Here is a 72,089-nt window from a genome sequence, read left to right on the forward strand (position 1 = left end):
TAAGATATACTTTTGGTTATTAATGAAATATTTATTTGCGAAATTTGAACAAAATCGCCTGTCGTTCGAGAAAATTGTCGGGGAAAAAACCTTGACCCCAAAAATAAACTATCCGTTGTAATTGTTTTTCATAGAAATGACTTATACTAAAATATAGGGTTATTAATGAAATACTTATTTATGAATTATCAATAAAATTGTCCGAGTAATTTTTGAGAAAATCCTGAGGGAAAAATAACTCCCCGAAGAAACTATCTCTTGAGGATTCTTTCAGGGTAAGCGAGTTATTCCATATTACTATGTTTTTAATGAAATATTTATTTCTGAGTACGAACAAAATTGCTTGACTCATTTTTGAGAAAACCGTGGAGGAAAAACACCCCCAAGAGTAAACTACCCCTCGCATATTTTTTCAGGACAAACGAGTTTTGCCATATTGTTCGGTTATTAACGAAATATTTATTTTTGAAATATGAATAAACTCTTTTGAGTCGTTTTTGAGAAAATCGCCGAGACAACACTCCACCAAGAATAAACTACCCCTCGCATTTTTTTTTAGGACAAACGAGTTATGCCATATTGATAAGTTATTAATGAAATCTTTATTTATGAAATATGAACGAAAACATTTGAGTCCATTTTGAGAAAATCACTGATAAAAAACTCACCCCCTTAGTATAAACTACCCCTTGTAGATTTTTCTCAGATAAATGCCTTATACCACAAAATAGGGTTGCTAATTAAATATTGATTTATAAAAAAAGAAAGAAAACAAGATCGTTAGAGCCAGTTATGAGAAAATATCTTTTTTTTATTTTCATCGTACAGAAAACTACACTTGTTTTGGGAGTAGGAGGGAGATAAAAAAAACTATAGGAAATACTATGAAAATCTTAAACTAAAATTTGGTGCAGATAAGTTGAATATACCGTAAATTTTTCAACTAATTTACGGTATGTTCAAGTATGGCTTCTAGGCGAGGTATGGCTTCAGGTATGGCTTCTAGGCGAGTGCACAGAAAAGTGTAGCGAACGGACGGACGAACTAATGGACATGTATCGAAAAAAAACTTTTTCGGTGTTAGGGGCTATAATACGTGTAAATTCGTTGAAATCTCAAATTTGATTTTTTTTTCGAACCCCATACTTTCTTCTCTCATTTGTCACTTCAAAGTAAAAGGAACTCAGAACTACAGATAAAAGACACCTACTTTTACACATAGACATTTATTGATTTAAAACTGTTTTAGTTTGTGTCATTTCACTTCCAATTGAAAGGTTTTACAATGATTAACGGCATACCAATGACGAGACGGAAGTTTTCAGGAAGTAAATGCATTCAGAAGTCTAGACTGCATTACAGCCTGTTTTTATTTCTGCAATTGTTAACAGCTGTAATTTCGTCCAAACGCTATATGAAATAATTTTTGGTTGACGTCATTGTATTACTATTTTAGTATTGTTCTCTTCAGACTTGGTTGAAGTTTTGTCTTAACGGTTATACATTTTTTCTTTCTTATTTCATCGTTACACATAAGAACAAAATGTTATGGTGAGTGGATAGATTCGAACCTACGAACATTGAGTTTATATTCTTCCAACACTTTACCAATGGACCAAGCTTTGTCTTCACGTTAACGCTCGGTTACAGGGTTTACTACGATTTAAATAAAATGGCTGGCTGTTAGAATTCCCTGCTCACATATTTCGATAAATAATTTTCATTGCTTCGTGGATACGTAGAGCAATGTTTAGATACACATTTTAGGAGAGTGAATTTTGGTGTATATAATAATTTCATGCCAGGTAAAAGCTAGATAAGTTTTGATAAAATGTTTCATATGTAGTTCTCAATAATAAGCTTGCTGTTCGGAGTGAAGTTCCAAGGTTCAGCATTGCCTAGCAGTTTTTGCTATTAATATCCCTTCTAACAATATTGGCAGTGGACAAAAGTTAGCCCGTGTTGAAGCTTTTTGCTCCTAATTTAGTTATTTTACTTATTTAAGGAATATATTGAAAATTGTCAGCAGGCACGTATGCAGTAATTTATTTCGGGAGAAGTCCGACTTCAATATTAGGATAAATTATAATAAAATTTAAAAGATAATCCTTAAATTTAGGCTAAATTTACAGAGAAGTTGGGATTTCAGAGGGGAGTCCGGACCACCTGGACCCACCCCTAAATGCGTCCTTGTTTGTCAGTAACGTTTCCTCATTTTGAAACCCTCAAAAACTTCGGATATATAAAGGAAAACGAGTTATTTTCGATAAAATATCACTTCAGAAGACGCGACAGTTTTATTGCACATGGTGGTATCCCAAGTTCACAAGGGCAAGAATTCATTAATTTTGATTCTCTGTCATTGTGCTCTATCGAAAGGTTAGGTTTGTAACATATTACTCCTACGAACAAGCATGACTGGCAGATAGGAATACTGAACACAACTGCAGAGAAATTCATGCTGCGTTAGCTTACGTTTATAGCTACGCTTTGGTGATTTGCCCTCAAGGTCAATCGAGTGGTAATTCAGTTCCGTCTCTGTTCTTAAGCCATGTTCGTATTACTTCGAACAGTTTTGATAATGAAAAGCATGCCTCTTAATATAACAGACTTCTTTCGCGTAAGAAATCGAAACTCAGTTGGTCAGAGCAACTAGTCCGTAAGAATTAGGTTGTTAGTTAGTTAGGAGCCCAGTACGAGTAAGGGTTTTTATTACTATTGTTTTTATCTTTTTTATGTGAGGAAAAATCAAATTGTGACATCACGATATCAAATGTATTTGATTAGGTAGCTTTGTCTTAGCTAAACTTTAAACATCAGTAACCGTCGAAATTATTTCACCAAATGATCACTTACTGAACATTTCAAACACGTCAAACCAGTGGCATAACATGAAGGTTAACCTCTCCTCCGCAGTCCTTAGTTATGCGTCCGTACTTTCAAGGGCGGACTAAGGGCCGGGCGACTGCCCGGGGCGCCAGAGAAAGAGGGGCACCAAAACGAGCCTCAAAAAGTAAATTTTATAATGTGCTTTCTACTGACGTTTTTGGTTTATATTCTTGTAAAGTAGTGGCAATTATATGATCTTTTTCCATTTCACTATGGAAGAAGAGAGTTTCATAGTACTAAGGGGGCTGTATCGAAAAATTGAGAGATGGCATGTAGAATAAAGACTGCCGGGAATTAAGTATTGTTTGTTTGTTTGCTTGAGTTTAGTGTTCCACGGTTATGCCTTAATGGGCAAGGGAGATGTGGATACTAATTATAGTGGAATCCGAACCACTTTTATCGTTCAACAGTAATCCACCGGGAATTGGACCCGGTACCACAGAAGGCAGGCGTGCTAGCCACTAGACCAGGGGGGGGGTGGAGTTGGTATTGTTTATAGTGGGCCATATTCTTTGTGAACTTTTCCTAGGTAATGGATTTCTTTTTGAAAATGGGTTTTAAAGCAGGGGAGTCATTTAGGGAGGGCAGGGAGGGGCATTTGCCCCCCGTGAGTTTGAGATGTATATAGATTTTATCATTAGAATAGTAGTAAATCAGTGAAAAACGCGAAATTTTACTTATATCAAGAGGTCTTGCCCCCCCCCCCCCCAAAGCAAAATCTGAAATGACGCTCCTGGTTTAAACTATTAAAAACACTATGATAAAATGTAAAATATAGGCTACTACTAGGGGAAGGGCGCCAAAAAGTCACTTTGCCCGTGTGAAAATTTGGCCTGCTCCGCCCCTGCGTACTTTCTGTATATTTTTTGGCCTTGCAGCTTGTGCGGTCCCCACGCCACATTGTTGCGGGGGCGCTACTTACGCCTACCCTTCGAACGTAATTCAATAACTGTTTAAGAAATTCTACCATCAGCGTGAAAACGGGAATATATTTTTCTAATAGTCCCATAGAACTTTCACTCAGAATGCCAGATGCAATTTTTCAGAGTGGGCTCTGGCTAAGTAGAAGGAAGATCTGTTTCCTAAGTAAGTTCCTTTCAGAAAGTTTGCTATTTCTTTAACAGTGATGTAAATAAATATACTTATCGTTATTAGCTCGACACCAAACCATCATGGACAAATCCCTCTAGAACAATGATCGGCAAAAGTTATTCTGCATAATTTTATAAGCGACTCAAGGGTGAAACACTTGTTAACGAAAGCAATGTTGTGTATATACTGCCTTGTTTCTGACAAAATATAAAGTCTTTTGTAATCTTTAGACACTTTTCCTATTCTTTTTGTCACCCTTGGTTGTGTAAGGAAGCCTCCAACAAATAAAGAAGAGGTAATATTACAGATAAGGGGCGCTATAAATATATTAGGTATTTCTTTTGTTACCTAACCATAACGGCCTAGGGTCGTCTTCAGTAGAATAAAAAATGCTACGTGATATTACATTCACGAAGGAGGAAAGGATGCTCTAAATATATTTCTTATTCATTTTGTCTGCCCTGCTTCTCAGAAATTATATACCTTCTGTTGGAGGGTGCTGAAAAGAGAGGAGGGGAAATAGAACGTCGTGCCCAATCATACATTTTAAATTTTGTGACGTGGTTGCTCAAATTATTACTAAAGAAAGCACTATAAACTAAGATGTGTAAAGTTACAACATTATGTAAGGGTGGCATATTCATTAATAATAATAATAATAATAATAATAATAATAATAATAATAATAATAATAATAATAATAATAATAAATATGAATGTCTTTGGAGAGCCGAAATTATGTGAGACGAACAATGATATGTAGAGGTTTAAGATGGGTGGTCATAGAGGAGGAAAAACCAGGATTTTTCTCTCTCTGACTCTCTAACGTTAAGATTATGTGCTGAAGGTAAGAAGCATCATCATTCTACAATAGGTTGCTTTTACGTAGAATATCTATTACTTGAGCTCCCCTCCTTCGGGCAACTTTGCTTATGTAGTAAATTCAAAACAATTTCAATTTAAGACAAATATTTATAGAGAAAATTAAACATTTAATAGGGAAATCTGTTATCAAAATATACAAACACGTAGATAGAAGACTATGTAGTGAGAAACATTGTGAAACTATAAAATTCTCCAAACTAGAATTAACATTTACTGGAAAACATTCGTTATGCATCAGTGAGCACAGGGGAAATAATTACGAATCTGTTTGCAAACAAAAATTAGAGACACTAATGCAAATGCGACGATATTTTCTTTTTTTTTTTTTTTTTTTTGTATCGTCATGAGTTTTACACATATGTTACAATTTGATTCTTTCCCAAATAAAAAATAAATAAAATAACCTTAGTGATAAAAATGACAACAGTACTTCCACGGGATTCAAACCGTCTACCTTCGGTATACAAACTCGCTGCTTTACCTAACTGAGCTATTTGCTCTCTTACGTAAGCTGAACCTGTTCTACAATAAAGACGATTTTTCATTACGATTGGGCTAACAATTCGTCTTTTTCCATAGGTAATTTCCACTATTTGCACTATCTATACGTTAATACTTAGCATAGATTCATATATTTGGAGTTCGGTGATAATGCATATAATAAGACATACTAGAAATATTTCGTTAAAATTTTCGTTTGTAGATGTAATCCACGCTTCTCTCAATGACATAGATGTCGCTGCTTCGTGTTGAACTGCAGAATTCCCTCGCGTTCTTGAAAATTTCCCACTTTAGCAGAGTTGGTAATTTTCGAGATTTCTGTCGATTTAATGTTTTTTGCTTCTAATTTCTTTATTTTAAGCTAATATCTAACACAAATATTAAAAACGGGTTTGTTATTAACCTGTCCTGCTGGGGAAACCTTCCGAAATTTCGAACATATAAAGAAAACGGAGATATTTTCAAAAAACTTCAAAATAAAGAGACGCGTCATTTATTTTGCTCATGGTAGTACATAATACCAATCTCAATAGCGAAGATACATGAATGTTCGTTGTGTTAGCATAGTGGGTCTGCCCACGAAATGAGAAATTTATCGATTCGTCTTGATTCTCGTGCCGTTTCCGAAAAATATGCATTTTCAATTCGCACCGAGGTAAGAAAGAGTCATTTTCATTTTCCACTGAAAACCCCCCAGAACTGTACAGAAAATTGACATCAACTAATCAACGTAGCTTTTCGTACTAATATAAAGAGGAAAGGATATCTTAATCACCAAGCTGTCACCGCTTTTGAAAATTATCCCATGTTGAATTTAACATTGGAGTGGCCAGAAGCACTTTTTCGATATTAAAAGAATGGTAAGAGATAGAAACGCAATTCTTAGAAAGTTTCCAAGAGACAATATCAAGGCCAGGGAGTAATCTACACCCCCCCAACACCCCCCTAACACCCCTCCAAATTTCTTTACACACACCCCTGGATGGAAAAGGAATACTCCCCCAAATCCAATTGTATCAATCAGTATCATATAGGTTATTTATTACATCAAGTTAAAAACGGTTTAGCGTTTGGGAAAGAAGGCAATATTCTTATTTATTTATTTCACTTCAAAATACGAAGCGACCTCGTTCTCATGTACGGCTTCGAGTACCACATGACCTTTCGGACAGTGTTTCGATCGAAACAATTGACAAAACAGACCTGCTCATACCTACCATCCTGCGCTCCGCGGTAGTTTCCGAGAAAAGCAATTGATGGACAGATGCAGATGACCGAAATTGGCAGCATCTTGAGTGGTCATTCACCTACCTCCTCCTCAATAAGGAAAAATATGACAATATAGTAATAAGCCTATGCCAGATTCAGTTGGTAAGTGCTACTCTGCAACAGGCTCGCAACCAGAGGGGGCTAGGGAGGGCCTGGCCCTCCCTTAATTTTTCATGTCCCCTTCAGACCTCAATACAAAATGCACAATTTAGATATTTGTAAGAGAATTTTTAATGACTTAGCCCCTCCTAACATATTCATGCCCCCCCCCAAAGCTCTGTGGCTGGTTTCGAGCCTGTTCTGCAAGTGGTGTATCAACGGACGGACGTTAGAAGGCTGTAATCAAAACGTTTTTAGAAATGAAGAGATCGATCGAAATAAGAATTATATATATATTTTAGACTGAGTCTAGCGTTATGCAGGAACGCATTTGGCGCTAGCTTAATTTTTTGTAAAGTATATTTTTATTCACGTAAATTCATTGAGTGGCACAGGACTCATAGCGAGTCACTTTTTTTTAAACTAAAATTTACTTTTTTTCAAAGTTGGTCACTAAAAGTTACTTTTTTGAGAGGTAGAGTGACTTTTTCGTGTGACTTATGATTTGCATTATCAGTTTTCTAAGAAAAATATAAAAATGAATGAAAAAAGCAGAAATTTGTTACTCATTACTTTTCTGAAAGCTTCTGTAGACGGAGAACCCCTCTGTGTCTATTCTTTCTTCTATCATAATAATCTTTTAGTTTTCTCTCGTAATAGTTAACGCTCCGTTCAACGTTGTGTGTGTGTCTGTGTGGTTCATCATCTTCGTCTTGTGTTATGATTCCTGTATGTCCTTACGAGTAGGTGATGAATTTGAATATTTCACGTTTTTGAGAACTCCTAATGCGAAGTTAAATATAATGTCTGGGATGAAGAAATTCGGAAATAGGCCAGAACTGGTTCCACTCAGAAGCTTTTTACATCTGCTACTTCTGCTTACCGTAACTACAAAGCTTACTTTGAAAACCTAAGAAAGGAGGAAGCTCAAAAAGAAGTAAAGATGAAACAAAACAACCAAGAGAGAGAGAGGTGATGGAGAAACCGACAAGGGAAAAAAGGGGCATGATGAGATTTTGGTCACTTTTACCTGTGCTTTTGGCCATTTTTGGTCACTTTTCAACTATTTACAAGAGACAAGACCAGTATGAGCCCTGGATTATTAAAATTAGGGCATATTAAAGGAGACAAAACAGAAAGGTACGAAATATTTGTAAATTGAAAAACTGTATTTCTGGAAAACAACTAAATCAATGAATAATTTTCTTATGAAAGATATTCAGAGCCAATAACGTAGATTAAGAGACCAAATAATATTACAACAATTAACGTTAACAACAGGGTTAGAATATTAAAATAATGAAATTGGAACTATGTAAAGTATAAATTACTAAACGAATGTGATTTCAACATGGGACGAGTGAATTTTTTCCCAATTAATATTTTTAAAAAATCACCCATTAAAACTTACTGGGGGTGAATAAATTGAAATAATAGCAGAATTTTGCAAAATAATTATAATAATTCGCATGTAATCAATTCACGTGTAATTACTGGGTAAAATAGTGTAGGTTAATTCCTAATACAGTGAAACCTCTCTTAACGGGCATCTCCTAATAGTGGACATCTTCATAAGAGAACAAACTTTCCTATTCTTCCATTCCATAAATATGTGTGGTGTGGTGTTATGAGAGAGAATCCTCCCTTTTAGGGACACCTCTCATTTACGGACAAATAATCGTGTTCCACCGATGTCCGTTTTTAGAGGATTCACTGTATTACTTAGTTTCATAATAATAATACATGCTCAAATATGTGAACTTACTTTATTGAACCTACCACTGCGAAGAGCTGATATTATTATTATTATTAGTAGTAGTAGTAGTACTAGTAGTAGTAGTAGTAGTAGTAGTAGTATTGCAATAGTTGCGTAACAAAATATACTGTTTTCTTGTTTGAGTTTGTTTTAAAATTATATCACTATTCTGATAGCACCCCCCCTTTATTTTGAACACACCCCCAAGTAAAAATTTCTGGCGTACTTACTGATCAAGGCACATCTAATGGTACTAGAGTGGGATTCCAGAGAGTTCCGGAACATTGCTTAAATCGGGATCGAATTTGCTGAACTTGTTTGAAAGTATACGTATCTTTCCACACGAACAAGAGTTTTGGGAATGTTCCAAAAAATGGATCAAAAGATTGCGATTTTGGCCAATAATTAGTTTTTGGATCAGGGCCCACGAAATGTTTGAACCGTGGGGTTTCTTGAACCAATCCGAGTTTTCGTATTTTTTACGGAGTGGGTTTGGTAACACTATATGTAGTTCTCCAGATATGATGCCTATAATTAGAGATGCTACCGAGTCCAAGAGATTAGTCTCGGATTTGGTATTATCACTAAATATTTGTTAATTTAATTGCTTACTTTCCCACCTCACAATTGTTTTTACTTTTCAATGCTTTTTTTTTTCAATCATACGTTTCAAGGAAATGCTGCATCAAATTGTCTTATTTGTTAATGTTGGAACTAGTTTTGCAGCAAATTCCATCCTAATTTAATCAATATTCCGGCACCTTCCGGAAACCTGCTCTAGTACTATTAGATGTGCCTTGATATTGTCTCTTGCACACTTCCTAAGAACTGCAATTTCTATCTCTTCCCGTTCTTTTAAAATTAATAAAAGTACTCCTAGCCATATACTCTAATGTTAAATTTAGCACGTAATAATTTTCGAAACCGGTGACTAAGCTTGATAATTAAGATATCCTTCTCTTTAATACGAAAACTACCTTAATTAGTTGATGTCAATTTTCCGTACAGCTGTAGGGGGGTCAGTGAAAAATAGAAATGACTCTTTCACGACTCTCGTAAGCAACGCTAGTTCACCCAAGTCTTAGATCTCAAACTCTGTTTCAGTGTTACGTGATTCATAGTAGTTCAACCAAGTCTTAGATTTCAAACTCTGTTTCAGTGTTATATGATTCATGGTAGTTCACCCAGGTCTTAGATCTCAAACTCTGTTTCAATGTTACATGATTCAAAGTAGTTCACCCAAGTCTTAGATTTCAAACTCTGTATCAGTGTTACATGATTCATAGTAGTTCATTCAAGTCTTAGCTCTCAAACTCTGTTTCAGTGTTACATGATTCAAACTAGTTCACCCAAGTCTTAGATCTCAAACTCCGTTTCAGTGTTACATGATTCAAAGTAGTTCACCCAAGTCTTAGATCCCAAACCCTGTTTCAATATTACAGGATTCATAGTAGTTCACTTAAATCTTAGATCTCAAACTCTGTTTCAGTGTTCCGTGATTCATAATGGTTCACCCAAGTCTTAGATCTCAAACTCTGTTTCAGTGTTACATGATTCAAACTAGTTCACCCAAGTCTTAGATCCCAAACCCTGTTTCAATATTACAGGATTCATAGTAGTTCACTTAAGTCTTAGATCTCAAACTCTGTTTCAGTGTTACATGATTCATAGTAGTTCACCCAAATCTTAGATCTCAAACTCCGTTTCAGTGTTACATAATTCAAAGTAGTTCACCCAAGTCTTAGATCCCAAACCCTGTTTCAATATTACAGGATTCATAGTAGTTCACTTAAGTCTTAGATCTCAAACTCTGTTTCAGTGTTACATGATTCATAGTAGTTCACCCAAATCTTAGATCTCAAACTCCGTTTCAGTGTTACATGATTCATAGTGGTTCACCCAAGTCTTAGATCTCAAACTCTGTTTCAGTGTTACATGATTCAAAGTAGTTCACCCAAGTCTTAGATCCCAAACCCTGTTTCAGTATTACAGGATTCATAGTAGCTCACTTAAGTATTAGATATCAAACTCTGTTTCAGTGTTACATGATTCATAGTAGTTCACCCAATTCTTAGATCTCAAACTCCGTTTCAGTGTTACATGATTCATTGGAGTTCACCCAAATCTTAGATCTCAAACCCTGTTTCAATATTACAGGATTCATAGTAGTTCACTTAAGTCTTGGATTTCAAACTCTGTTTCAGTGTTACATGATTCATAGTAGTTCACCCAAATCTTAGATCTCAAACCCTGTTTCAGTATTACAGGATTCATAGTAGCTCACTTAAGTCTTAGATCTCAAACTCTGTTTCAGTGTTACATGATTCAAAGTAGTTCACCCAAGTCTTAGATCCCAAACACTGTTTCAGTATTACAGGATTCATAGTAGCTCACTTAAGTCTTAGATTTCAAACTCTGTTTCAGTGTTATATGATTCATAGTAGTTCACCCAAGTCTTACATTTCAAACTCTGTATCAGTGTTACATGATTCAAAGTAGTTCACCCAAGTCTTAGATCCCAAACCCTGTTTCAGTATTACAGGATTCATAGTAGCTCACTTAAGTCTTAGATCTCAAACTCTGTTTCAGTGTTACATGATTCATAGTAGTTCATTCAGGTCTTAGCTTTCAAACTCTGTTTCAGTGTTACATGATTCATAGTGGTTCACCCAAGTCTTAGATCTCATACTCTGTTTCAGTGTTACATGATTCAAAGTAGTTCACCCAAGTCTTAGATCCCAAACCTTGTTTCAGTATTACAGGATTCATAGTAGCTCACTTAAGTCTTAGATCTCAAACTCTGTTTCTGTGTTACATGATTCAAAGTAGTTCACCCAAGTCTTAGATCCCAAACCCTGTTTCAGTATTACAGGATTCATAGTAGCTCACTTAAGTCTTAGATTTCAAACTCTGTTTCAGTGTTATATGATTCAAAGTAGTTCACCCAAGTCTTAGATTTCAAACTCTGTATCAGTGTTACATGATTCATAGTGGTTCACCCAAGTCTTAGATCTCAAACTCTGTTTTAGTGTTACATGATTCAAAGTAGTTCACCCAAGTCTTAGATCCCAAACCCTGTTTCAGTATTACAGGATTCATAGTAGCTCACTTAAGTCTTAGATCTCAAACTCTGTTTCAGTGTTACATGATTCATAGTAGTTCATTCAGGTCTTAGCTTTCAAACTCTGTTTCAGTGTTACATGATTCATAGTGGTTCACCCAAGTCTTAGATCTAAACCTCTGTTTCAGTGTTACATGATTCAAAGTAGTTCACCCAAGTCTTAGATCCCAAACCCTGTTTCAGTATTACAGGATTCATAGTAGCTCACTTAAGTCTTAGATCTCAAACTCTGTTTCAGTGTTACATGATTCATAGTAGTTCACCCAATTCTTAGATCTCAAACTCCGTTTCAGTGTTACATGATTCATTGGAGTTCACCCAAATCTTAGATCTCAAACCCTGTTTCAATATTACAGGATTCATAGTAGTTCACTTAAGTCTTGGATTTCAAACTCTGTTTCAGTGTTACATGATTCATAGTAGTTCACCCAAGTCTTAGATCTCAAACCCTGTTTCAGTATTACAGGATACATAGTAGCTCACTTAAGTCTTAGATCTCAAACTCTGTTTCAGTGTTACATGATTCAAAGTAGTTCACCCAAGTCTTAGATCCCAAACCCTGTTTCAGTATTACAGGATTCATAGTAGCTCACTTAAGTCTTAGATCTCAAACTCTGTTTCAGTGTTACATGATTCAAAGTAGTTCACCCAAGTCTTAGATCCCAAACCCTGTTTCAGTATTACAGGATTCATAGTAGCTCACTTAAGTCTTAGATCTCAAACTCTGTTTCAGTGTTACATGATTCATAGTAGTTCACCCAATTCTTAGATCTCAAACTCCGTTTCAGTGTTACATGATTCATTGGAGTTCACCCAAATCTTAGATCTCAAACCCTGTTTCAATATTACAGGATTCATAGTAGTTCACTTAAGTCTTAGATCTCAAAATCTGTTTCAGTGTTACATGATTCATAGTAGTTCACCCAAATCTTAGATCTCAAACTCCGTTTCAGTGTTACATGATTCAAAGTAGTTCACCCAAGTCTTAGATCTCAAACCCTGTTTCAATATTACAGGATTCATAGTAGTTCACTTAAGTCTTGGATTTCAAACTCTGTTTCAGTGTTACATGATTCACAGTAGTTCACCCAAACCTTAGATCTCAAACTCCGTTTCAGTGTTACATAATTCAAAGTAGTTCACCCAAGTCTTAGATCCCAAACCCTGTTTCAATATTACAGGATTCATAGTAGTTCACTTAAGTCTTAGATCTCAAACTCTGTTTCAGTGTTACATGATTCACAGTAGTTCACCCAAGTCTTAGATTTCAAACTCTGTTTCATTGTTACATGATTCATAGTAGTTCACCCAAGTCTTAGATCCCAAACCCTGTTTCAGTATTACAGGATTCATAGTAGTTCACCCAAGTCTTAAATTTCAAACTCTGTTTCAGTGTTATATGATTCATGGTAGTTCACCCAGGTCTTAGATCTCAAACTCTGTTTCAGTGTTACATGATTCATAGTAGTTCATTCAGGTCTTAGCTTTCAAACTCTGTTTCAGTGTTACATGATTCATAGTGGTTCACCCAAGTCTTAGATCTCAAACTCTGTTTCAGTGTTACATGATTCAAAGTAGTTCACCCAAGTCTTAGATCCCAAACCTTGTTTCAGTATTACAGGATTCATAGTAGGTCACTTAAGTCTTAGATCTCAAACTCTGTTTCAGTGTTACATGATTCAAAGTAGTTCACCCAAGTCTTAGATCCCAAACCCTGTTTCAGTATTACAGGATTCATAGTAGCTCACTTAAGTCTTAGATTTCAAACTCTGTTTCAGTGTTATATGATTCAAAGTAGTTCACCCAAGTCTTAGATTTCAAACTCTGTATCAGTGTTACATGATTCATAGTGGTTCACCCAAGTCTTAGATCTCAAACTCTGTTTCAGTGTTACATGATTCAAAGTAGTTCACCCAAGTCTTAGATCCCAAACCCTGTTTCAGTATTACAGAATTCATAGTAGCTCACTTAAGTCTTAGATCTCACATTCTGTTTCAGTGTTACATGATTCAAAGTAGTTCACCCAAGTCTTAGATCCCAAACCCTGTTTCAATATTACATAATTCATAGTAGTTCACTTAAGTCTTAGATCTCAAACTCTGTTTCAGTGTTACATGATTCATAGTAGTTCACCCAAATCTTAGATCTCAAACTCCGTTTCAGTGTTACATGATTCAAAGTTGTTCACCCAAGTCTTAGATCTCAAACCCTGTTTCAATATTACAGGATTCATAGTAGTTCACTTAAGTCTTGGATTTCAAACTCTGTTTCAGTGTTACATGATTCATAGTAGTTCACCCAAATCTTAGATCTCAAACTCCGTTTCAGTGTTACATAATTCAAAGTAGTTCACCCAAGTCTTAGATCCCAAACCCTGTTTCAATATTACAGGATTCATAGTAGTTCACTTAAGTCTTAGATCTCAAACTCTGTTTCAGTGTTACATGATTCACAGTAGTTCACCCAAGTCTTAGATTTCAAACTCTGTTTCATTGTTACATGATTCATAGTAGTTCACCCAAGTGTTAGATCCCAAACCCTGTTTCAGTATTACAGGATTCATAGTAGATCACCCAAGTCTTAGATTTCAAACTCTGTTTCAGTGTTATATGATTCATGGTAGTTCACCCAGGTCTTAGATCTCAAACTCTGTTTCAGTGTTACATGATTCATAGTGGTTCACCCAAGTCTTAGATCTCAAACTCTGTTTCAGTGTTACATGATTCATAGTAGTTCACCCAAATCTTAGATTTCAAACTCTGTTTCAGTGTTACATGATTCATAGTGGTTCACCCAAGTCTTAGATCCCAAACCTTGTTTCAGTATTACAGGATTCATAGTAGCTCACTTAAGTCTTAGATCTCAAACTCTGTTTCAGTGTTACATGATTCAAAGTAGTTCACCCAAGTCTTCGATCCCAAACCCTGTTTCAGTATTACAGGATTCATAGTAGCTCAGTTAAGTCTTAGATTTCAAACTCTGTTTCAGTGTTATATGATTCAAAGTAGTTCACCCAAGTCTTAGATCCCAAACCTTGTTTCAGTATTACAGGATTCATAGTAGCTCACTTAACTCTTAGATCTCAAACTCTGTTTCAGTGTTACATGATTCAAAGTAGTTCACCCAAGTCTCAGATCCCAAACCCTGTTTCAGTATTACATGATTCATAGTAGCTCACTTAAGTCTTAGATTTCAAACTCTGTTTCAGTGTTATATGATTCAAAGTAGTTCACCCAAGTCTTAGATTTAAAACTCTGTATCAAAGTTACATGATTCATAGTGGTTCACCCAAGTCTTAGATCTCAAACTCTGTTTCAGTGTTACATGATTCAAAGTAGTTCACCCAAGTCTTAGATCCCAAACCCTGTTTCAGTATTACAGGATTCATAGTAGCTCACTTAAGTCTTAGATCTCAAACTCCGTTTCAGTGTTACATAATTCAAAGTAGTTCACCCAAGTCTTAGATCCCAAACCCTGTTTCAATATTACAGGATTCATAGTAGTTCACTTAAGTCTTAGATCTCAAACTCTGTTTCAGTGTTACATGATTCATAGTGGTTCACCCAAGTCTTAGATCTCAAACTCTGTTCCAGTGTTACATGATTCAAAGTAGTTCACCCAAGTCTTAGATCCCAAACCCTGTTTCAGTATTACAGGATTCATAGTAGCTCACTTAGTCCTTAGATCTCAAACTCTGTTTCAGTGTTACATGATTCATAGTAGTTCATTCAGGTCTTAGCTTTCAAACTCTGTTTCAGTGTTACATGATTCATAGTGGTTCACCCAAGTCTTAGATCTCAAACTCTGTTTCAGTGTTACATGATTCAAAGTAGTTCACCCAAGTCTTAGATCCCAAACCCTGTTTCAGTATTACAGGATTCATAGTAGCTCACTTAAGTCTTAGCTTTCAAACTCTGTTTCAGTGTTACATGATTCATAGTAGTTCACTCAAATCTTAGATCTCAAACTCCGTTTCAGTGTTACATAATTCAAAGTAGTTCACCCAAGTCTTAGATCCCAAACCCTGTTTCAATATTACAGGATTCATAGTAGTTCACTTAAGTCTTAGATCTCAAACTCTGTTTCAGTGTTACATGATTCACAGTAGTTCACCCAAGTCTTAGATTTCAAACTCTGTTTCATTGTTACATGATTCATAGTAGTTCACCGAAGTCTTAGATCCCAAACCCTGTTTCAGTATTACAGGATTCATAGTAGTTCACCCAAGTCTTAGATTTCAAACTCTGTTTCAGTGTTATATGACTCATGGTAGTTCACCCAGGTCTTAGATCTCAAACTCTGTTTCAGTGTTACATGATTCATAGTAGTTCATTCAGGTCTTAGCTTTCAAACTCTGTTTCAGTGTTACATGATTCATAGTGGTTCACCCAAGTCTTAGATCTCAAACTCTGTTTCAGTGTTACATGATTCAAAGTAGTTCACCCAAGTCTTAGATCCCAAACCTTGTTTCAGTATTACAGGATTCATAGTAGCTCACTTAAGTCTTAGATCTCAAACTCTGTTTCAGTGTTACATGATTCAAAGTAGTTCACCCAAGTCTTAGATCCCAAACCCTGTTTCAGTATTACAGGATTCATAGTAGCTCACTTAAGTCTTAGATTTCAAACTCTGTTTCAGTGTTATATGATTCAAAGTAGTTCACTCAAGTCTTAGATTTCAAACTCTGTATCAGTGTTACATGATTCATAGTGGTTCACCCAAGTCTTAGATCTCAAACTCTGTTTCAGTGTTACATGATTCAAAGTAGTTCACCCAAGTCTTAGATCCCAAACCCTGTTTCAGTATTACAGGATTCATAGTAGCTCACTTAAGTCTTAGATCTCAAACTCTGTTTCAGTGTTACATGATTCAAAGTAGTTCACCCAAGTCTTAGATCCCAAACCCTGTTTCAATATTACAGGATTCATAGTAGTTCACTTAAGTCTTAGATCTCAAACTCTGTTTCAGTGTTACATGATTCATAGTAGTTCACCCAAATCTTAGATCTCAAACTCCGTTTCAGTGTTACATGATTCAAAGTAGTTCACCCAAGTCTTAGATCTCAAACCCTGTTTCAATATTACAGGATTCATAGTAGTTCACTTAAGTCTTGGATTTCAAACTCTGTTTCAGTGTTACATGATTCATAGTAGTTCACCCAAATCTTAGATCTCAAACTCCGTTTCAGTGTTACATAATTCAAAGTAGTTCACCCAAGTCTTAGATCCCAAACCCTGTTTCAATATTACAGGATTCATAGTAGTTCACTTAAGTCTTAGATCTCAAACTCTGTTTCAGTGTTACATGATTCACAGTAGTTCACCCAAGTCTTAGATTTCAAACTCTGTTTCATTGTTACATGATTCATAGTAGTTCACCCAAGTCTTAGATCCCAAACCCTGTTTCAGTATTACAGGATTCATAGTAGTTCACCCAAGTCTTAGATTTCAAACTCTGTTGCAGTGTTATATGATTCATGGTAGTTCACCCAGGTCTTAGATCTCAAACTCTGTTTCAGTGTTACATGATTCATAGTAGTTCATTCAGGTCTTAGCTTTCAAACTCTGTTTCAGTGTTACATGATTCATAGTGGTTCACCCAAGTCTTAGATCTCAAACTCTGTTTCAGTGTTACATGATTCAAAGTAGTTCACCCAAGTCTTAGATCCCAAACCCTGTTTCAGTATTACAGGGTTCATAGTAGCTCACTTAAGTCTTAGATCTCAAACTCTGTTTCAGTGTTACATGATTCAAAGTGGTTCACCCAAGTCTTAGATCCCAAACCCTGTTTCAGTATTACAGGATTCATAGTAGCTCACTTAAGTCTTAGATTTCAAACTCTCTTTCAGTGTTATATGATTCAAAGTAGTTCACCCAAGTCTTAGATTTCAAACTCTGTATCAGTGTTACATGATTCATAGTGGTTCACCCAAGTCTTAGATCTCAAACTCTGTTTCAGTGTTACATGATTCAAAGTAGTTCACCCAAGTCTTAGATCCCAAACCCTGTTTCAGTATTACAGGATTCATAGTAGCTCACTTATGTCTTAGATCTATAACTCCGTTTCAGTGTTACATAATTCAAAGTAGTTCACCCAAGTCTTAGATCCCAAACCCTGTTTCAATATTACAGGATTCATAGTAGTTCACTTAAGTCTTAGATCTCAAACTCTGTTTCAGTGTTACATGATTCATAGTGGTTCACCCAAGTCTTAGATCTCAAACTCTGTTTCAGTGTTACATGATTCAAAGTAGTTCACCCAAGTCTTAGATCCCAAACCCTTTTTCAGTATGACAGGATTCATAGTAGCTCACTTAAGTCTTAGATCTCAAACTCTGTTTCAGTGTTACATGATTCATAGTAGTTCATTCAGGTCTTAGCTTTCAAACTCTGTTTCAGTGTTACATGATTCATAGTGGTTCACCCAAGTCTTAGATCTCAAACTCTGTTTCAGTGTTACATGATTCAAAGTAGTTCACCCAAGTCTTAGATCCCAAACCCTGTTTCAGTATTACAGGATTCATAGTAGTTCACTTAAGTCTTAGATCTCAAACTCTGTTTCAGTGTTACATGATTCATAGTGGTTCACCCAAGTCTTAGATCTAAAACTCTGTTTCAGTGTTACATGATTCAAAGTAGTTCACCCAAGTCTTAGATCCCAAACCCTGTTTCAGTATTACAGGATTCATAGTAGCTCACTTAAGTCTTAGATCTCAAACTCTGTTTCAGTGTTACATGATTCATAGTAGTTCATTCAGGTCTTAGCTTTCAAACTCTGTTTCAGTGTTACATGATTCATAGTGGTTCACCCAAGTCTTAGCTTTCAAACTCCGTTTCAGTGTTACATGATTCAAAGTAGTTCACCAAAGTCTTAGATCCCAAACCCTGTTTCAATATTACAGGATTCATAGTAGTTCACTTAAGTCTTAGATCTCAAACTCTGTTTCAGTGTTACATGATTCACAGTAGTTCACCCAAGTCTTAGATTTCAAACTCTGTTTCATTGTTACATGATTCATAGTAGTTCACCCAAGTCTTAGATCCCAAACCCAGTTTCAGTATTACAGGATTCATAGTGGTTCACCCAAGTCTTAGCTTTCAAACTCCGTTTCAGTGTTACATGATTCAAAGTAGTTCACCCAAGTCTTAGATCCCAAACCCTGTTTCAATATTACAGGATTCATAGTAGTTCACTTAAGTCTTAGATCTCAAACTCTGTTTCAGTGTAACATGATTCACAGTAGTTCACCCAAGTCTTAGATTTCAAACTCTGTTTCAGTGTTATATGATTCATAGTAGTTCACCCAAGTCTTAGATTTCAAACTCTGTTTCATTGTTACATGATTCATAGTAGTTCACCCAAGTCTTAGATCCCAAACCCTGTTTCAGTATTACAGGATTCATAGTGGTTCACCCAAGTCTTAGCTTTCAAACTCCGTTTCAGTGTTACATGATTCAAAGTTGTTCACCCAAGTCTTAGATCCCAAACCCTGTTTCAATATTACAGGATTCATAGTAGTTCACTTAAGTCTTAGATCTCAAACTCTGTTTCAGTGTTACATGATTCACAGTAGTTCACCCAAGTCTTAGATTTCAAACTCTGTTTCATTGTTACATGATTCATAGTAGTTCACCCAAGTCTTAGATCCCAAACCCTGTTTCAGTATTACAGGATTCATAGTAGTACACCCAGGTCTTAGATCTCAAACTCTGTTTCATTGTTACATGATTCATAGTAGTTCACCCAAGTCTTAGATCCCAAACCCTGTTTCAATATTACAGGATTCATAGTAGCTCACTTAAGTCTTAGATCTCAAACTCTGTTTCAGTGTTACATGATTCACAGTAGTTCACCCAAGTCTTAGATTTCAAACTCTGTTTCATTGTTACATGATTCTTAGTAGTTCACCCAAGTCTTAGATCCCAAACCCTGTTTCAATATTACAGGATTCATAGTAGTTCACTTAAGTCTTAGATCTCAAACTCTGTTTCAGTGTTACATGATTCACAGTAGTTCACCCAAGTCTTAGATTTCAAACTCTGTTTCATTGTTACATGATTCATAGTAGTTCACCCAAGTCTTAGATTTCAAACCCTGTTTCAGTATTACAGGATTCATAGTGGTTCACCCAAGTCTTAGCTTTCAAACTCCGTTTCAGTGTTACATGATTCAAAGTAGTTCACCCAAGTCTTAGATCCCAAACCCTGTTTCAATATTACAGGATTCATAGTAGTTCACTTAAGTCTTAGATCTCAAACTCTGTTTCAGTGTTACATGATTCACAGTAGTTTACCCAAGTCTTAGATTTCAAACTCTGTTTCATTGTTACATGATTCATAGTAGTTCACCCAAGTCTTAGATCCCAAACCCTGTTTCAGTATTACAGGATTCATAGTAGTTCACCCAGGTCTTAGATCTCAAACTCTGTTTCAGTGTTACATGATTCATAGTAGTTCATTCAGGTCTTAGCTTTCAAACTCTGTTTCAGTGTTACATGATTCATAGTGGTTCACCCAAGTCTTAGATCTCAAACTCTGTTTCAGTGTTACATGATTCAAAGTAGTTCACCCAAGTCTTAGATCCCAAACCTTGTTTCAGTATTACAGGATTCATAGTAGCTCACTTAAGTCTTAGATCTCAAACTCTGTTTCAGTGTTACATGATTCAAAGTAGTTCACCCAAGTCTTAGATCCCAAACCCTGTTTCAGTATTACAGGATTCATAGTAGCTCACTTAAGTCTTAGATTTCAAACTCTGTTTCAGTGTTATATGATTCAAAGTAGTTCACCCAAGTCTTAGATTTCAAACTCTGTATCAGTGTTACATGATTCATAGTAGCTCACTTAAGTCTTAGATCTCAAACTCTGTTTCAGTGTTACATGATTCAAAGTAGTTCACCCAAGTCTTAGATCCCAAACCCTGTTTCAGTATTACAGGATTCATAGTAGCTCACTTAAGTCTTAGATCTCAAACTCCGTTTCAGTGTTACATAATTCAAAGTAGTTCACCCAAGTCTTAGATCCCAAACCCTGTTTCAGTATTACAGGATTCATAGTAGCTCACTTAAGTCTTAGATTTCAAACTCTGTTTCAGTGTTATATGATTCAAAGTAGTTCACCCAAGTCTTAGATTTCAAACTCTGTATCAGTGTTACATGATTCATAGTAGCTCACTTAAGTCTTAGATCTCAAACTCTGTTTCAGTATTACAGGATTCATAGTAGCTCACTTAAGTCTTAGATCTCAAACTCTGTTTCAGTGTTACATGATTCAAAGTAGTTCACCCAAGTCTTAGATCCCAAACCCTGTTTCAGTATTACAGGATTCATAGTAGCTCACTTAAGTCTTAGATTTCAAACTCTGTTTCAGTGTTATATGATTCAAAGTAGTTCACCCAAGTCTTAGATTTCAAACTCTGTATCAGTGTTACATGATTCATAGTAGCTCACTTAAGTCTTAGATCTCAAACTCTGTTTCAGTGTTACATGATTCAAAGTAGTTCACCCAAGTCTTAGATCTCAAACTCTGTTTCAGTGTTACATGATTCAAAGTAGTTCACCCAAGTCTTAGATCCCAAACCCTGTTTCAGTATTACAGGATTCATAGTAGCTCACTTAAGTCTTAGATCTCAAACTCCGTTTCAGTGTTACATAATTCAAAGTAGTTCACCCAAGTCTTAGATCCCAAACCCTGTTTCAATATTACAGGATTCATAGTAGTTCACTTAAGTCTTAGATCTCAAACTCTGTTTCAGTGTTACATGATTCACAGTAGTTCACCCAAGTCTTAGATTTCAAACTCTGTTTCATTGTTACATGATTCATAGTAGTTCACCCAAGTCTTAGATTTCAAACCCTGTTTCAGTATTACAGGATTCATAGTGGTTCACCCAAGTCTTAGCTTTCAAACTCCGTTTCAGTGTTACATGATTCAAAGTAGTTCACCCAAGTCTTAGATCCCAAACCCTGTTTCAATATTACAGGATTCATAGTAGTTCACTTAAGTCTTAGATCTCAAACTCTGTTTCAGTGTTACATGATTCACAGTAGTTTACCCAAGTCTTAGATTTCAAACTCTGTTTCATTGTTACATGATTCATAGTAGTTCACCCAAGTCTTAGATCCCAAACCCTGTTTCAGTATTACAGGATTCATAGTAGTTCACCCAGGTCTTAGATCTCAAACTCTGTTTCAGTGTTACATGATTCATAGTAGTTCATTCAGGTCTTAGCTTTCAAACTCTGTTTCAGTGTTACATGATTCATAGTGGTTCACCCAAGTCTTAGATCTCAAACTCTGTTTCAGTGTTACATGATTCAAAGTAGTTCACCCAAGTCTTAGATCCCAAACCTTGTTTCAGTATTACAGGATTCATAGTAGCTCACTTAAGTCTTAGATCTCAAACTCTGTTTCAGTGTTACATGATTCAAAGTAGTTCACCCAAGTCTTAGATCCCAAACCCTGTTTCAGTATTACAGGATTCATAGTAGCTCACTTAAGTCTTAGATTTCAAACTCTGTTTCAGTGTTATATGATTCAAAGTAGTTCACCCAAGTCTTAGATTTCAAACTCTGTATCAGTGTTACATGATTCATAGTAGCTCACTTAAGTCTTAGATCTCAAACTCTGTTTCAGTGTTACATGATTCAAAGTAGTTCACCCAAGTCTTAGATCCCAAACCCTGTTTCAGTATTACAGGATTCATAGTAGCTCACTTAAGTCTTAGATCTGAAACTCCGTTTCAGTGTTACATAATTCAAAGTAGTTCACCCAAGTCTTAGATCCCAAACCCTGTTTCAGTATTACAGGATTCATAGTAGCTCACTTAAGTCTTAGATTTCAAACTCTGTTTCAGTGTTATATGATTCAAAGTAGTTCACCCAAGTCTTAGATTTCAAACTCTGTATCAGTGTTACATGATTCATAGTAGCTCACTTAAGTCTTAGATCTCAAACTCTGTTTCAGTATTACAGGATTCATAGTAGCTCACTTAAGTCTTAGATCTCAAACTCTGTTTCAGTGTTACATGATTCAAAGTAGTTCACCCAAGTCTTAGATCCCAAACCCTGTTTCAGTATTACAGGATTCATAGTAGCTCACTTAAGTCTTAGATTTCAAACTCTGTTTCAGTGTTATATGATTCAAAGTAGTTCACCCAAGTCTTAGATTTCAAACTCTGTATCAGTGTTACATGATTCATAGTAGCTCACTTAAGTCTTAGATCTCAAACTCTGTTTCAGTGTTACATGATTCAAAGTAGTTCACCCAAGTCTTAGATCTCAAACTCTGTTTCAGTGTTACATGATTCAAAGTAGTTCACCCAAGTCTTAGATCCCAAACCCTGTTTCAGTATTACAGGATTCATAGTAGCTCACTTAAGTCTTAGATCTCAAACTCCGTTTCAGTGTTACATAATTCAAAGTAGTTCACCCAAGTCTTAGATCCCAAACCCTGTTTCAATATTACAGGATTCATAGTAGTTCACTTAAGTCTTAGATCTCAAACTCTGTTTCAGTGTTACATGATTCATAGTGGTTCACCCAAGTCTTAGATCTCAAACTCTGTTTCAGTGTTACATGATTCAAAGTAGTTCACCCAAGTCTTAGATCCCAAACCCTGTTTCAGTATTACAGGATTCATAGTAGCTCACCTAAGTCTTAGATCTCAACTCCGTTTCAGTGTTACATGATTCGTAGCAGTTCACCCAAATCTTAGATCTGAAACTCTGTTTCAGTGTTACAGGATTCATAGTAGTTCACCCAAATCTTAGATCTCAAACTCTGTTTCATTGTTACATGATTCATAGTAGTTCACCCAAGTCTTAGATCTCAAACCCTGTTTCAATATTACAGGATTCATAGTAGTTCACTTAAGTCTTGGATTTCAAACTCTGTTTCAGTGTTACATGATTCATAGTAGTTCACCCAAATCTTAGATCTCAAACTCTGTTTCAGTGTTACATGATTCATAGTAGCTCACTTAAGTCTTAGATCTCAAACTCTGTTTCAGTGTTACATGATTCATAGTAGTTCACCCAATTCTTAGATCTCAAACTCCGTTTCAGTGTTACATGATTCATTGGAGTTCACCCAAATCTTAGATCTCAAACCCTGTTTCAATATTACAGGATTCATAGTAGTTCACTTAAGTCTTAGATTTCAAACTCCGTTTCAGTGTTACATGATTCGTAGTAGTTCACCCAAGTCTTAGATCTCAAACCCTGTTTCAATATTACAGGATTCATAGTAGTTCACTTAAGTCTTGAATTTCAAACTCTGTTTCAGTGTTACATGATTCATAGTAGTTCACCCAAGTCTTAGATCTCAAACCCTGTTTCAATATTACAGGATTCATAGTAGTTCACTTAAGTCTTGGATTTCAAACTCTGTTTCAGTGTTACATGATTCATAGTAGTTCACCCGAATCTTAGATCTCAAACTCTGTTTTAGTGTTACATGATTCATAGTAGTTCACCCAAATCTTAGATCTGAAACTCTGTTTCAGTGTTACAGGATTCATAGTAGTTCACCCAAATCTTAGATCTCAAACTCTGTTTCATTGTTACATGATTCATAGTAGTTCACCCAAGTCTTAGATTTCAAACTCTGTTTCATTGTTACATGATTCATAGTATAAAAGCCATAAAGTGATAAATTAAATGTACGAACACAATAAAGAGCCTTTTCAGCGTATGAAGATACAGAAGTCATTACATAATAAAATCCAATAATTAAATGATTTAAATGTTGTTATAATTCTAAGCCAACCAAAAATTATATTTTTTATAGCAATTTTAGTAGGCGTATTAACTTGTTTGGTTTTTTGCACAAACTTTCTTTCGTTATTGATAATAGACCTACTAACTTTTTAGTGTTTTTTATATTATTAATTGCTCTTTTATCCGTGTTTTCATTATTTTCTGTTTTTTACTGCTCTTTAGCATTGATAGATGTAAATAAAATGTACGATCAAAAGTAGCTCAGGCGTAAAAGTGATTAGAAAAAAACAAGATCTTCTAACCGGAAACATCCGACATAGAAGTGAAGAAGTTCTGTGAAGTGCATTATATGAATGTAATGCATGGGTTTTAGTTAAAGAAAAACGGAGAATGGATCACGTGCTATGATGTCATACAGACCAATGCCTTTTTGCATGATTACCTTAGCTCACCCCTAAATTTCGGGAGGGGATTATAGTAGCACTTCTAAAATTTTAAGAATTGCCAAAACTAAAATTTTGATATGTAGTTTAGGATTGGGGTATGTACCTCTGTAAGTCTGGGTGGTTCATCTCGTTCCTTTTATGGGTAAAAGATTGCAAAAGAAAAAAATAAAATTTGAGAGATTTTTCATCTATTTTATCCACTTTGACGAGGGTTTATCACCTTGTATGGTTGAATATAGGAGTCCATTCTCTTTCATAGGATATGTATACATTGATGCACCGCTCTAAATTTTGAGAGGGGTACATAGGACTACTCGTTAAATTTAGAAATTGTGAATAACAACTTGATGAATATTCTCTAGGACCCAAAATATATTTCTTGTAAACTTGATTGGTCCATATTTTTTCCCTTTTATGGGTAAAAATTGCCAAAATTCAAAGTAGGTTTTGACCTAATTTATTCTGTTTGATGAGGGCTCATGAGATTAAAAATGAAATGAAATCTTTGAGTTTTACGTCCCATGGTTATGCCGGTTAGGCTAAAGGAGACGGTGATGATGAATGAAATGGTGGAATGAAGAAAGTGGGAGAACCCCGAGAAAACCCACGCAAACGGTGTTTGTCCACCACAAATTTCACTTTGCGGGGGCTGGGATAGCACCAGAGGTGAACGCCCTACCACTGAGCCACCGCGGCCCCCTCATGAGATAAAATGGACTTGAGACTTGGAATATGAAATATAAGGAGCCTTTATAAGTCAGGCGCGTTAAGTAACGAGTTATATATGTATATAGGATATACCTAGTAGGAGTTCAGGAAGCTAAATGAAATTTTTTGCACTCATTGAAAAGAGTTTTAAAAGTTTAGATTGATTGTTTGAAAATTGCTTGTATTTATTGAAAAGTTTTGTAAAGAGATTCCCTATAGAAATATTAGTTCGAGAATTTTGTTAAAAATAATTTTCACTGCCTGAAATTTTGCAGTGCAGAGATAAAAATTTTACAAGTTTAAGAAAAGAAATGGAACAGTTTAAAATGAGCTATCAACAGTGTGTATATATAAGAATTGCATCATCATGATGCAATCATATATGTTAGAATAAGTTTGTGCAACGTCAGTAGAATTGTACCACATGCGTTTATAATTACTTTCGATATCTTTCGGGTGTACTTGAAATAAATGTAGATTAACTAAAATTATAATTTTACCTTTTACTTTTTCATAAGCGTACTAGTTAATCTTGGTTACTGCTAACCGTAAATATTCATGGTGAACAAAGGATTTGAATATTATTTATACAACTTATTTTGTACTTCCTACCCCAAGAATAAACTACCCTTCGCAAATTTTTTAATGAGGAGTAGGTTATGCCATATTATCAGGCTATTAATGAAACCTTTATTTTGTGAAAATTTGTGAAATCGCCTGAGTAATTTTTTTTAGAAAATCGTCCGATAAACACCCCAAGAATAAGCTACTATTAGTAGATTTTCACAGCAACTGATCTATGTAATATTATCAAGTTATTAACTAAATATTTAACAATAAAATATTAACAAAATCGCTTGAGCCATTTTAAGAAGACTTTCACAAAAGACTCACCTCAATACCTCTCATAGGTTTTTCAAGGTAAGTGACCTATGTCGCATTGTCAAGTTTTTAATGAATTATTTAATTATGAAATTTAAACAAAATTGCTTGAGTCGTTATCAAGAAAATTATCGAAAAAGTCACCCCAAGAATAAACTGCCCCTCGTAGATTTTCATAGCAAATGAATTATATAATATTATCAGGTTACTTATGAAAGATTCAATTATGGAATATAAACAAAATTGCCTCAGTCGTTTCTGAGAAAATCGTTCGGAAAAGAACTCACTTCAAGAATAAGCTACCCCTCATAGATTTCTTTAAGGCATGTAAGTTACAAGAGTTTGATTTTTAGTAATGGCAACACTGCTAAAATATACTCGGTAACAAAGTAATCCATTATAATTCATACCAGCGGTGGGTTAGATGTCGACCCCCCCTCAGAGCGCATGAACTCACCTGCCTTCCTCTCCATGCGCGCCCAGCGCCAGCATTTAGAAGGCAGACGAGTGAGTACTCGTGGGCTACAGTCACGCTGCATGGGTGCTCGCGGAATACAGTCAATTTTACGAAGCAAGATCAGAGGAGCTGGTTAAAAATTGAATGCGCTAGAGGTAGGAATGCTAAACAGTGCTACGAAGTATTGCAAGATGTTTGCGGTGCAAGTGCATTACCATATCGTACAGTAGCAAGGTGGGTCAAAGAATTTAATGACGGACGACAAAATATCACAAACATACCTCGCTCCGGCCATCCTCCTGAAAGCGAAGATATGCAGAACGTGAACACGTCAGTGCTAGCGGAGAGGAACCGCGATGATTCGTCAATTGGCCAACGATACAGTACTAGCGCATTCGACTATGCTCAAAATTTTGAAGAAGAGCCTGGGATTGCGTAAAATCTCCTCAAAGTGGGTTCCACATGATCTGACTGAACAAGTGGCTGCGATATGATGCCGCTCGAACACACTTGGAGCGGTATCAACGTGAAGGTGAGGCCTTATTACGGCGGATCAATGCTATTGATGAGACCTGGGCCAGAGCGTATGAACTGCAGCTGAAACGGCAATTAAACGTGTGGCGTCATCCTGGGTCATCAAGAAAAACAACAGTTCGGAATATCCCAACCAAAGTGAAAACTATGCTCATCCGATAAAACTTTCCTCAAGAATAAACCAATATCGTTGTATACATTTCAAGACAAATAAAGTACGTCATATTATAAGTTTATTAATGAAATATTTAATTGTGAAACATGAACAAGATCGCCTGAGTGATTTTTGAGAAAATAGTCCGTAAAAAACCTCACCCTAAGAATAACCTACCCCTCGCAGAATTTTTCAAGGCAAGTGAGCTATGTCACATTGTCAGGTTATTTATAAAGTACTAGCTAAACCTGCGCTCTCTACACAGCGCATCATTCACATATGAGCATGAATCTCCTTGTCATTCCTCACATCTGTACATGTTCCTTTACAAACACAAGTAAAAGACGTCTTGATAAAAATCGGCAAGGGGTATCATAAAGAGGAAATTGTTTCGATTATTTTTTCAATATCTCGTACCGTTTGCAAGATTTGAGCCTACTTCCAGTTGGAGTTTCTATGTAATTCCTGTATGATCACATTTTCTTTCCTCTTGCATATAGTATGTAATAAGTAAATACATTACATACACAATTAATTATAATGTCAGTGATTTGATGTTCATTGGGCAAAACACTTCCAACAATAAGGATTCATCTTACAAATAGCCAGGAGAAATGGTTATCCTTCGCTTTTCATTATCGTTTGGTCATGAAACAAATGCCTGAGAGATATACAACCCCTTATGCAACAATGATGTGTTGGAATGTATAACTCATAGGGTATGATGTTTTTATTTTTTTAATTTCAACACTTCTAGTGTACCCCTAAAAATGTAATAAAGAAATGACGGCCACTTTTTTTTAGAATCTTCAATTAGAACTAGACAATCTAGACAAAATTTGGAATCGACCAGCGAAAACACCTCGTTTCTAGCTCTTGTACTTTTCGAGATTTCATTGTTGAAAGGATTGGAGACAAACATATTGTTATGTTTGTATAGGTAGAGACTAAATGACTGTTTGGAAGACTTTCTTCCGCAATAATTTTTATAGTGGTAGTTAGTGAGTACTTCAGATTATATGCTCGTAACCAAACTACCTCTATAAAAATTGTTGCGGAAGTACCACAGGATTCTGAAACATGTATTTTTGGATAGAGCAGATATTAGTTCCTAAGTAAAGTCTTGACCCGACTACGGTAGGTCCCATAGTTTTGGAGCTATGGACTTTTAAAGTTCATTTTTTCATATTTTCGGCAGCCTTTAAGTCCGAAAGGAACCATTTGTGCACTCAGGTTGGTCTATACTTTTCGTTTTATTTTGGTGCCAGGGATCACCTCCCAAACGTTGTCGGTGTTGTTTTGAAACATTCTGTATATATTATTATATTATAGACGTATCATTTTGGTCTCCTCCGAGAGGGAGGAGCACTCTCAGAGCTCCGGGCGGACAATGGATCCCCAAAAACATGTCTGGAAGAAACATTGCTTCAGTGCATTAGCCGCCCGAGTCATGAAATACTGTGTACGCTACTGAAGTGAATCTACAATTCAATTTAGAATCCGAACAGCATTCCACCACCGAGAATCGAACTAGCGATTACAAAGAGCGGTCGTATGCTAGTTGGTGGTATCCTATTATCAACTGAAAATGTCTAATACCGGTAAAAGGATCCATTTGCGAAGAAAAACAAACGAAAAATGTTTTTCTTTCGCTAAGTCTCATGTTTCCACATGTATCGTCTTAACTTGACCCAAGGCAACGATAAAATTACACAGGATGTCATTTTCATAGCCAATCACGATGAGGCAGATGAACTTGTCCTCATTTGTGAAGTTACCTCCCTCCAGTAGCGAGCGAACCCAGACCACCACCGAACTAGTCCACCGCCGGAATTGTTTAGTGCAAGGTGATCGGTTCACAATGACATTGATTACAAGAAGTCTGGTCTTCCTAGTAACGGTAGCTGCATACGTAAGGACAAACGATGAAGCACGTGAGTAGAACACTTAATGAGGTCACTGCAACAGTGATGCCTAATATGTTGAATGCCTAATATGTTAAATGTCATGACCAGTTTCTTTCTTTTTTCTCTCTCAATTGAAAAGTTATTATTCATTTGATAAATAACTGGTACAAGCGTAGTCGATATTCAGCTTGAGATGCTTAGCAAGTACTTTGCTAGCCATTGGAGAATGTTCCACGAATATTCATGGGATGAGGATATCCCATACATGTTCGTTAGTCATTCCTTACCATTGTTTGAATTGATTCAGCACTTTACCGATATAGACGAGTGTTCAAGATATGTTCTAAGGAAACTGCATAGATGTCATTGGTCATCTTTGCACATACAATGTTAGGTGCTACAAGCCATGTAATACCACCGGTTTAAACAATATTCATTATTGTAATACATACTTTTGTTCGCTATGGAGTTTTTTTATGTTAAAGTGCACACAATTTTCATTATTCATCACAAATAACTCGCAGTCTCAAAATCATATGAATTGGCATAGTAGAAGATAATATTGAGACATTTTGTTGCTCCTCAATACAAATAACTTTCTAAATCAAATGAATTGGGGCTTTATAGGATAATTTTGGGACAAGTTACATGAAATGATTACATAATGTATAAAAATCTTGAGCAGCAATATCGCGCAAGAAGTTAAAATGAAAAAGGTAAAACTTTCTAACATGAAGTTCGTAATTGTTCTTGATTATTTAATTCAATCAAATAATAAACATTTTGCACAAAATGTTGCAGAAACATGTTCACCATATCTACTATATGATGATATGATTAATCTATTGTGTTCTTCCAACTGTGTAAGAAATATACTTAAAATCACACAAGAACATGCTCAAAAGAGTTGTTAAAATCCCATAAATTTACTCAAACTTTTGGTTAAAATCTCGCAAGAACTTGCTCAATTTTTTTTTTTTTAAGATCCCACAAGAACTTTCTCAAAAGTCTGGTTAAAATCCCAGAAAATTTAAAAAGTTTTTCCATATTTGAAATAAACAATTTTATCTATTCACTAATTTTTAATACAATGATGCCTCAACTTGTGAGACTAGTCTTTCAAGAAAGTTGAAACATGAAAATTTGAAATCCCGATTGAATATTCTCAAACGAAATAATGAAGATCCCATTAATTCGTACCGCAAAAATCAATTTTATGTCGAATGTCTGTCATCGATAGGCTTTAAAAAAAAAAAATGATGGCGCTAAATATTCAACACCGCTAACCTGGTATTTTGTGTAAATATATATATTGGGCTAATTTTCCTTACAAATAACAATTTAAAGAACAGAACAACAAATCAATGAAAAATATTTGTTTATTGAATACTTATTATCTTTATAAAGTAGATTATTCACAAAGGAACAATTATCAATCAATGGTTCACGACCAACTAGTGGTTTCTTCGTTAATATTTAGTATGTCGCGAAGTTTTTCGCATCAAAGTGACTTCCATTGAGCTTAACAACTTTTTATGTGTATGTGTGTCATTGAAAAAAGAATATTTTGATGTTTTCTTGTGGAGTATTAACTATAGTTCAATTTGCTCATTATTATACTTTTTTAGTGATCGGCTCTTCGATGCGTTCGCAACGCGTTTTTATGGGTCATGCGTACGCGAACCATACTTATTACTTTCGCGTTTGAAGCGCATTGTCATTACCCATCCACATTTAAATATATGGTCAGTGTACTCAAAGCGTACGCATGAGCAATCAAAACGCTTTGCGAACGCTATGAATAGCCACGGTGTTAGTTAAAACAAAAATTACCTTCTTACCGCTTAACATAGTGGGGGGGGGTCTAAGGCACAGGGGGATGACCGCGAAACCTGACTGTCGTGGTTTGAATTCTGCTCAGGACATGAGTATTGTGCAGTGACAATGATAGAGGGGGCAAAGGTTTGGGTGTTCCCTGTGGCCTTGTCTGCCTTCGCCCCCGCCCCGTGTGCACAACTTGACATGTTGTAAAAAAAATGAAATGAAACCTTTGAGTTTTACGTCCCACGGTTATGCCGGTTAGGCTAAAGGAGACGGTGATGATGAGTAATGAATGAAATGGTGGGATGAAGAAAGTGGGAGGAAACGGGAGGACCCCGAGAAAACCCACGTACACGGTGTTTGTCCACCACAAAGTTCACTTGGCGTTGACATGTTGTATTGTATGGTAAATCAAATACAGTAATATGAAACTATTATTTTTACTAGCTACACAAAAAATTCTGTCTCAAAAAAAGATATCTGCCCTCTACTTACCCCCCAAGAAATTAAGACTGGCGTCACCAGTGGTATTATGTGTTCTCCTTTCACCATTTATTTCATTACCATAGTTTATTTCACATAGTTTCACTCTTGGCCTAAAGGACACTACCATGGAATGTAAAAGTTAATAACACAATAGAATACGAGTATCTTGGATGCAAATGAGAAACCAAAAGCAGGAGCATGCTTGAAACACTTTCAAATTTATGATTTATGAAATAGCGATTCAAATTGACATGGCAGTCTTGTCAGTTAAAAAAAAAATGGAGGAGGAGATCAGAAGTTTATCATATCCGTTCCCTAAGTACAAATATATTTAATATTAAATTTCAGCATCTCGTTAATTAGAGGAATTTAGTTTCTAGTGTAATTGAGGGATTTCCATGCCACTTTTGAAATTTAAAAAAAAATCGTGAAATTCTCGTGAAATTAAAAAAAAATAAAAAACTTTAAGGTGGATTCTAGAGTCGTAAAGGTTGAAGAACACTGCTATAGGCTTTTTATGCAACTAAATGTAGTTGCTTGAATTAATGAAAAGAGAAAGAAGGGTATACAGAAAGGAAATATAATATAAACGCTATATTATTTAGTGTCATTGTATATTACCATCTCTACTATATTAACTATCTTATCGAAAAATAGTTTTTCTTTTCTTTTCTTTTCTTTTCTTTTTTTAGGCGGTTTCATGTTGAAAATTAACATTTTCTTATTCAACTCCTTCCGAGTTTTATTTTAGTTCTTAATGAGACTTGGAAAAGTATTTATTTACTTAGTAATTCCAGACGGCACGTGTGAGGGCAATTTACAATAAAATCATTAAAAATAGATAACAAAAATGGAACAGGAATGCAAGGAAGTCATCTAGGATTCTTAAGTATTTATCGATAATTGCTCATTTTAATAATTATTGATGAAAGCAACTGTTAATGACGATCCTCGTTGTCACATTTGATTCAAACTGATGTAAAAAAAAAAAAAAAAATTGCATAAAGCACAAACAATACTCGTGGTATATTTTATGAATTTTAAGATATCCGCAATATATCTCAGAGATACCCATGGAACATTCAGTATAATCAGGCAATAGTTTTCTCTTAAATTCGTGTCATATCCCAAAAATATTCGTACAGAATATTAATAATTACCAAAATGTTCTTGCACCTGATTATTACTGAATGTAATTCTGAGAGATTTTATACATCCCTGCAGGCCCGTAGCCAGCCCGAAAATGTAGGGGGGCCCGGTGGAAGTTAGGGGGGCCGGATCCAAAAATATTAGTTTATCCCATATTATAGTTCATTTGCAAGGCTACAGTGAAAATTTTAGAGAGGCCAGTAAAAATTTAGGGGGGACGGCCACCCTAGACCCCCTGGATACAGGCCTGCATCCCGGGGTTTTAATTAAGAATAAAGTCAATATTTGATGGCATATATCAATTAGCAAGTAGACAAATAAAAATTTCAAGGGCCAATAGGGAGTGGGCGGAAACATGAGAGTAAGTGAATTTAGCTAAAAATGGGCTAACCACGCTTCACCGAAATTCATACCGTCTGAACAATATTAATTTTTATATACTGCTACAGCAATACTAGGCCTATAGGGCGGGCGTTCAGAGCATAAGGAAATCAAGTTTAATTATCGAAGTTGAGAGAAAAAGATACAAAAAGTTTATACGGTACACTTCAGTACATGGAAAAAGAAACATAAAGTTTGTACGGTACACTTAAGTACATGAAAAAAGAGACATCAAGTTTGTGGAGCACCCTTAAGTATATGGAAAAAGAGACATAAAGTTTGTGCGGTAGGCTTAAGTACATGGAAAAAGATACTAAAATTTGTACGGTACGCTTAAGTATATGGAAAAAGAGACATAAAATTTGTAAGGCACACTTAAACACATGGAAAAGAAACATAAAGTTTGTACGGTACGCTTAGAAAAGTGACCTTTTTTTTTTTTTTTTTTTTTTTACATTATATGAGTTATTTACAGTACCTGGAACGAACCTTTTAGGCTTTAAAAGCAGCTTGAGATAGAGATCTTAAAGATTAACTATGACCAAAATGTCACAAAAAGTTAATTTGATTCCCTTGTGTACTGAATGCGCTATATACAGTATATATAGTACCACAAAATCAGTTCGTTACTTGCAGAGATTGAAAGTTAATGTTAATTAAAATTTTACCATGTAACCATTTAGTGTTGTTCTCAATATGAAGTGGAACTGTAAGCTAGGATATCCCTATGTCCTAACTAGTGAATGACCTAAAGGCAATGAACAATATATATATATATATATATATATATATATATATATATATATATATATATATATATATATATATATATATATATATAGGGGTTTTTCATAAAGTCTGGACGGATTTAATTTGCTTATAATTTTCACAAAAATGCTCATAATGAAATCAAATAAAGTGCAAACGGTAGCGGAAGGATTAAATTTTTAGTTGGCAACACTGTTAGATAAGCGGCAACTCTGAACACGTTGAGAGAGGGAGAGGGAGGGCAAGGGTCAGTTTCTTACCAAATTCCATCCATTGTTGTTTTCATTGTTGATTTCAATGTTGACTGTTAAAAGTAAGTTGTAAGCTGTATTGGTGTGTGTGTCTTTTAAATAAATAAATAAACAAATAAATAAGGTGAGACAGTTCCTTGACGAGAAATTCCCTAACCGATGGATTGGCCGCGGTGGCCCGACCGCTTGGCTGCCAAGATCACCCGACCTTACCCCCTGCGACTTCTGGCTTTGGGGTCATGTGAAAACGGAAGTTTATGCAAAGAAGCCAAGTGGTTTGGAGAACTTAAAGGACAAAATCAGGGCGTCTTTGGCTGGCATTTCGGATCAAACACGGCGGAACGCTGTGAGTGGATTCCAGGACGTAAATGTGTGGACGTAAATGGCGCCCAGTTGGAGGTGTGGCGGTGAATGAACTGAGTTGGTGCAGATTACAGGTTAATTTAATCCTTCCGCTACCGTTTGCACTTTATTTGATTTCAATATGAGCATTTTTATGAAAAATTATAAGCAAATTAAATCCGTCCAGACTTTATGAAAACCCTATATATATATATATATATATATATATATATATATATATATATATATATATATATATATATATATATATATATATATATATATATATATATATATATATATATATATGAGTCAGCTGCAAAATGTTACAAAGGAACTGAAAAATGTTGCCAGAACTTTTCTTATAGGCCAGAAATTTAGGTGAATAGTTTTTTCACCACGATTGTCGGGCATTTAAATTTCTGTTCTGTATTAGAATTCTTGGAAACAAGTTATTACTTCATTCAGTAACATTTTCTAAATCTTAAATAGCCCATTTTTCAAATTATCACGCTGTTTATTGTTTATGAGTATTGTACAAAAAATACGAAAACATGATAGGAAACACACTGAAAATGTTCGAGAGAAAAATATATAATTTTGCTACCATTTTTCAGCTTAGCTTACGAATTAGTTTCCATTGCTTAATTGTTTATCGTAAGTACCACTATTGCATATGGCTGTCTACAACAATATGTCTTCAGCCTACAGTTTTCTTTATCTGTTTCATTATCTTCAGAAACGTATAGATTAAATATCATGATAAAATAACTAATGTGATCCTAGACCCATTTTCGAAAACAATAGGACCATTTTATGTTTGCACATGCATTTGCACGTCACTAAAAAAGAAGAAAAAGAATAATTCGTTCCTATTTACTATACTATTGCCTTTATTTATTTGATTGACAAAAAATCACACTATTGACCTGAACACAATTACGGAATGATTAAACCTAAAAATAATGTACTGAAATGAGCACGAGCGGAATGACTTAATACACTAATCCAGTGGTTTCCAACCTTTTTTGATTGACGATATACTTTACTGAACTTAATTTTTTTTAAATATAAATTATAATAGTATAAGCATATAAGTTTCTATAAAGCAGCGGTTCTGTAGTATTGAGTATTTCTGCCGCCGCTGGAAGTGTTTACTAGTACAGTCTATCTCAAGCTTGATTTTATGCTTCGTGATTTTTAGATTCTAAAAATTTCCCGACACAACTTACGGGACTTCTGACACATAGGCAGGGGCGTCATTTAGGGGCAGGGAGGGGTAATTGGCCCCCCTGAGTTTGAGTTTTGTATACGGTACATTTTATCAATAGAATAGTAGTAAATCAGTGAAAAACTCGAAATTTTTCTTATATCAAGAGGTCTTGCCCCCCCCCCTCAACCAAAATCTGAAATGACGCTCCTGCACACAGGTTGGGAACCACTACACTAATCAATAAACAAGCAGCATTTTCGCTATATATATATACCTACTGTCTCACAGTCACGCATCCAGAAATCTTTTTGCTGGGAGGGTTCCAATACTATAAGCCACTACGTCTATGTAGTATTGAACGGGTATTATTCTGCATCCGAAAATACGGTAAGTAATTGAAAACATATTTCCACCTATATTTTCAGAAAATAATTATAGAACCAGATTGTTTTTATAAGAGAAAAGGTATAAATGAATTGTGAGATCAAATTTTAATGTTACATTAATAATTTCGCTGTTAAACAACTATAGGTATAGTATTATTGAAAAAGTGTACAAATGTATGTTGAGTTAGGAAGTTTTTTAAGGGGGTCCGGACCTGACAGACAAGGGCACCCATTACGGAGGGCAATGTGGGGCGCTCGCCCCCCTTGAAGAAATTGTACTTCGGCATATCGAAAACTCAATTGAATTTTTAGAATATTTACAGCAAAATTTGAAACTATATTTGAAATGTCGCTTATACTTGCCCCTCCTTAGAAACCTCCTGGGTGCCCGTGCTGCCAGACCATCCCCGTTGGTACGCAAGTGATTCCGAGCTAATTAAATTCATACCTAAATTATGTAAGAGATTTCCGATATAAGTACATTTTTCGAATGGTACTTACAACTAAAGTAAGAAATAGTATTACATTTCTTCTTTTGTGTGTGATAGTAAATGAATGAGGCATGAACAAATTAGTAATTTACTGTAATGGAAATGTTACTAATTAGTTTCTTTCACCATCGCCATTATAAAAATATAAAGTTCTGCACCCTATTTATAAAATATATATTTTAATTGAGTTTCTGCATGTATTTTCTATTTTTTACTTTTTCTATTTTTATACTTTTTCTATTTTTATACATTTTTATACACACCTTCGACGCAGGAAACCCGACTTCGATTCCCGGTGGGAACTCATGGGTTCGGATCCCATGTTAAGCTGTTTAAACTAAAATCATAAATGTACGGGAATGTATTACTGGTGTAATAGCGTTGAGAAACAAGTCCCCTTGGAAACAGTTACTGCACTATTTAATTACATATTTGTATATTATTTGGTTCACTTGGTAATTTTTTCATATTCCTTATTCTCTTTAGCAATGTACACCATCTTTTTTTTTTAAATCAGTGTTTCCCAATTGGTGGTTCGCAGACCCCTTGGGGTCCATGGAACAAATCTATAGGGACTGTTGCATTATTTACATCTCATAATTTGTGAAAGATATAAGTAATGGCATGCCTCCTCCTCACCTATATGTATGTCCTGGATGTTGTATGTTTTTTGACATAAATGTAGGTTTATAGTTTAATGGTTCTTAATATTGTTACTTACCTTTCTACTATTAGTATTATGTAGATACAAAAAGTTTAAAAGTGTGGGGTCCGTACATTGACTTAGAAATAAAGAGGAGATCCGCCACTCTGAAGTAATTGGGGGACTATTGCTTTATATGGAGAATTATTCTCCTTCTTTTTTAATGAGCTGAAATTTTAATACGATTTTCCTGATTTCTTATTAAAGTCTAGTTAAATGTTCATTGATTTCCTTAAAATAAACTTGCATTATTCATGCGTATTTACAATAATACTGCTAAAACTCAATTTGATTATTACTTATTATGTGAAATCAGTTATAACGAAATTTAATTTTCAGGAAGCAAGAACCTTTTAAATAGATTTGAACACAACATAAATAAAATCAAACTAATTTAAAATTTTCAGTTCATTTCGAAAAAAAAAAACGAAAATAATTCAATATATAAATGAAAAGGAAATGAAATCTTTCAGTTTAACGTCTAACGATTATGCTTCTTAGGCTAAGGGAGACGATGATTAAAGCAAGTGAATGATGAAAGAATTGGTGGAATGAGAATGTGGAAGGAAACGGGAGTACCCCGAGAAAAGCCACGGACACGATGTTGTCCACCACAAGCTTATTTTGCCGGGGATTGAACCAGGGACCCTATGCATCACAGGCAAGCGCTCTACTATTGAGCAACCGTACACCATACCTTACAAATCAATGGGCTAAAAACAAGGATGGTGCTGGTATTCTACACTGTTAAGTTCTTCACTAATATTTTAGGAAGGGGGAGAGTCCTAAACTCTGAACAAACAAAAATTCTGCAGAACATGATGCAAATATGTACTTTATTAAGATGGAATATTTTAGTAGCTAAGAGAAGCCTGTTGCTCTGCGGTGCTTTTCGAACATCGAAGAACTTTCCTTGTTTGTACCACTTGTCTTTACTTTCTTTCTATATTTGTCCAAAAATAAATCGTACTTTTACTTTTCTTTCAAATAGAACAAATAAAAATGAAAGTGTAAAATGTGTCTAAATATGAATGTTCCCACGCTTTTGCTTTCTAAGAAATCTCCTCGATTGCAATCAAACTTTTGATTTCTATTCAGTGAAGTAATTAACTCAACTAATTGTGTGGCTTATAGTATTACCTACAAGACAAGAAGTGTATTTTTAAATTCTAGTCGAGACGATGAACATGACAATTCTTATCTCGTTTACGAGACGAAAAATTTCATGAGTCTCGTAGACAAATCTAGTTTGCTGAGTCTTATATCTCAAACCTTTTAGCGTTACATGTTTTATAGTATAAAAATAATTAGTAAAATTAATGTACGAATATAATGAAAAGCATCATTTATTAACGTTTGGAGACATTCAAGACATTACAGTCTGCTCCCTCGGAACTTACAACAGGGGTTGTGTATACCTTTTTCCAGTTTTAAAATGAGTTGCTCTATAACGCTTTGGAACTGGAAATAAAAGTAAGTGTTAAGATTCCATTTCATGTTGTTATCGTGTTGGAAGCAGTGAGACACCAGCTCTAGAAACTTTGCCAAAAACATTCCATTGAAAACCACTTTTTGTTAGGGAATAAGTCAAATTGAGCTGCTACTGAATTGCAGTCTTAGTTGGACATGTTCTGTGATTGATGTAGAATCTCAAGTAATTGAGAGTGGAGATGGAAATAGGTTTTATCCAAACTTTCATTCTTCTTTACATACCACAATTTTTGTACTTCAAATATTTTCCGGTTTAAAAGCATTATTATTATTATTATTATTATTATTATTATTATTATTATTATTATTATTATTATTATTATTATTATTATTATTATTATTATTAAACTAACATCATACCCCCCCCCGAAAAAAGAGTCCTTAATAGCTTTAATTTTGTAAATTAAACTCTCTCTGAAGCCTCAAAATAAAATGTTTCCCGAACGAGTTGTAAGCGAAATTTTATACCAAAGCAAAAATATTTTTGTATGTGTTTCTTCAAATCAAATCAAACCAAATACTGGTTTACGGTGCTTTTTCCAGCCTGCCAGTTCGAATTTAAGCAATCAATAGAACACATCAAGATGTATAACTTCCAATTGATAAGATGGTTAGGGAAGCAAAATGACATTTGGAATATGGTGGTTGCATGACTTCTATTTGTTGGCAACAACTGCAATGCCAGTTTGAACGCCAAAGAAAATAGTCAACCCCTAACTGAATATAGAACTCACAAGCTGGGTGTTCTAAACTCACTTTCTTAATTGTAAAATCAGGTAATTTTGAAAGGTACCAAAAGTGGTACTTAAATAAAAAAAAATCCATTTAAAAAAATCTAATAAAGCGAAATTTTCAGTTTTCTTTCTCCAAAAATCCGACTTTTTATGGGAAAAGCTTCCGTCCCAAAAAAGACGGCTTTTTTGCATCTCTAGTCCAAATAATTCATTATTCGAGTAACATTTTTTTCGATTCGAATTGAAAATTATTTGAAATTTAACAGCACCGTTAGTTTCTGTGCAGAGGCACAAGTGAGAACAATTGTCTGTGTAAATAAATATTTCCGGTATTTTATATCATATGACTACTCCTCATCTCCCGAGTAAGCTAAACTTGTTCAATATAATGTGTTCATGTGTCATTAACGTAAGTTAATATTAATATTAGTATATCGAAGATAATTACAAATATGCTAAATTATTTTTATTTTAATTTCCAGCACGCTACATATTACAGTGTCATAGAAATGATCCTCTACTCGACAATTGCCTCACTCAAACAGCCAACTTTCTAGCTTTGAATTTCAGGCGAGGTAAGGCATATTTTATTTTATTGTATTTCATTAATTTTAGTGTATGCTTAATTTTGTAGCTATTATGTAAAACAAAATGATAGCCTAGAGCATGATGGACATGTTAAATTAAACGTGTCCTAATGTTACGTTTTCTTTTCTGTGTAATGGTAAAAACAATATAATTTAATATATATACTAATTTCACGCACACGGAGAGAAAAATCGGCGCATTTAGAAGGAAAATCCATAGATTCCGACTACAAGCTGCTTTCCTAGCGCTGCTCCTGGCACCGGCAGAAAAATTGCAATCTATGTGTGGTACAGATTTTCTGTACTGCTTTGGAAGCAGTAGTTGGAAGCCAGGCCAGCCTAAATGGTCCATATGTACTCATTATCTTTGTAGGTATGTTCCGTACAGATTTTCTAGATACTGCTACGTACTCAATTATTTTCCCAGTAGGTTACGTACAGATTTTTTGGATGAAGTTCGAACTCTGATTTCACTAGCAGTTATTTATTTTTGGCCAGGAGGAAAATTTAGATTATACACACAAAAATGGGACTGTGTAGTGTCCGTACACAATTAGATAATTTTTATCAATGTACTGTACATAACCATGATTTTCCATATCTTGCACGTGCCGACGGAGGACACGCATGAATTCCGTCTACTTGCAGCCGTGTAGATAGGTACTGGCTAAGCAAAACATCTGTGCGTAACCTGGTACAGAAAATCTTGTGTGTGTGGTACAGAATCGTAATAAATTTTGCCTCCCCAGATTTTCTAGACTAAAAAGCTGCTTTTTTTGTTTTTTATCACAATGCACCAGTAAAATAGGTACAAAATTTGTACATTTATCCCTCATTACTTGAAAGAAACTACTGTTGGAGTTGAAATCTCGCAGAGATTATTTTGCCAGTAACTTCGAATCAAATATAAAGGATTTAGTGTACAATTTTCCCTGATGAAGGCAGAATATAATTCTCTGAAACATAAATGGATGCTCGTAGCCGAAACATGCCAATGTAGTCTGCTAGCTTTATGGAGATTAGCCTCTATGCTTCCATAACATTAGCACATAGAGAGGATGTTATAGTGCACATAGTGATGGACAGCACTACTCCCTGTCCTTCTTTACCTCCATAAGTTTCTCTTGATGCCTATTTGACAGAGCTTGAATGAAACTTTGAGCTGCATTTTCACTAGGGTAGAACGACAAAATAAATCCTACTCCACTGGTGACAGGGGCGGATCCAGGACCGACTTCTGGGGGGGGGGGCGATGGGTTGTCATACTGCTACTTTTAAGGACTCCAAACTTTGGGATGGGTTTTATTTATATATATAAAATAAGAAAGTTTCCTCTTCTGGGGGGGAAACGATCGCCCCGATCGCCCCCCTGGGTCCGCCCCTGACTGGTGATTGAATACATTAGTTCAGTTGGTAGGTATATGTCTTACCGACTATGTCTCTGTCTCCAATCGGCCCTTTCATTCCGTAAAGAGAATATGAAGTACTTGAGTGTATGTTCATATAATTAAATTTGCCATTATTGGCGTAGAATTAGGTATAAGCTCATTCTATTATGATCGTATTATCATTATATTATGATGAAGCATTCTGCATCACTATCACCACTTAAAAACTTCCAATTTTTGACTCTTCATCTCCCTCAGTATCCATGTATCTGATCTGTATTACGCATCACTGCAGATTAAGATATTTTATCCTGATACTTTATTTCTTTATATGCTTTCGGCTGTCGATATGCCTTTCGGCACGCAAAATGCTTTGAGTGTTTTCGTTCGAAGCAAGGATCTTATAAAATAGAGGATCTGCCCTTACAACAAAATCTTGAAGCATACATCACAGTTTCGCCACCCCTACTCTGCCCACTCGGCCCAATAGGATCGCAATGTTTTGAGCCAACAATCATGGCGGAAACGAAAGTAGCCAATCAGACGATGGCGGAAACGAGAGTAGCCAATCAGACGTGCCGATGCTCGGTTGTTTTTTGGCTTCATCGATTTAATAGGATGACTATACATATGGGCAGATCCTCTATTTATAACATCCTTATTTCGAAGTGACCACAATTAACAAGTTAACACTTTCATTTCGCATTTTCTTTTTTTCTAAGCGTACATTTCAGTCATTTTATTCTTCTTTGCAATTGTAATTTATTTGCATGTTTTGCAAACAGTTGAGATTACTCCCGAGTAAGCGTACAGTTGTCAGATTATAAAATAATGAATATACATGGTTTGAAAAGAACTTTTCCATGTACAAATTACCTTATTAGACATAGCTGTATACAAAAATATACACATGTAAGCTTTCATACTTATTTAAACATAAGATGAAAAGTTGCATATTATCTTAAAGAAGCTCATTTACAGACTAATAACATTTCTTTACTTAAAATGTATAATGAAATAACTTAAACATAGAATATGATTTATTTTATTTTAAAAGTTTTGAGAGAAAAAACGTGTAACTTATTTACGTGTCGAGTTTGTAGTTACAGACATCATTATTTTCAATAAAAGGGTGTTTATTACTCACAACAAATAGAATAAATTTGTACAAACAAGAAAATCGTGAATTTTTTTGTACTCGGAAAATAGACTCTTTGGCAACAATCCAAACATAACCCTTAATGTTTTGTTTTGTAAATGGAAAGTACTGATATATTCACTGGCAACACTTATTACCATAACTCAGTAATAATTAGAATTTTGAAAAATAGACTGAAAGTAATATTTGTGTTGTAACACTACCTCTTATTTTACGAAGACCAAAACAAATACTACTTAATTTTGTGTTCAGTTGAAAAATATATTCATTAAAATTTAATTTACTAATAATGTTAACACTAAGGAATTTAGTTGAACTAAAAAAAAGTTGATTTTTTATTTACTACTACATAATTAATATGTTTATTTTGGAGAGGATAATAAAAATTCTGCAAAGTTGTTTTATCACTATTCAAAATCAGTTTATTGACATTTAACCTGTCAATTAATCGATTGAATGCCATGTTTAGGTTATTTTAAGTTACTTTAAACGTCTTGTAATTTTCCAGTAATAATAATATCGGTCTCAATAGCAAATAAAACGCATTTGAAAGGCGAAGCATGTATTCCGAATCATTTATATATGTATCACTCAAAGCACTGACACTTGTTGTATTGTACCTTTAGAGGAAATGAAATTTTCCATTGAATTCTTTGGTAATTTAAGCTACGAGTGCTTTATACTTGATATTTATTCTTCAAGTAAGATTCAATCCACTTATTGACAGTTCTTATGCGATAAGAACATAATTTTTCAAGTAAAAGATCGTGATTAATAGTATCAAATGATTTCTAAAATCAGCGAAAAGACCAATGTCCCATTCTTTATTATTTGTTATATTCATGACAGTACTAAGAAAATAAAAGAAAATCAGAATCAGTAGATTTGCTTTTTAAAAGCTCGTATTAAATTATTTGCGTATGTTCCATATCAGCTCCCCAGGATACAGAACGGAACATACATATATAACACTTTCTTAGTCTATCTGACATTACCATTCCAAAGATTTTTAAAAATACTGACAAAATAAAAATTCTGAATGTCATAACTATTACCTTTTTCTAAACAAAGCAAACACTTTCGCCATTTTAATTGCTTTATAATAATGGATGGCATTTCGCCAACTCCAGCAGAGCTAGTATTTTTCATTTTCTGATGATTTCTAAAATGACCTTAATAGTTACTGGGCTAGCAAATGTACGTCTCGACTGAGGATATATATATATATATATATATATATATATATATATATATATATATATATATATATATATATATATATATCGAATCACTTGTTCTAGAATAGATAGACAGAGAAACCTAGGAGGAACTCTTTTGCAACTTCTGCTAGATTTATAATCCGTCCATTGTAGAGAATGATTTAACTCAAATTAACCACATCACTTTATGTTTCCCTATTGACTAGTTGATTATATTCCACGTAGTTTTAATATTATTTCTGGAACTTTTCAATAGTGTAATATTTTTTATAAGTTTGTTTGTACATATTTCTGAAGTCATCAGTAGTATTCGTAACACTAAATACTATAACATAATTACTTAATGTTTATTTTGAGATGCCTAAATCATTTGTAATCAAATTTTGACTAGTTTTATTACTATCTCTAATAAGTATGAAAGAGAAAGTTACGTTTAACAATGCAAAAAGGAACCTAACATGGAGTTAAATTTTTCGTCCACAGTGAAAGATAAACAAGTTTCATCCACGCTTTTGAAAGTTAACAAGTGACAAAAGTGTCTGATATTTTTCGGAGAAAATATCCCTTCTTTCAGTATTGGAAATTTTCCATGGCACTGTAAGTTAATTGTAAAACATAAGAAGTCAACTAATTGCGTATTATGGTCTAAGTATATTTCATGACTTTAATTTTATTCTTTTAATAAGAAAAAATGCTCTTCAAAACATTCAATAGTTTTCATCTCACCAATCTTCCTTTGTTTATTTGTGTTTTATTTATTTATTTATTTATTGATAGGTATTAATGAGCTTGATATAAATGATGTGGAGCCCGTAGTTATTGATGAGGTAAGCCTTGCACTAGGAGAAGGACCAGATGGCTACAAAGCAACTTTCAAAAACATTGAAGCATATGGCGTCAGCAATTTAACAGTCATGGCTGTCAGGTAATCAGGCAACATAAATATCATATAATATTTCCCAATAAGTTAAATTACATCCATAATAGTAAAATACAAGAGGTCACTATTAAATAAGAGAGTGTATTACCTTAAATCTAATAATATACAGGGTGTTTCAAAACACCGACAACTTTTGGGAGGTGATTCTTTACACCAAGATAAGACAAAAAGGATAGATCAGTCTGGGTGCATAAATGCTTCCTTTCGGAGTTATAGGCTGCCGAAAACATGAAAAAAAATTAACTTTAAGGGTCAATCGCTCGAAAACTACAGGACCTACCGTAGTCAGATCAAAACTTCACGTAAAACTAATATGTGCGCTATCCAAAAATACATGTTTCAAAATCCTAAGGTACTCATGCAACAATTTTTGTAGAGGGAGTTTGCCTACGGGCATATAATCTGAAGTATTCACTTGTATAAGAATTGTTGCGGAAGTACCGCAGGATTCTGAAATTTGGATATTTGAATAGGGCACATACTAGTTCCTAAGTGAATCTTGACACAACTACGTTAGGTACCATAGTTTTGAAGCAATGGACCTTTAAAGTTCATATTTTCATGTTTTCGGCAGCTTATAACTCCGATAGGAATCATTTGTGCACCCAGGTTGGTGTATACTTTTTGTTTTATCTTGATGTCAGGAATCAGCTCCCAAACGTTGTCGGCGTTGTTTTGAAACACCCTGTAGATCAATGACTCAATGATCTAATGAACAAAGATTCAAATGGAGCTAGAATTGAGTACTACTGGAAAAGAATGGATGTACAGGCAAAAAATGGGAAATACTTAAAAAATATAAAGCTTTGAAAGTATAAAAATTGATTAACGAGGAGAATTCTATTGACTAGTACAGTTATGGTAAATCGATAATCTTGTTTATCCACTTTTTTCTATAGCAAGAGGATTAATTAGATTATTTGAGTGTAGCTTTCTGTACCTTAATGGAATGGATTAAGGGAAAATAAAATTTGCAGAAGAAAGCACAAAAGTACAAAAAAAGAAGAAGAAAGAAAGAAAGAAAGAAAAGTATTCATCCATTCTAAATTTAAAATATATACTAGTTGTGAATTAAGTAAATTTTCATCTTGGGAACACGCGAACGCTTCAATAATTTAGTTTGTATCAGTAATATCTTCTGGTAATCGACGTACAGCAAGAAACTTTCAGTTTATAAAGTAGACGACACAAACGTAACGCAGCGGTAAGTGCAGTTCATTTAAGTTAAAACTTCATATTGTGTTTTAACATATCTAAAAAAAAAAATCAGTAAAATGACAAACCGTGACAATTCTCGAAAAGAAAATTGGTGAATATATATATATACATATATATACATATATATATATATATATATATATATATATATATATATATATATATATATATATATATATATATATATATATATATATATATATATATATATATATATATATATATATATATATATATATATATATATCTGAATAGAATATGGAATGAATAGAAATAAATGCAAATTTTTTCTAAAAATTTATATTTATCTGTTGTTGATTTGTCATGTTCGGAAAAATATAATATTAATATTTATTTAATATTTTTTCATGTTAATTATTATTACTATTTTCAGTTACAATATTATGGTATCAAACATTTAGCAAATTATAAGCTGCATGACAACTGCACCATAATTGCATTACAACTTCACCATAACAGCATATTATAGTTGAAGATTCAAAAAAGACTTTCAGTTAATTTAATGTTTAAGTTTGCCTAATTATTACAGAACCTAGAAGAGAAAGTTGAATTTATTTTTATATCCTATTGAGAAACAAATTCACAGCACTATATTATAGTTTAATGTAATTTAATGATAACTATGATAATTAACAAAATTTACATTTCACGTGATTTTATACATATATTATGTATTTCTTTCTTTTGTTAAAAAGAAAGCAGCATATGTAGATGTGTTTATTGTCAGTATACTGTATCATGAAATGTTATGACAATCAATGTATAACATAAAAATATATTTTACTATAATGACAAAAATAAACGTAAGACTGAATATGTACAAAAGTATTTCTCTAAACCTGTTTATTTTACTCGCTTTTCCCCTTTAATTGTAATCTGAAGGTCGTGACATATCTTCGAATGTCATATTTTTTTCCCATATTTTAGTTTATTTTATTTCGTATGGTTTAAAGGATTTTCATCATATTTTCTCATTCATAAGTAAAGTAAAAAAAAATTTAAAGCAAGGAAATAAAAATAAAATTCGTGAAACAAGAAAGTTAATGATTACTTGTATGCTAAGAGCAAGTAATGGATGCAGTACACTAATGCCTAAGAACTAAGGTGATTAAACAGATAGCCTGTTAAATTTTTAACGTTAATTACTTTTTATTTTATTTGTTAAATTTTTCGTTTGTTTGCTTTTATATACATCATATCTTTTTAAAAAAACGAATTTATTGTTTTTCAACATTTTATTTTATTTTTATTTATTGTATTTAGTGAATCGTAAAACTGACGTGCAATCATATTTTTTTTCAATTTCCAATTTCTTAAGTACTGATTTACGTTTATCCGATAGTTTTATTGGATCATTTTGATAGGACTTTCAATAGTATAGGAGTATCTGCTAGGCTATTGAAATAACCCCAAAAAGTCATTTTATAGTTATTGGTTAAAGAAATTACTGCAATACTTACCGAGTTTGGCTTGTAACAGTTAAAATTGTACATTTTAGAGCCAATCACGCTTAACAAACTTCCATTTTACCTTGGCACGTGATTAATTTAAAAGCTTTATATAAGTATTTCCAATTAGCGTAATTATATACAGTCGTCTGAGAGAAAAATTAGAGTTATATTTCCCAAACTGCAGCTGTCATCTATCTAATGTTTTGTTAAAGATCTAAATGATTGTATGTCTTCGTGTTGAAAACTAAAAGTTCGGAAAATAATTTAAAAATAGTTGTTCCTTTCTTGTTACAGAAATATATTTTAATTCCCCATAAATTATAATTTCAACCATTCTATTTAATAACGCAAAGAGACCCCTAGCCAGACGTGGTGACAGTACATGCGTAAAATAATGAAGAAAAATACTCCAACAAAATATGTAAGTTAAATTGTAAATGATGAAGACAGCAATTTGAAAATTATGAAAATTTGACGACAACAATCATTTGAAATTATGAAACATCTTTAGTTGATAAAGAAAATGTACATAGTTATTCCATGAAACGCATGTACCGTTAATTACATAGAAATATTTGATGTTCTCTTAAAATACTAATTCGTAATTTATAATGAAGCTATATATATTTTCAGAACAAAATTAGATGCCCTAAGGTTTCAGATACACTTGTATATCCCACGAATTGAAGTTACTGCTTCGTATCGAAGCTCTGGAGTTCTTCTTGTTGTCCAATCATCTGGAGGTGGAGACTACTGGGGCATTTACGGTTAGTTCAAAATTTATATATTTTTTAAAAATTATTACTATTGTTATTATTTTGCCCTTAATTTAAATATTTATATTCTAAAACCAATATTATGTATGAAATTATTACGTTTATTGACTAGTACTTGATTATAAAACCCATTGCAAGCCACACAACCCCACCAGAGAGAAGTTTCACATGAATAATCTCTATATCCACACATATATCCCTGACATATTGCTTCGTGAATACCTTGCTAGCGTTGCAAAGATATGGCTAGTACACACCAGGAAGGATTTTTTAAGGGATTTATCTTGACCCGAAATATTTGCAATTTTATATACACAATACAGGACGTCCATGGGTTTGAGATCCAGAGAGCGTGAAGCACAAATGCATGTGGGTCCCCTACCACACCACCTACATGTGGATCCAGTACTCATTTAGGCATCCTTATGAAATTGGAGTGTATTGTCCATTGGAAAAATTGCCTTTTCAAAAAATTCCATATTAATCCAATTATGATTGAGCAAATATTGTTGAAATATGATGTGCCTGTCAAAATGAGTTCATATACCTTTAACTTCACGATCTTCACATTGACACTGTCTTTCTCGGTGTTTCTTTTGCACTAAAGAGTTTGATTCATTCCTTTATAATCTTTTATTATGTGACCGGAAGTTTCATATGGAACATCTTTTTGCAGCGACAAAATACACTTGGCGACAGAGAGAAAATTAAACTAAACGGAATAATACAATTTCTGTTCTGTCTGGAACAGAGTACAAACGAAGTTGCCATACTATAGATTGGAGAAAACATTTGTTGCTTTAACTTCTTGATCACTAATGCATCTACGTAGATAAAATGATCGCTTGTTCTTTACTCTTCACTCCGAAATCTGATTTATTTACGAGTGTTTATTTTTGAGTTTTAGTCCCACAGCTATGCTCTTTAGACTAAAAAGGACGACGGCGAATGAATAATGAAAGAAAAATACAAAACAGCGATATCCTGATCGAGTTTCGAAGCAGCGCATTCCAATCGCCTACCTAATCTTAGACCGCTCGACATGCCAGCTGGCATCATAATTTGAACTCTACATGCAGTAATGGATTGAATTTTATTTACATTTTCGCAGATCAAGCCGCAAAATATTGGTGTGGATTGCACTCGAAATAGTGCGATGACTTGCACAAAACTGATCATTTCAATATTGTTTCGCGTACTAGTATAATTCCTCCTTGAATGACACAGATCACATTCTCGCTATCTCTAGAAATCAATGTTGCTCACCATAATGCATCCTAGCGTTCTCGAATTTCTAAATTGCAGTGACCTGATCGATACATTCACCACCTAATTCATCGATATATTCACCATGTTTTCGTTATTTTAAAATTATGGTTCCGTTTCGTTTCAAGGGAAAATGCAGTGAAACTACTGACAATTGTGAGAACGACTCATAACCTAGTTGATTTTCAATTTATTCATACTTTTTTTTTCTTTCTGCTATTTCATATCAATATGCCATATTCATTATGCGAATTACCTGATAAATGAGGAGGAAATGGCTCTCTCCAAGGAATAAAATACGTTACTGAGGGAGGACAATAGAAATACTAGTTGAGAGTCTTCGATCATAATTGGCAGTGGGTTAAAGTTACTAAGTGACCGTCCTATCGATGTAATTAAAAACAAAAACATTCTGTTTGTAATAATCTGAAGACAGGTCATTGAAATATTAATCATCCTGAACCAGGTCTAATATTATAGTGTGTTCAATTTTTTTTAAAAAAAAATATATATATATATTTATTCTTATTTTTTTACAAGTAGTATGTGCATTGCTGTTAAAATACATCAAACTAGATACAATATCCTAGTTAATAGTGTATATTTTACATATGCAGTACATAAATAACTAATAATAAATAAATAACTATCAACAAACGACGTACTTTTTAGCGTCGTAAAAATTTGTTTTTCTCGAAAACTACGCATGAAAGTTTATCCTTCTATTTAGAGAAGAGATTTAGAGTTCATCCTTCTTTTCAGAGAAGAGATTTAGAGTTTACCCTTCTTTTCAGAAGAGAGATTTAGAGTTTATCCTTCTTTTTAGAGGAGAGATTTAGAGTTTACCCTTCTTTTTAGAGGAGAGATTTAGAGTTTATCCTTCTTTTTGGGGGAGAGATTTAGAGTTTATCCTTCTTTTTAGGGGAGAGATTTAGAGTTTATCCTTCTTTTTAGAGGAAAGATTTAGAGTTTATCCTACGCATGAGATTATGCCATTTTCTTCAGCTCGGAGTGGTCTATTGACTAATATGTATCTTAACTTCGAACAATATTTTACTTCAACGAAGATTAGAATTTTAAAGTTAATGATAATTTTGGGCTTTATCGCATTAACCACATATAGATTATCATCTTGCTAGCATTATAATAAAGAGATTGTTGAGAATATACGTTAATATTAGTTTCTTCTTAATAGATGGTTCGTACAGCATCAATTTTTAGGTTTACAAAATAAAAAGTCTTTTTCTCGAAAACTACGAATAAGTTTTTATACTGACACACACAGTATTTAAATTAATTGTGTATTATATCATCTATTTTAGAAACAATTTTCATTTTAGGTTACAATAATAATAGCTATTTTTAATATTTTTTAATTTTTTATTTTACTTTGATTATTATTATTATTATTATTATTAGTAGTAGTAGTAGTAGTAGTAGTAGTAGTAGTAGTAGTAGTAGTAGTAATATATTTTTATTTTATTTATTTATTTATTTGCAATGCTGCAAACGCTGTTTCCTATTACAGACAATAACAACTGGAACTGGAATATTAAGGCTGAATGTTTAGTTACTGTGATACTATAAGTATCTACTCAAACGTAGATAAATTTCTTGTTATATATAGATTGGAGTGAGTAGATGGTATAGTCTCTAATGTTTAAGCACTTTCGCTAAATGCTTCATCAAATAAGAAGTGTTAGAAGTGTAAGTAGAACAGAAGGGAAAAGGGGAAGCACTAGCCATTAAGCGTCCAGCAGGACTACAGTTATGTTGTAGTCATATCTGAAAACAACCATTATCTTCATGTCAAGGGCATTTTCAGGGTATCATAGTACCCTTCAAGTCACAATTCTGCGCCCAATTCATGAGTTCCTACAACACACTGATCACTTTTCCTCTGTATCTGATTCTCTATCAACCTTGAGGACATTTTCCTAATATGGATCTTGGCCACCCAGCACTAGAAAACTATTCTTACAGTCACTAAAAAGTAAGTACTCCGACAAGTTCACATGATTCTTTTCCAGCATACACATCACCTGTCCCTTCTTTAATGTGGACATGAGAATGAAAGTCTTCAAATTGATATATACATCAAGCCTATCAATAGTATGCTATGTCTTTACTCCAAAAGCTCCCATATCCACAACATCAGGGGACATTGCCACCTATACCATGACCCTATCTGTTACACTACATCTTCTCTTTCAACTGTCTCAAGATCCTTTCAGCACTTTCCAAACTGTGATAATTTCTGGACCTCATCAGCAAACTCTTATTAATGAAAAAAGTTTATGTAAAATTAATGAATCTTTGTTACCTCGTATGCACTACTTCACCTTAGATATCAGATCTAAAATGGTAAAATATAGGAGAAGTATTTTCTAATTGGCGCTACAGGATACATATATCTAAATTAAAAATTTGTATTAACCTTGTATCCAGAAAGAATATTGTATTATTTAAATTATTTCAACCCTCTTTGTGGTCTTCATCAGTAACTCTTCTCCCACTGCTATATTTATTCTTGATAATTATTCACGTGGGGGATATCCTTGAACCACCAAAATTAAGATTATGAAGAAAAAGAGAAGAATTTTACTTCATAGTCTTAATTTTGGGATTTAAGAATGTCCCCTACATGAATGAACTATCAAGAGCAAATATAGCAGTGGGAGAAGAGTTACTGATGAAGACAGCAGAGAAAGTTGAAATCATTTAAATAAGACAATATTCTTTTGGGATAAGAGGCTAGTGCTTAATTTTAACAGGGAGACATAGACAGGGAGACCTAGCTTTTGATATAGACAGTGTCTCAGGGGTAGGTTTCGTCTCCTCTCTTCAGACAAGGAGTGGCAATCGACCATTACTGGTTCCAACATTGATATCATAGAGCAAAAACGGTAATAAATAGAAAGAAGCGTGTTTTTTTTTTTTTTTTTTTTTTTTTTTTTTTTTTTTTAATGTATGAATTCAATTTTACAAGAATAGGTTCCATCTTCGCCCTTATCTCCCAACTACAACTAAAAACAGTAGAAATCTACTACTGGTTTCAGTATTGATTCCTATGGAGAAGAAATGATAATAGGTAACAAGAAATAGTCTTTAAATATGGATTCAGGATTCCCAGAAATCTACTGCTGGCTTCAGTATTGATTCACATAGGGCAGAAATAATAGGTAGCGAGAAATAGTCTTTGAATATGGATTCAGAATTCCCATAAATCTACTACTGGCTTCAGTATTGATTCCCATAGAGAAGAAATGATAATAGGTAGCGAGAAATAGTCTTTGAATATGGATTCAGGATTTCCAGAAATCTAGTACTGGCTTCAGTATTGATTCCCATATAGCAGAAATGATAATAGGTAGCGAGAAATAGTCTTTGAATATGGATTCAGGATTCCCAAAATAGAATCCATTTTATCTTTTATTCCTTTATCAAAACCTGAAATGGTACAAGTTCCTGTTTCAATATTAATTACATTATATGCTGTAAACGATAGCAAGAAACTCTTTTTGCTATGGATTAAGTGTCCCAGCAACAGGTTCCCTCTCTGATTCCATTCTCACTTGAAATCTATCGCTCACGGTTTCAATACTGCATAATCATCGAAACTTACTTGTTTCATTTATCTATAAGAAGCAATCTTTTATGATTTTAGTTTTAGATAATTCAACTCTTTCTGCTTCTTGCCTTTTGCCTTCGATAATGGTCTTCATGACCCAATGTGTTCTCAGTTTTATTATTATTATGATTATTTTATTCGTACGAACTATGTAAGTATCTTCTATGTTTTCATGTAATAACAAATCAAATCTTATATGAGCCCAAAATTTTCATGTCTTTCATGAACAGAGGGCGTGCGTGCTGTGTGTGATTTCAATGCCTTCATGCAATACCGGAACGGAAAACGATATTTGCGAGTGAACCAATTGGGTATGGACTTTGTTGTAAAGGACATCACTATGGGAATCGACAACATACATAATGGAAATGCTGTTATTCGTAAGTATTAAGTTTTTGCTATAGTATGTTTTTTTATTGCTTTTTTAATTTATTTTTATTTATTTATTTATTTTGTTTAACTAAATAGAGTTACATTAGGTTACCCACGCAATCAAGATTCGTGAAGTTAGTTCTAAGAACAAAGAGTATTCTTCCGTCTTACGTAGAGTTAAGAAAATTACTGAAAGCATCAACTAGTTTTGAAACAAAGTTTTGCAAACCCATACTCGTATCTAATATGTAAGGAGCAGAGCCTGTCCCTAACCAAGGTTGGTCACCAAATATTATATCTATTCCTTAGACATAGCCTACTTGCCAACTAAATTTAGTTCAGATCCTGCCAGTAGTTACCGAGATATAAAATACCAGAAACACGTGGAGGAGCTACAAATGAAACTGATCCTGTGAATGATCAAACCATGGGAAAGCGGCTGAACCGTTTGAAATGAAATTTGGAATATAGTAATCTCTTACTTCAAACTGGAATTTTATGTCATCAATTTGATTACAATTAAAAACCTAAGGGGAAGTAAGAGGGGCTATGGTTTTGCGAACAACGGAGATTTTGGATTTGGAACACACCAAGTAGTACTTTGCCATGTTTACAATAATGTCTCTTCCTCAGTATATAAACCGAGAATTTCCTAATCTCAGCCTATTAGTCTCTAGAAGCAGAGCGCGCTAATAGTTGTCCAATCTTCTACCTTGAGAGCTAACAAGTTGTCAAAGTAACCAACGACTACTCTCAATCAGCTTCTCCTTCGAGATCAGTTCGTAGCACGCAAAGAATATCTCAATAATCCTTTGCCCCGGAACTTTGTTCAGAATAACGCCAACTCTGAAACCTAAGTTTGTCTGGAAAGTACTAAATCCAGCAAACTCGACTTATCTACACCTGAAGACAACTCATTGTTTTACACAGAAGGAAGCTATTCAGAACTACAAGTGCAGGTCAGTGAAAGAGAAGTATCTCCCTTGTATACACGATTCATAATAGCGAAACAAAAATACACTCGCTATATCTATGTCATTTACAGAAATCGTCAAAAGCAATTCTTAAGATTAACACTTGTGTTTAATGTTCCATTTTGCTAGAAGCCTATAAAATTACCAATATCCGATTGGTAAAGAAAATGTTTCTTTATGGCCCGATAAAAGTAGTTTTTAAGCTATAGCTACGTTCCCAAAACAGTGCCACTTGGCTCGTGATTCCTAATACTTCCGACTGCCTGCCGATGCGTTCCATGTTCACTGCTAACAAGGTTCAATTTCGGCTACTTTAGACTCACTTTTAAATCTGTGGATATCTATGAATTCTGTTGGAGGCACGTCTGCGAATTATACCCTGTGGGAAATCCTTTGCGCACCCATTGCACATTGCTAAAATATTAATTTTTATATATGGCATATAGGCAATCCTTTACGCCAATTGTACTGCCACGGTTCCTTGTATTCGAAATAACGCATGTTGCAACTTACTTTTACCACACATTTGAACGACCACTTTCCACACTCTGAAACTACACATTTTCGCCACAGGTTCACAAGAACTTTTTCTTCCTTGGATGTGAGGAATTCCTCTCTTACAGTTTGTCGGTATGGTTCGTTCACACCTTGTATAGATACTTAAGGTAATAATCGTAAAATCAATCATCGTAATACTATACAAACTGAAGTGATGGTTAATGCAATGACTAATAGTAAACATCATGATACTAACTTAAGTAAAATGAACATACTGCAGACTACATCTCAATTTCTTTACTTTTAGAGAACTCTTCAATCAAATAAGATGGATTCGCAGTTATACAGCTTCTTTTCATAAGCTTTTAACTCAAGCTGCTTCAAGAAGAGTGAAATCCATAGCTTCACTTATTGAAAAGCTTCGATCTTTCAACTAAATAACTGTTTTTGACTTTGGATAATCTACTAAAGGGTACATCAATTCGATTATACCATCTAGTATAATACGTGTGCACCTCCACTCTAGTGACAACAAAAAGACGTACTACAGGAATTGCAACGGTATTGCAATGCCTTCGTTTGATACTGGTTAAAATACAGTATGGTCATTTGTTCGGTAAGAATATGAAATGACATTTCTTTTTGACCTAATTTATTTTTATTGGGTTTGATCACTGTTGAACCGATTGCATTGCTCCAAACTGCTTTGATATTTGCTTGAAACTCGCGGGTGCAGCGCGTTTGCTTTTAAGATCTTGAGTTGCAAACACCTCAAGTACAGCGTAGAACAACAAATTTTCATTTCTAAAGAATATATCATAACTAAGTCACTGATAAATGTTTAAAGACCTTTCTGTCCTTGATTTCCAACGTGTGGTTATTCAAAAAGTGTTTGCTTTTCAGAGAATGTTGATGACTGTTCGAAGATGTATTTGACCGACATCTTATACCGTTTGCATGGAAACAAGCACGCATAAACGTGCCTTCTCAAAGTTAAGTGGCTAATGCGCGTGGCTCCGGGTTTGGGTCTATTTGCTTCGGATCCAACCCGAGAAGTTGTTCGAATCCCAACACCATCTCATACTGCGTCGGTGCTAGGAAGTAACATTAAATTCAGATTAATCAAAAACACCGAAACTAAATACCTATGAAACATTTTGAGATGTTGATTATTTTAAACCGATATCAGTTCGTATTTACTACTGTAAAGCTATTAAATTTTCTGTATGGAATATTCACTACAAAACATGTTTATGCAATTACAAATGATAGTAATATGTATCATACCTTTACAGATTAGTTCATTTCATTACATTTACAGATACTATCTGAACTATTAGTTCATTGCATTACATTAGCTGACACTATCTGAACTATTAATTCATTTTATTGGATTTTGCTGATCTGACTCACTTTCTAAAGTATGCTTCTTTTAAAGATCTTTACTACTCTCTCTCATTCGTCCTACTTTTTCGAATTCTAATAAATTACCTGAAGAGAATGAAATACGCTGAAAGTTTAAACAGCGAGCCAGATAGTATCTGCAAAACACTAATGAGTAAACTAAAAACTACAAACTAATGGCAGCTCTTGAAATAAGTTACCGATAAAGATTACAATTTTATCACTACAAGCTGTATATAAGAACAGGCTACCTGTATACAAGAATTAGAATATTAACTGTTTCCTTCTCTTAGCTTGTAGCGTTAAAATCGTAATTTTTTTCCGACGCGTTTACCCCAGGAACCGCCAGTAATCCAGACCTTTCCTTGTAGGCTAGAAATCTAAATATGAAGTTTACGGCGTCATGGTTGCCGAGCACTCAAATTTCTATACTACATGAAAAGTCTTGAAAATAACTTTTACGAATTAATTTAATCATAATCACTTATCATAGTTCATTTCATTGCATTTTGCACATACTATCTGCACTATTAGTTTATTTCATTACATTTTGCATGTACTATTTTAAGTATTAGTTTATTTCATTACATTTTGCATATACTATTTTTAGTATTAGTTCATTTCATTACATTTTTAAGACACTATCTGAATTATTAGTTCATTTCATTACATTTTGCAGATACTATCTGAGCTATTAGTTTATTTCATTACATTTTGCATATACTATTTTAAGTATTAGTTTATTTCATTACATTTTGAATATAGAATTTTTGGTATTAGTTCATTTCATTACATTTTAAGATACTATCTGAACTATTAGTTCATTTCATTACATTTTGCAGATACTATCTGAGCTATTAGTTTATTTCATTACATTTTGCATATACTATTTTAAGTATTAGTTTATTTCATTACATTTTGAATATAGAATTTTTGGTATTAGTTCATTTCATTACATTTTAAGATACTATCTGAACTATTAGTTCATTTCATTACATTTTGCAGATACTATCTGAGCTATTAGTTTATTTCATTACATTTTGCATATACTATTTTAAGTATTAGTTTATTTCATTACATTTTGAATATAGAATTTTTGGTATTAGTTCATTTCATTACATTTTAAGATACTATCTGAACTATTAGTTCATTTCATTACATTTTGCAGATACTATCTGAGCTATTAGTTTATTTCATTACATTTTGCATATACTATTTTAAGTATTAGTTCATTTCATTACATTTTTCAGATGCCGTCTGAACTATTAGTTCATTTCATTACATTTTTCAGATACCATCTGAAGTATTAGTTCATTTCATTACATTTTGTAGATACTATCTGAACTGTTAGTTCATTTCATTACATTTTGCATATCCTATCTGAACTACAAGTTCATTTCATTACATATTGAAGATACTATCCGAACTATTAGTTCAGTTCTCATTTCATTACATTTTGCAGATAATGTGATATCAAAAGCTATTAATTCATTTCGTAAGATATTGCTGATCTGGCTCACTTTCTAAATTTTTTATGATCATTATTGTCTTTTAGGCTATTGACTAGACTTTAAAAAATTAGTGAAGGGAGAAAGATCAGGAAAGACCTTAACTACCACATACTCGTATAAAATAGCTCTCTTCGTAGTAGTGCTATCTAATACATATTTATGTATGCAATATTTTTGTACTAATAAAAATTTTTCTTTCATTTATTTCAGAGGCCGCACTAAATCTCTTCATCAACACTAATGCTCAGGAACTTCTAAAAGAAATGAAGCCAGACCTGAAGAGAAAAATGAACGCCATTATGAGAACGTTTCTGGATAACATGTTTGATAAAATTCCATATGAATATTGGATCAAAGATTAGAAAAGAGTAAATGCATATCATAAGAAATAAGAATTTAAATTATAAATTATGTTTGTTGAATATCTGTTTTGTTGTGAAATGTAATAAAGTTTTGTATCAATATTTTTTAATATATAAACACGCATAGATATTAAAGCTGGGAACATTTTTTAATGAAGAACAATCTTTTGTTTTTTTATTATTATTATTTTTAACTAAGTCTATTGTAACTTTATCGTCTAGCCCTTTCAGGATCCGGGTTTTTGGGGTATTTTTTAGACTTTCAGTCAAGCAGCTACTGCATCGTCACTATTTATCCTAGGATCATGGTTCATACCTCATTCTCTTTAGAATGGAGCTGGCTTTCAAATGGTACCACTTGCGTGCTCATACCGTATACCAGGAGAGGAAAAGTGATGTCAAAGGGGAAATTTCGAGGGAATTGTTTTCACACTTTGGGTCCCTGTGTGAACGTAGAGATTTCAGAAAAGTCTGATAAATAGTACTTGGTATACTGAATGTGTGTGCCAAATTTCAAGTTTCTATCTTGAACACTAAAGGCGGGAGAAATTTTATCAAGAATCCCCACAATGCTCCAAATTACCACAAAACACCATGATCTCAGGTAAAAAAATTCCTGAGACATCTCTATTTACCCTAGGAATATAATACGCCAATCATTCTCTTCAGAATAGAACTGCTTTTCAGGCGGTACCATTCACGTGTCTCTATGGTGTATCTAAGGCGGGAAAATCCCGAAAAAGGGATTTTGGGTCTAAATATCCCTTTTTTCAACTTTTAGCTCCCCTGGACCCTCCTGTTTTAACGCAGAGATCTGATAAAATCTGATAAATACTACTAGGTGAGCTGAATGTTTACGCACAATTCCAATTTCCCAGGTCCAAAAGTAAGCCCGCCAAAAAAATATATACCGACAATGTCCCATATTCCCGTATACAGAGGGATATTTTGTAAACATTCCCTGAGACATCCCTAATTACCCTAGGATCACGGTTTGCACATCATTCTCTTCAGAATAGAACTGCCTTTCAGGCGGTACCATTTACATGTCTCCATCATGTATCTAAGGCGAAAAAATCCCGAAGAAAGGGATTTTTTGGTAAAAATATCCCTTTTTTCAACTTTTTGCCCCTCTGGATCCCCCCCTGTTTTAACGCAGAAATCTGAAAAAAATCTGGTAAATACTACTCGGTGGACTGAATGTTTGCCCAAAATTTCAATCTTCTACGTGCAAAAATAAGCCCGCCAAAAAATAATGAACATAGGCGAAAAAGAAAACATATAAAAGAAAATATATATTTAAAATTATGACGTCATCACCTCCTATGTCTCGACGCAGGAAGGTATGAAACCATACGTAAGGTCTTCTACAATGCCTCTGGACTTGAAAAAAAAAACCGGACGAAAAAGATCAAATAGGAGAGTTATAACGCAATGTACCATGAAACACCCATATGGTACAAATTGTACCATAAGTACCCCAAAGGGCTAGATCAGACAAGGGCAAACTTTTTTTTTTTTTTTTTGGAGAGGGCCAAAGGAAAAAGAAAAAATACCCGGGTCAATATGCATATATTTTAATCATGCTCGACTCTAGCCATAGCAGCTAAATACACGGTTTTAATTGGTTTAAAGTTACCTGTTTCTCTGCACGTAGCATTCATATAGCACAAATCAAACGCCAACTTCTGTCGGTCCTCGTGGCCGAACATGGTAGCGCACGGTGTAGTAATGAAAATCACTTTTGACGTTGGTTCAAACCAAGCCCAAGGAAAGTTCTTTTCTTAGTTTATTTCAGTCTTAATAAATTTTTATCGTTAAAATAAGATAAAAGTAATACTCATTTGTCCTTACGGAACATAGATGAGCGAGCGAAGGTGGTTAGAAGCCCCGCAGGGCTCGTTTTGTTCCACGTTGACCCCACGATAATACCACGTGACATTACGTTACACTCGGTGGTGCAACTTCGATGTAGATCTAACCTCACTCGCTTCCTTGAGACCGATTTAAAACAGTTGGGTAGGTTAGCGCGTGAAAAAATATGTGGTCAATATAATTTATTAAAAGTAACAATGGTACATTTTATAAAATGCTTGTTATATTAAGCCCTATGCCCTACATTTCTCATAATCTATGAGTAGTTCGAACTGAGATACACTCACTCTCAGAAGTGATGTTAAATTCTCATTTCTCTGTCTGTTTCTAATAGAACTCCTTCGAAGTAACTCTATTCTTCTTTCCATTAGTCAGATAAGAAATCATGTTGTGAACCGGATAAAACGTTTCAACAGACTGCATGTTGTCCGAGGGCCGTAATTTTGCCCATCACTGATTTAGGTCTTTAAAAATATGGAAATGATAATGATATTTGCAAACACTCTTCGTCCTAAAATATTCGACCATTTTGATTTTTCTGAAACTGTCTTTGTAGTGTCTTAGGTAACGAGAATCTGGAGGAACCAAGCCCTCAACGAATAAGTCTAATCCTTCGGCATACCACTCCCACCAGAACAATGTTTCTTTCGTATCGAGTAAAGTTTGGGACAGTCTTCCTTTAACTGGCTTTTATTCCAGTTCTTTGAATATGCTATTTTTAGAGTCAATTTTCAGTCATCTTTGCGTTTTTTATTACGCGAAGAAGGATTGTAGAGTTTTGTAGGATAAAGTTGTCTAAGATACTAAAGGCCTTATGCAGAATCGTTTTGTCGTATGATTAGCGTCATACTAAAGACTTGACTACTGCAGGAAACATATGTTACTCGAGCTCTTTAGTATGGCACTAATTACGCGTCAAAACGGCTCTGCATAAGACCCTAAATGTCTACGATACTATTACAAGACAGTACTAATGCGGGCGCTAGCCCATATTACATGTACAGTTTTATGTGCCCTCATTTTGACTGTTGCGTGTTATTACCCACTTAAAAGAGAGTAAACTTCTTTTGGTCACATGATCTGGTTCATGATCGTTTACTCGCCATATTGGATTCAAAATGGGGTATCATGACTTTCTTTAAACGCTCATAACTCGGTCATTTATGAACTGATTTTGATCATCTTCTTTCCCTTAGAAAAAGAATCATACTCTACCATTTTGAATTTTTGCACTTTTGGCCATTTTCCCGGAAATTCGGTAAGAGTAGAATTGAAGATTTTATTTTCGTAATTTACTCGAAAATGGCTAACAATTCAAAAATTTAGCAAGAGACAAAAAAGAAGCAGAATTTAATGAGTTTTAAAACGGTAAACAACAAGCTGGATTTAGTTTAAAAATAGGCTATATATTAAAGGAAAACTAACAGTATATGTCATTTTAATTGTTGTTACAAAAATTGCTTCTCCGCCGTTTTTACTTCAAGGAACATACTTGTACTGCAAGCGTTAGCCCATCTTGTCTGCGAAGTTTCGTCCCCTAAGTTTTGTTGTGGGGTTTGTTAAACACCTATACGATTATAGAAAATGGTCCCATGATCCAGATCATGGTCGTTTGGTTGCCATGTTTAAAAATGGACGCCAAATTACCAGATTTTTTGTTTAAGTATACCTCCGTACCCAGTGGTCCGAATTCACAACCAGGTTGCTCATTTTACTCCTTTGTAAAGTAGATCTCGTAGTTCTATATTATAATGTAATTTGAAAAATGGATCATCGACGTATTTTCAGATACAAATTTTAAAAAAAGCGGATTCAAAACGCAAAAAAAAATATTTTTTACAAATAGAAGTATGTACTTTTAAACAAATACGTCATAGTGGATAGTACGAATACAAATTAACAACATAGTGCCAAAAATTTAAATAAATATTGCAAATCTTTCAAAGTCGACATAAAGACTAAGAAAATTATATAATGAGGGTTCCTGCATTGGTTCAAAATAATACTTTTACATTTACAAAAGTCACAGCACATTATGTCCAATTTTCTACAGTTTCTCCGAAGCACGTCTGGCAATTACTTAGCTTAGGAACATCTCCAGACTCCGATGTATCATCTGTCACTTACGAAATTAAAGTACCGTCTTCCTATATGAAACCATAGTCAGGGGTGTAGCCAGCAGGTTTATGTAGGGGGGCCGTCGTTTTTGAACGGGGGGCAGCTACAATGTACAAAACAAAAAATGTGTTGCAGTTAGTGTTTTTGAGGCCTCAAAAACCCGGAAAATTTTGGTCTCCTTCCGGAAAACTAAAAAAATTGCTCAAACGTAGGTATGCAGACCAGCATCGATCAAGTATGACATTTTAATTTATTAATATAATGCATTTATTTACTCCGGTCTGTTCAAAGCTTCAGGTAGGGGTCTATAAGTGAAAAGACATTAAGAACAAACAATGAAGAAACTAAGTTAATACCTGTGTGGAAAATTAGAAAATGATATAAAATGCTATGAGCCGATCAGTACTGGACTGTATACCTACTTTTGGGCCACGCTGTATTGTCATTGTGCTCACGACATTTGAGGCTGTCTCATTATAAAAATCTGTTGTTGTCTCGTTATCGAGACGAGACAAGATGCGAGCAGTGTCCCCTCTCATGAACCACACTAAAAATATTCCACATTACTGCTTAAATTTCTCATGGCTTTCGCTTTCCAGTCTAATTAGACCATGATTTCAAAACGAGTTAAACAAGCGAGCCATTTATCAAACTCGACTTTACTCGAAACTCTACCTCAAAAACAGTAACTCGATTCGAGAAAAATACCTTTGACTCGACTCGTGCTCATCCCTAGTACTATGGTTACATAGAGGAAGACTGTACTTTAGTTCCGTAAGTGACAGATGATCAATCGGAGCCTCAAGATATTCCTAAGTCATGTAATTGCCAGAGGTGTTTCGGAGAAACTGTAGAAAATTGGTCATAATGTGCTGTGACTTTTGTAAATGTAAAAGTACTACTTTGAACCAATGCAGGATTCTCATAGTCTTTATGTCGACTTTGAAAGATTTGCAATATTTATTTAAATTTTTGGCACTATGTTGTTAATTTGTATCAGTATTATCCATTATGACGTATTTGTTTAAAAGTACATACTTCTTCTATTTGTATTTTTTTTTTTTTTTTTTTTTTGCTTTTGAATCCACTTTTTTTAAACTTGTATCTGAAAATACGTCGATGCTCCATTTTTCAAATTACTTTATAATTAAGAACTACGAGATCTACTTTACAAAGGAGTAAAATGAGCAACCAGGTTGTAAAGTCGGACCAATGGGTACGGAGGTATATTTAAACAAAAAATCTAGTAATTTGGCGTCCATTTCTAAACATGGCAACCAAACGACCATGATCTGGATCATGTGACCATTTTCTATCTCGTGTAGATGTTTAACAAACCCCACAACAAAACTTAGAGGACATAAAACTTCGCAGATAAGATGGGCTAACGCCTGGAGTACAAGTACGTTCCTAGAAGTAAATAAAAACGACGAAAAAGCTTTTTTTGTAACAACAATTAAAATCATAACAACAACACCTTAGTAGATAAAAAAGGATTACACGGTTTGTCATGCAAAAGCAGCGTCGGCAGACATCCACGTCACTCAAGTGTGAATGATAAAATATTAAGAGCTTTAATATCTGCGGGGCTCCCAGCAGTGAGGGAACCGAATGGATGTAGCCCTTCAGATGTAAAAAAAAACCTGATGGGATGACATTAGTACCATGGAAGGAAGGAAAGGCATTGATTTGGCATTTCACATGTTCAGATACTTACGCCCCCTCCAGCCTTCAATATTCCTCAATACAAGCTGGACTCTTAGCTGCCCGAAGAGCAAAAGAAAAAAGGAATAAGTATAGTAATCTACTCGACAACTATTGCTTTGTTGCAATAGCAATTGAGTCCACCGGTTTTTGGGAAGAAGGCGGTCTCAAATTTATAAATGAAATCGGCCACCGTCTATCAATTAAATCAGGAGATACTCGAGCAAAATCTTTCCTGGTTCAACGCATTAGCAAAGCCATTCAACGTGAGAACGTGTCGGCTATTATGGGAACGTTACTCACCGGTAAAGAGCTAGAAGAGGTCTTTCTTTTGTGTTGCTGCTATTCTTCTCGATACCTGGAACACATTTCAACATCGTCAGTATTTGATTGCTGTTAAACTGGATCTGGAACATGCATATGACTCCATCATTCTCGATCGCCTCATCACTCATATGGCACAACTCCAAATTCCTACACCTTTTCTCCGCTATACTCATAATTAGTTGGTGCAGCGTCGCATCTGCATCAAATACCATAACAGATATTCTTAGCGTTCAACGTCCTTGGGAATTCCCCAAGGCTCTAGTCTCTGTCCAACTCTATTCAACATATACACACTCTCTCTCCATCAACGACTTAGAAAACTGGTTCATATTCAACAGTACTGTGATGACATGTTGTTATACGTCAAAACTTCTAACATAGTGGAAGGGCTACGCATTTTGCACGACGCTCTCCTAGAACTTCATTCCTGGAACTCTGAAAACGGCATGTCAGTCAACTGGGCGAAATCTTCTGCACTCTCTTCATCCGAAAACGTTTTCAACCTCCCATCCATCTCACGGTAAATAACACCCCTTTACCAGTTACACCTACTTTACAATATATTGGTTTTCATCTCGATTCTAAACTAAATTGGAAGCATCATCTCAAAACAATAGCACTTAAAGCCCACCTTATTTCAAGTTGCTGTCCTGCATCAGCCACAAGGGTTGGGGAACAGACATACCCTCCCTGCAACAAGTCAGTACTCAATGTGTGGATGTAAAACTTCACTATTGGTGAATATTACTCTCTCCACTACCCAAACGGATCAGTGAACATCACATCCGTCTTCAAGCCACAACACAGCAAATTATATTCCGACAACCAAAGACGGCACCTTCCTCAGCACTTTTAGAAGAAGCTGGAATAATTCCTTTCCCAGTGAAAACATATTTTGTGGCTAAAAAATTCCTCCTTCAACGCATATGCTGCACCTCCTCCGTATTATTACCGAAATTACAACTCCTCTACAATAACAACCTCCATACCCGACTCCCATATTATAAACAGCTACCTGGATTTATCGAGCATTCGTTAGTATTCATAACTGGCTCAATCAATTGCATTGAGGACCAAAACTACCATGTTATACTGCACAATATGTAACTCTTCAACATTCTCCCACACTTGAGCAACCGGTGGTCTCTTTCAAACGTCTTCGCTTCAATCAGCCTCAGATAGTGTGCCATCTCTGGGAACACTACATTCAATCTCATCACTCAAATACCATTTTAATTTACACGGATGCTTCTAAACAGCATATCGAACATGGATCTGTGGTTGGAGCAGGAATTTATATACCAGCACTTATTAACGCAGATACTCACAGACTTCCACCGAATACGTCAAATTATTTAGTAGAAACCTGGGCAATTCGCACGGCATTGAAAGTCGCCCTACAACGGAAACTACCTATTGCTGGCATTTGTAGTGACAGCCTTAGTGCGTTACAAGGAAATATGTAGAACCCCATGGACATCTGCCAATACATGGTTACACATTAATATTCGTCAACAGCTTCGAATATTAAACAACAATCATCAAGTGCTTATGTTAATCCATACGCCATCCCACTGCGACATCCCCGGGAACGAAGTCAGTGATATCCTGAGCAGATATACAACCCAATATGGTACAACAATTGATCTCCGGCTTCCAGCATCTTCTTTCTCTGAGATGTTGCTACAGAAACGGCAAACCGAATGGCGAACCTACCAACAACAGCAACGATCAGGACCAGGGATTTATTACTGGCAAATAGAACCGATTTCCACCACGAGAAAATGGGAAGCCCTCATAATTTGGACAAGAAAAATCATTGTTAATATTCTCGCCTTTGTCTTCATACTGCTCAGACTCCCATCCAACAATATAAACAGCAGCAGCGCTCCTCACGGTTGTGTTATTGTGGAGAAAATGAAGGTTCTATTGACTACCTGACCTTTCAGTGCTCTCTAACGCCTGGTTACCGTCCAATACTCAACACAGTTATTCATTCTGTTTTTTTAACTAGTCCCGTAACAGTGACTTTCTTACTAGCTAGCAAAAACCACCTCGTTCTTTATCATCTGCTACAACATTACGTAGTGAACAACTACGACTTGTAATGTTGTCAAAGTGAACATCAGTGCAGTGCTCTTGTTATTCATAGCAGCTTGTAGTATATAGTGTCTTCGACATGTAGTATATAGTGTTCCACATGAGGTGATTGCTTCGAGTGTGTTTTCTTATTTCGTTCTCGGATTCATCTTGGACCATTCATCTTTACAAGTATAGATTCCCATTTTACCAACTGGATTGCTCACTGGACGAGTTCCTGGAGCATCAAAACATTGAGAAAGGGAGAGAGAGAGAGAGAGAGAGAGAGAGAGAGAGAGAAAAGGGACGGACAAATCCGCCAAATGACAAATCTGCCAATTACCAAATGCACCAAACGCGAAAATGACCAAATGTGCCAATTGTGAAAATGAACAAATCAGCCAATGGACAAATCTGCCAATTACCAAATCTGCCAATTACCAAATCTGCCAAACGTGAAAATGACCAAATGCGCCAACCGCGAGAATGGACAAATCTGTCAATGGACAAATCTGCCAATTGACAAATCCGCCAATTACCAAACCTGCCAATTACCAAATCTGCCAAACGCGAAAATGACCAAATGCGCCAATTGTAAGAATGGACAAATCAGCCAAGTACCAAATCTGACAATGGACAAATCTGCCAAACGGAAAACACCCAACTCTGTTTGTATTATCATCAAATAACTGGATAATCTAGTATAAAGCATACAGAAAGAAAGTATTTATGAATATGAAGCAAGAAACTAAGAGTAATTAATAGAAAGTAATCAAATCATCGCCCAAATATTTGAGGATTTGAACGAGGTAACCATTTACAATAACATTAACGTTTACTTAGTGGGGGAGACCGGGGCTGGTTGACGAACTTCATATATATATATAACTCCTTCATTAATTAACATAATGAGCTGTTGCTGCTGTCATAAAAGAGCGACCTATGGATGCAGCTGCCACCTTCATATAGAATTTGTAACTTGCGGATTATGGCGTCTATTAGATAAAGAGTGTTTTCGCCAGTCTGAAGTATTTTTTTTTCAGTTCTCGTATTACTTACAGTGAGGAAACAAACACTATGGGCGAAAGATACCCCTTTCATCCCTAGGAGGGTCACAGGAAGATGATATGTAAAATACAATGTATGTAGGTGTGTCTGTATGTATCTATATATAACTCTGGCATAACTAGCATAACTCTGGAACGTCCGGAGCAATTTTAACGAAATTTGGCACACATATTACTTATGACCAGGAAAAAATGTTGTAGGGGTGAGATATACCTATCATCCCCAAGAGGGTCACAGGGGGATGACATATACAAATAATCGAAAATGACTGGTATTAGTGTCGAATTCTTAGTTTTCGGGGTCACGGAGATAAAGGGTGACAATCCAGATAGCGTTTCAGTCTCAGTGGAGGTCAGATACCCCTACCATCCCTAGGGGGTCACAGGGGAAATGACGTACAAATAATCGAAAATGAGCCATAATTTTTCGGGGTTGTGGAGATGAAGCGTGCCATATCCGATGGCGTTTCTGTCTACATGTGGCAAAGAAACCCCTATCAATCCTTCGGGGTCACATGGGGAATGACATGTACAGTCGGGAATAACCGTGGAATTGGGAGTTCAAATAGTTTTATAAACCTGATCTCCTCGTTCTAAGAACGGGCATTTCAGCTAGTTTAACCAATAAAATACAAACCAGGGACATACACAGGTGATAGGTTCTGGTGGTCCGGACTCAGCTCCCCTCCAAAAGCTGCTTTTCTGTAAATTTAGTCTAATTTTAGGGGCGATTTTACAAATTTTAAAATTTATCCTCAAATTGAAATTGGAGACCCCTCTAGAAAGAAATTGCTGCGTATGCGCGTGATACAAACAGTAGAGGGAAAGTGGGTTGGATTGATTGTAACTACCGTTTTAAGAATGATCCGTGCAATTAAATAGTGATATTTATTGGTTAAGATCAATTTAGGTGACAATCATTTTCTCCTCTGCATCGATCGGCATCAGAGTGGATAAAATTTGAAATAAATTCCAGCGAAAAATTGTATGGGTGCTGAACGCCTATCAACAATCCTCTATAAATGTTTGATCCAGAAGCACCCATCTAATTAGTTAATTATTAGACCTTGTAAACATATTTTATATTTAGCGTTTCTTTCCAGCACCGAGTCTATATGCAACTTGGATCTACAGTTTGAGAGGGGATCCGAACCACCGCAATGCGCTTAAACTTAAAACCTCTCCCACTGGTAAACGAACCCGGGATTTCCTGTGTGGCAGACATCTCCTAGGCACTAGACCTGTCTCAAATCCAGTTTCATGTGTAATTATAATATGCGCTTATCCTAGCGGTTAAGTTGAAAATTAAGTATACGTATACAGTTACTGTAAGCAGTAATAAAAGTGATGTTTAAATGTATAGGTGAAAATTCTTTGCATCTCCTTAACATGCACAACAATATATTCAAAGAATATTTCTAACGTTAAATAAACCACCTGTAGACCTTGTAAACATATTTTATATTTAACTCAATAGTCGTAACAAGGTACAACACTTTTTGTAAAAGCTGTATAAGATGTGAAGTTTAAATACTATAACAGTATCTTCATCAGTCAGTGGCGTAGGGAAGAGGGGCCCAGAGGGGCCGCCCCCCCAAAGAGGTCCGACAATGTACTTTGGTACTTTGACGTTTGTAATTTTTTATATATTTTTATGTTTATATATTTTTTGTTTGTAATGTTTCTATATGTACCTATAACAGCACTTGGGCCCCCCCAAACACACATCCTGGCTACGCTACTGCTTAAACACACTTATCTAGTGTGGATAAGTATGTTTAAGTTCGATGAGGATACTGTTATAGTATTGAAACGTTACATCTTATACAGTATTTTTACTAGAAAGTGTTGTACCTTGTCACGACTATTGAGTTAAATATTTCTAACGTTAGTAGAAACTGCATTTTTTTTTTTTTTTTTGTGAGGACCCAAGCTCCAAGGTCCCAGCAAGTGCGCCTTGTGGACAAACATCGTGTAGTTTTCTCTAGTTATTTCCGGCTCCTCCTACTTTCTTCATTTCACCATTATCGTCTTCTTTCTTAAATTTGTTACATAATCACTAGAAAAAAAATTCAAAATGTTGTTTCTACTCTTTCTCCATCTCGTGGTGTAGCCCAATGTTGTGGTTGCAATGAGGTACCTAAAAGAACACCAAAAGCGATTCTACTAATGTAATGAATGAATGAATGAATGAAAATGTCTTTATTGAAGCGGGCGAGGTTCAGCCATGGCTGCTCTACCACCTAACTCTTTTCAAAAGAATACAATATTAAACATTACACATCAAAAGGAACGGAAAAAACTAAAAAATACAAGTAAAAGAATAAATCAGAAAATAAACAAGTGACATATGCAATAAAAAGTATCGATATTGTTGGACTTAGCTAAGTTGTTACATAAAACTGTACTAGTCGTAAGTGCCAGAGGCCAGTCGCTGGGATTTCATCAAATGTGATTTTAATGAATTGCGAAATGAATTAAATGACTCTATTTCCGTGAGAGCTTTTCGTATCGCATTCCATACTCTCGGACCTGCTCTAGAAAATGATCCTTGCACTTGTAATGTGCCATTACAGTTGAGAGTAATGGCAACTTTTTTTTACTCACCATGTACCAAGTAAATTTTTTTATTCGATTTCGGTTTAATTACACAATTTATTTATTCTCTTTACTTCAAATTAAATGTAATGAATCGAAAGGTCTCATTAGGAATCACATTTTAACTGAATAACATATTTATTTATATTTTGATTAATTGTAAATCCCATTTTCGCATATACAAGTTGAATAGTTACAAGGTTTACCATCCTGACGTCATAACGAAATATAGTTCCGCCATTGGATATAAATTTTCTTAATTTCAGACCAATGTAGATTTTGGCCAGGTACCTAAACTTTCCCTCACCCCCTCTCACTAGTCTATAGTCACGTTCAGATCCGGTTATATCTGGATTTCACCAATATCTATTCGCTTTGTAATTTCCGCGGCTGGAAGACTCCGCCCTGATTGGTGGAATCCTCCAATCTCTGTTGTTTTCGGCGCAATGTTATTATTATAATCGAAGACACGTCAAGGAGCACCACTCGTATTATTTACCACTACGTTTTGGCTGAATAGGACTGAAATTCAAACGAACTTAAGGTAATATCAAGTTTAATTTTATTGATAAACGCTATATGATTATATAGGAGCCTGTAAAGCTACACTCTCGTTGAAAGAACTGTGAAACCAAGGAAAAATATTAAATTCCGGTTGACAGGACGCCATGTTGCTGCCGAGCTAGAATAGACCAAGTGAAATAGTGATTTTTTATGTTCCTTTTCTTTTAAAACCCAAATTCAGTTAGGGATTAGGGAAAATACGACCTGTTTCGTACATTTTGTTTGTGTATATAGTAAATGTGATTTTTTTAAAAATCAGTAAGTGCATGTACACAGTAGGTTTCATAGTTGCAATGTTAATTATCATAATGGCAGCTTAAGCTAACTAAAAGGGCTCCTATTTCTCTCTCCAAATTGAACCATTTCTAGTGGGGGATGGGTTAGATAATATTCGTGATTAGGGCCTTTTCCCGTCTCAGGGGATAGGTCCCTTAATAAATTTTGTTAAGGTGCCCCCAGGGCTTCAAATTCTAGTAAACACGTTTTAAATAATTGGCCAGGTCAATTGGACCTAGGGTTACCCTTCTCATTTTGCCCCCCTAAAGTTCAATAGAGCCGACTTTATATATTGACAGGGGAGTAATGTGTTTTAAATATAATATATCTGGTACTTGCCTTTAACATCCATGTAATTAAATGGTGCTTGTTTGGTTTAGTAGTTTAGTATATATATTGTTATGTGTAGTTAGTAGTTTTGTGTGAATGTGTGACGTTACTGTATGAGGACAGTGTAATTACGTATGTAAACTCATCAGCATTTTTCTAGCTAAAAATAACTAAACCAGAGTAAATATTATAGTTCTGATTAATAAGTGCAAGTATATATTTCAGTACACGGTAAATTATGTCTCCGGCTTGTGTATAGCCCGCTCCCCCCAGTTCTTTGTCACCGGAACTGGAAGAGTCACTACTACTACTTATATCGAGAACAGAACCCAACCAACCCCTGCGGGGCTTCTAACCCGTTCCTACTACTACTACTATTGCTACTAACTCCCACTACTACTACTACTACTACTACTATTGCTACTAACTACTACTACTACTGCTACTACTACTACTACCGCTACTACTACTACTTATACTAAAACTTCCTTACCACAAGATTTACATCTTAAATCTTTATAACATGCGATTCCGATTCATTATGAACTAGTATGAATCATTATGATTCGTTAAAAATCACTGGGGGGAGCGGGCTATACTCAATCCTATGTCTCCACTACAGCGCCATCGTGTCAGTTTTCGGTAATCGATTGTTAGAATTAGTGATTTAGTTTGTTTGATTTTGGCCCCTTATTTCTAAATTACATCCCGTGGACATGGTTTGCGGTTCATATGAGTATA

General features: G+C 34.8%; 1 protein-coding gene across 1 annotated transcript; it reads left to right on the plus strand.

The window, feature by feature from the left end:
- The first annotated feature begins 29,285 nt into the window (after positions 1–29,285).
- Jhbp2 (Juvenile hormone binding protein 2) lies at positions 29,286–58,578 on the plus strand. The gene is made up of 6 exons (XM_081769600.1): positions 29,286–29,443; positions 40,115–40,207; positions 44,764–44,911; positions 48,250–48,383; positions 53,520–53,669; positions 58,259–58,578. Exons 1-6 carry the CDS (start codon positions 29,371–29,373, stop codon positions 58,408–58,410), a joined length of 750 nt encoding a protein of 249 aa, XP_081625726.1. The 5' UTR covers positions 29,286–29,370; the 3' UTR covers positions 58,411–58,578.
- The last annotated feature ends 13,511 nt before the right edge of the window (positions 58,579–72,089 follow it).

The sequence above is a fragment of the Thermobia domestica genome, chromosome 8 (genome assembly GCF_964235325.1).
Source record: "Thermobia domestica chromosome 8, izTheDome1.hap1.1, whole genome shotgun sequence".
Classification (NCBI taxonomy): Eukaryota; Metazoa; Arthropoda; class Insecta; order Zygentoma; family Lepismatidae; genus Thermobia; species Thermobia domestica.

What these genes read in the sequence shown, in the direction of transcription:
- Jhbp2 (XM_081769600.1), top strand. Translation starts at nt 29,371, where the DNA reads ATGACATTGATTACAAGAAGTCTGGTCTTCCTAGTAACGGTAGCTGCA. An exon ending in AGCTTTGAATTTCAGGCGAG is followed by an intron (nt 40,208 to 44,763) that starts GTAAGGCATATT and finishes ATTTATTGATAG; the next exon opens with GTATTAATGAGCTTGATATA. An exon ending in TTAACAGTCATGGCTGTCAG is followed by an intron (nt 44,912 to 48,249) that starts GTAATCAGGCAA and finishes ATATATTTTCAG; the next exon opens with AACAAAATTAGATGCCCTAA.